At 33.5% G+C, this 72,089-nt stretch overlaps 2 protein-coding genes across 5 annotated transcripts; one reads left to right on the top strand and one right to left on the bottom strand.

Moving 5' to 3' along the window:
• Positions 1–35,999: 35,999 nt before the first annotated feature.
• Positions 36,000–40,342, top strand: LOC109815403 (metallopeptidase M24 family protein). The gene is made up of 10 exons (XM_083072832.1): positions 36,000–36,158; positions 36,313–36,439; positions 36,625–36,709; positions 36,871–37,020; positions 37,145–37,298; positions 39,102–39,317; positions 39,397–39,533; positions 39,618–39,709; positions 39,800–39,979; positions 40,100–40,342. Exons 2-10 carry the CDS (start codon positions 36,349–36,351, stop codon positions 40,177–40,179), a joined length of 1,185 nt encoding a protein of 394 aa, XP_082928958.1. The 5' UTR covers positions 36,000–36,158; positions 36,313–36,348; the 3' UTR covers positions 40,180–40,342.
• A 4,898-nt stretch (positions 40,343–45,240) lies between these two features.
• On the bottom strand, positions 45,241–60,112 carry LOC109815392 (ARM repeat superfamily protein). 4 transcript variants are annotated; one of them, XM_029274775.2, is made up of 25 exons: positions 59,556–60,112; positions 59,347–59,456; positions 59,064–59,136; positions 58,655–58,716; positions 58,087–58,228; positions 56,637–56,852; positions 56,436–56,502; positions 54,912–55,311; positions 53,856–54,027; positions 53,601–53,761; positions 52,285–52,384; positions 52,027–52,101; positions 51,779–51,913; positions 50,778–50,867; positions 49,492–49,674; positions 49,303–49,407; positions 48,408–48,566; positions 47,940–47,984; positions 47,594–47,815; positions 47,036–47,142; positions 46,904–46,960; positions 46,478–46,547; positions 46,134–46,380; positions 45,787–45,921; positions 45,241–45,544 (listed from the first exon to the last, which is right to left on the bottom strand). In XM_029274775.2, exons 1-23 carry the CDS (start codon positions 59,694–59,696, stop codon positions 46,219–46,221), a joined length of 3,054 nt encoding a protein of 1,017 aa, XP_029130608.1. In that variant the 5' UTR covers positions 59,697–60,112; the 3' UTR covers positions 45,241–45,544; positions 45,787–45,921; positions 46,134–46,218. The 4 variants fall into 4 exon arrangements, with proteins under 4 accessions (XP_029130608.1, XP_029130609.1, XP_029130607.1 ...); XM_029274776.2 differs by lacking the exon at positions 45,787–45,921 and having other exon boundaries at positions 47,594–47,812; XM_029274774.2 differs by lacking the exon at positions 45,787–45,921.
• Between the last annotated feature and the right edge of the window lie 11,977 nt (positions 60,113–72,089).

Consider the following 72,089-nt stretch of genomic DNA (forward strand, 5'->3'; position numbering starts at 1 on the left):
TTTTGGGCCTTCATACAATTTGTGAAAAATAAGGTGTTACATATCTTTCATAAGTTTAGTATCCAACCATGCTCCAAACTCAATACATATATGTTAAGTCAAAAGAAGATTTTGAACCCCTCAAGTTTTTAATGATAATAAACATAAGATTTTCTTTTAAGCAAAGTTAAATATTTACAAAGATATTTATATCAAACAAAGTGTGAAAAATATATATCGCCCGTAAGATGAAGAAAATCAGACGAAGCATACAATCGTTTCATTATACATTAAATGTATACTTCTAAGTGAGACTAACATTAAATTTTATTAAATGTTTTACTCCTTAGCGGATCAAATAAGAAAGAAGCCTTAGAACTCTCGAAATCTATTAAAGAAGGAAAAGAAAAATTATCAGTGAGAAGCAAAAGGCAAAATCCTGGATATCACAAAAAAGGCTCTACAAAAGACTATTTTGCCTTGACTTTAACTTCTCTGCACTAACATTACTTTTGTCATGTCTATTTTAGAAAGAAATGATGATAAGTAACCTACTAGATCACATAAGAGATACACGTTTTATTGAAAGGCATTTAATGCGAGCATTAAATGCATCAATAGTAATATCTAGGATCAACAAAAAAGACAAACAAAGCAAATTGTGAAGCAAATTGTGAGTTCAACTCAAAATTGCCGTTACGATCATCTTCTCTGAAACTACTATAAAAGGATCAAGTTTTCAAACAACAACGTGAGACACATTCAACAAACAACGAAGAAATATAAAGAAGTAATACACATCGAGAAAATTGTATAAAGAAACATATTGAAATACGCAATACAGAAAAACTACAATGAAACACTTATTGTATATTTTGTATATATTTTTGTATATTACTTGTACTTTCATTGTTGATTATACCATGTCTAGAAGGGATGAAACAATCTTGTAATCATCTATTACCTTTGTTGTAAGGGTTGAGTTTGAAGAGGCTTGTTTGAAAAAATACTTAGTATTTAAACCTAGAGAAGCTTGGTTGAAAGAATACTTAGTATTGAGTCTAGAGAGACTTGTTTGAAAGAATACTTAGTGTTGAGCCTAGAGAGACTTGGTTGAAAGAATACTTAGTATTAAACCTAGAAAAGGTTGTTGTTCAAAGAATACTTGAGTAGTTATTTGAAGAGGCAAGTCAAAGACTACTTAGGTTTGAGTCAGAAGTGGCTTGATAAAAGAATACCTATAACTTTAGTAAAAGTTAGTGGAACTCAATTTGATTGAATTGAGAACTAAACATAGTCTCTATAGTTGAAACAAACCAGTATAAAAATCTCTAGTACTTCATCTGACTCTTTTCTAACGCTTTATCTAATGTAAAACTTAAGTTTTTTTAATAAATACATAAGAAAAAATTTAAAACTAATATTTTAACTTGAACATAAATACTTAAATTTTATAGCTATAATTTATAATAAATAAATACTTTTGAATATATAATTTATAATTTTTTATTTTTAATAAACTATTTATATTATAATACAAATTTATTTTTAAATATTGGTAATCTTAAAATTTTAAAACCTAATATAAAATTAAAAAGATACATTAAAGAAAATGAAATATTGATATAAAACTACTCGTTAAAAACACTCTCAATTACAGAATAATCTTTAAAAATATTCCTAAACAATATAATTATATTAATTTATTTATTTATATATAGAGAGGGGGAGGGGGGAGGGGGGGAGGGGGTTATAGTTTATTATTGTCCAACTATATAGTTAACTAATTCATGAAATAACTACAAAAATTAACATAAATTGAACGTGTTGATTATATGTGACAATGATGGTAATAGAAAATTTAAAGAGAACTGAAGAAAAAATTATTACAGAAAGATTATGTGACAGTGAAAGACAGAAATCAATTACCAACGCTCTATTGGTTTTGCACCTTTGCTCTCTCTCTCACACAAACGTTTAATACGTTTTAAACGGAAACGTTTCATACTGTCTTCACAAAGGAATCTAGTAGAAAGAAAATTGAAAAAGGATTGATTTTGTGACTCTGACTTTTGTTCATACCACTTCATATAATAAATACACGCAATACCCTCTTCGTAGCCCCCCATCACTCTCATTCCCTCAACCAAAACTGAATCAAGTTTAGCAAATTGAGAGAAAGAATTTGAGGAAAGAAGACATGCCTGCAATGAGTTCCACTCACTTCACATCCACGAGGTTAGTATAACTCTCTATATCTACAAATATTCATGTTCATGCCTTAAAGTTTTAGCACCATAACTTTGTTTAATGCTACTTCTGGTTACCTCTTCATTTTTTCTATTTCCTTTTTCTTTCAACTATTGACCAAATGGACATTAATGATAGTATATCAGCATTGAGTTGCAAGCTGCATCATAATTATCCTATTTATTTCTAACCATTAATGAATGTGATCAGGAAGCTATTCAAAGAGTTGTCAGAGAACATTCACATTTTCTCAACACTGTTGTTTGGCCTCATTACAGCAACAGACTCTGTGTTCATGAAACAGCACAAGCAGATGATGCTTCTGGTTTTGACCATTGTTCTGTATTCCTTCTTGGTGATGACTGGGACAATTGCTCAGATATATAAGAGAAGCCTTCTTCCATTCATAATTTGTTCAATGCTTATTGTGGCAGCTGCTGCTTCATTTCTAGCTTTGACCATCATCTCATTCACTCTTGTGTAGGGCCCGATTGTCCACCTTTTGCACCACCATAGTATGATATTGTCCGCTTTGGGCCCAAGCCCGCACGGTTTTGTTTTTGGGCTCCTTCCCAAAAGGCCTCATACTATGTGGAATGGTGGACACTTATAAACTAGCCAATGTTCCTTCATTTTACCGATGTAACCTCCCCTCAGACCAAGGACCACATGTCTCGTGATCTCCTCCCCTCAAGCGATAATCCGTCACCATCTTGTACCGCCGTTAACTCTACGGGACACGCCGCCTGAACACCACAATATCAGGAAGACTTTCGACACAAGGCACCAAGTTACCGATGTGGGACTTGGGATGAATCCCAACATCTTGCTATCATCATTTTGCCCTTGTGGTTTGGAATTTTCACTTTGTTTGTATATATGTATGTTCTTCCTCTAAGAAGCAGAGCACCCCTGCAAAACCCTGTTGTTTGATCAAACTCAGTGTCATTGTTTCTCTTTTATACTTTTCTTGAATCTATTATGCTTTTTTTAATTTCAGTTTGGATTGTTGAGTCAGAAAGAATCTTTCATTGGATTAATCAAATAGTTTTGTTCTTTTACTGCTTAGTGGAAGGTGTTCTTCTTTTGTTATGACTAAATAGAGATAAGGATGCAAAATAGATGTCATTCAAAAAATAAAGATCGACTTGAAGTGAAGTTAATTTTGTTCGTACAGTTAAACTTTTAGGTTTAATCCCTAAAAGATGAGTTTAATCATAGATGAACATTAGGATGGATGATGGATCAGCTGTCGATCCACCATGGACCAAAAATTTCAACCGAATAATAAAGAAAAAGTTTTGAATCCATATTTTTGTTTCTTTTAGTTAATTGTCACAATTATATTATTGATTTGTACCGATCAAAATTTATATTATTAATTTGTTGATTTATCTACTTATGCTATAATTTGTGTCAAATTGCAAAACACTGAAATTAATTTCTTTCTATTTTGTCGTACATTTTGTTTGATTTATATATTTTTTTAAATTATATGTTTCAGTTTAATTTATCGTTTGAAAATATTAAATTGACTCAAATTAAATTCAACTGCACTTGTATATAAATATTTTTTCCTTCTCAATTGCAATGTAGGAGTGTAGGTATACTACATTGACATATATAACATAAAAAGTGTGTTTTTTAAATGTATATTACTTAATATTTTATTTAAAAAGTATTTTATAAAACTATAAGTTATTAAACTGACTTTTAGAATGTAAAATTATGAATTACTTGTAATTTTTAAAATAATTTTATTTTAAGTGACAAATTATATATATTAGAAAAATATTTAATATAATAACTAAATATACATGATGAATATTTAAGTAATTGAAAACTAGATAAATAAGTAAAACATAAAGGTGAGTTTGGTGCCCTCAACTACCAAAGCTCTCTTGACATCCTAGATAGTCAAAAAAGTTAATGGACTAGGCCTAAAGATGTCATTTAATATCCTTCATTACCTAATATTTTATAGATAATGAAGAGTATCAAACATTATTCTTGCATAAAATGAGTTTAAAAAAGTGATTAAGTTTAATAGTTTTTATCTTTCAAAACTCTTAACTACCTAAACTTTATTGATAATTGAGAGTGTTGAATGATATTTTTTATAAGATAAGGTTAAAATAATCATTTTTGTTATTCTATTACCTAAATCATGTCAACATTTGAGAGTGTTGAACGACGTCTTTGCATAAAATGAGGATTGAAAGGATGATTAAGTTTAATCTAGTTAGCATGTGGGTTAAGGGACACATTACCTAATTACTACTCTCAGGTCAAAGCCAATTGAACTAAAACAAATTATGATTAGTATAAATAGTTACATATATTGAGATACAAAAAATACTATTTAATAATTATTTGTATTTATTACACTGAATTAATGTCTTACTTGAATGTTAGAATGCTTTTTAAAGATATCTACCCTGCAACATGTTTGAAGATTACAAAAGTATCTTGGGATAAGTATACTAAAATTGCATTAAAGAAATATTTTCACTAAAATAATAAGATAATAATTTGTGTTGAATATATTAAGTGATTGAAAATTTTCAGTACTTATATATTTTTAATTTTATTTTTTTTAGGTGTGAGTCTTAAATAAATAACAAAATATAAAATATTTTTAAATAAAAAATTTGAATATACTCAATTCAAACATGATCACCTTTAGGAGATGATAATACATGTGATGTATACTAAAAAAGATTTTTAAAATCGTAAAAAAACTGAATCACACTTAATTCTTTTATTTAATTTGAATACCTTTTAATTCAAAAATTAAAAAAAATACACTACAAATACCCCTTAAAATTCACAATATGGATTAATTTAAATATACATGTAAATTATGTTTGATGGTTTAAAATTTATTCGATTCATATCAACTTATTAAATTTTAAACCAAACTAATCCTAAATCAATCATTAAAGCTGAAAATGTCGCTTTTAATTTTAGTTTGCATTAAATACTTTCGACTTACAATAACCTCACACAGTAAATAAAACCGGACGTATAATTGATCTACTTCAAGAATTTGGATCCCTTCATTTTTTTTTCTTCCATTTTCTAAACTTTTGAGAAAATAAATAAAATAAGAATAATTTACACTTTAATAAGAACGACATTTACCTTTAAAAAAAAAAAAGAAGAAGAAGAATGACATTTATATAGGGATGGCAAAACGGGCCAGCCCGGCCTGTTTTGCCCCGGCTCGCCATTGGCCCGCCAAAAACGGGGCGGGTCGGCCTGGCCCGTCAATGTAAAACGGGCTGGAGATGCTGGCCCGCCCCGCCTAAAGGCGAGCTGGCGGGCCAGCCCGCTTACAAAGATAAAAAATAAAAAAAAATGGAAAAAAAAATATTTTATGGTCAAATAAAAATTTTTTTTGCTACAAATAAATAAATATAATCATATGAAATTAAAAATGCATATATTTAATATATGTTCAACAAAAACAAATTACAAACTTAAAACAAAATCAAATAGAAATTAATCCATTTACACCAAAATCAAAACCAAATTATAAACTTACAAATTATTTATAAACTAAATTTTTTGATAGTCCACAAAACAAGTTTAAATACAATTAGTTAACTTTAAATTTTTATTTTAAGAATATTAGAAGCTCTCTTGAAAGAAGTTATCTCTATTTTTTTTCTTAATCATCTTCATCCTCATCTTCTACATCAAAATAAAATAAACATAAAAATAATTAAATTAAAAAACTATATATGCGGGCCGGCGGGTTGTGGCGGGCCAGCCCGCTATTTGGCACGGCGGGTTGGCGGGCTTGGCGGGTTGGCAAGTTGAAATGATTGGCCTGGAACCTTAGGCAATGAAAACAATGAGAGAGAAAAGAAAATGGAATAATCGTTACTTGTAAGTTGTAATTAAGACACCTTCATTTACTTTGATTATGTACCAAGTCGGACTTAAAAGGTTAAGGGTCAATTAAAAAATTTAATATCATCTAATAATATATATATATATATATATATATATTAAATCAAATTTATGTAAAATATTTATAACTACATATTTACAATAATAATTTATCAAATAAATGACCGAAAAGTATTTGTAGTGAAGACAAATTAAATATTTTAGTTTTTAGTATCATAAATATGTTTAAAATAATAATAAAATGTACTAATATTTATAATAAAATAATCATATACGTATTATAATTTTCAAGAAAATTTATAAATAAATAAAAATACACTAATAATGAATATTAAAATTATTAATAAAATATGTAAAATAAAAAATAAAAAATAGTATACTAATACTATAATTTTGAGAAAAGTAAAAAATATTACTGCTATGACAATATATTAATAATATAAAACAGTAGAAAATAATATTATAAAAAATAAACATAATAAAGAAGTTGAAGTATTAATTACAAAAATAAAACATACCAAAATATAAAAATATTTATACCATGAATGTAGGAACAATTGTTGTCCCAACAATATCAAAGAAAGAGTATAAGACTATGGTCAAATCAGCTTGTGCTGTTGTAGGAACAATTTTTGTCCTGATTCGGTGTTTGTTGCTGCAATCAAAGTGGCAATTTTTGTCCTGATTCGGTGTACATCGTATAATATGATACGTCTCGTTTTAAACTTTAGTCTTAGAAATCGATCAATCTTTATACTTCATCTAGAGATTATGTGTTGAAGCAACTTTCACAAATAAACATGTTCCGAACAAAACTCTTCAACTTCTCATAAAAATTAAATTAAATTAAAAGTTACACCGAATTTTTTTAATAAGAAAAATATTGACAGCACACTCTTTCTAACATATCTTTTGTTTATTGAAAAACATGTAATTTGGTGAGTCATACATCTTACTTAATGACACTCTTTCCTAATTATATATTTTTTAATGATTTATAATTAATAAGAATAAATGTGTTAAAAAATGTATTAAAGAATGTTATTAGTACCACTCTTGAAATAATAACATCAAATTAATATATATATATATATATATATATATATATATATATAAATTCTTTCTACTTCATTTCATATCAAATCAAAAGAATAGACAACTTATGTGAATAAAAAAAAGAAAAAAAAATAATTTTTTTAATCTTTACTTTTTTTTAAATAGATACCATAAACTTTAATTTTATTTCAATTAATCCTTAAATTTTTTCATGTTTACAAATAGATGGTATAAACTTTAATTTTATTATAATTGATCTTTAAATTTTACCATTTTTACAAATAAACACATTGATTTCAATTTTATATTAATAACTCTTAAGAAAATTATAAAGTGTTTTTTATATTATATTGAGATTAAATTACTAAGTGTTTACGGTGAAAACACGTTTAAGGGTTCTTTTTACTCGAACTAGCACGTAAATGGTTTCAATTTAGGATTTTTGATTTAAGAACAGGAAAAGGAGTGAACAACTTTAGTAATTACTTGTTTCCAAAGATTCTTCCATAATTAACAAGCAATAATTTTCATACATATAAATACTAAGATGAACAGAATGAATAATTAAGATACTTGCAATACAAATCATGGTTCAACTTGCATCATGTTCCAGAGTTACAATATCAAAGTAATATAACTACGTGATTAAAAGAAATAACTAAGAGAACTATGCTAATTCTACTCCTAAAAAGCAAAAGAAAAGTGGCCGAGACAGTCATACCCAAAAATGATCTTGTGCACGAAAGCCATATGTGTGTGTAGGCAAAGAGTGCTTCAGAAGTTAATTCAAGTATGAGTTTTTCCGACCCTGAAGAGGTCCGTGATCTTTCTTTTTATAGAGACATAATGAGTGGTTAATTCCATACACGTATGCTCTTAACCCATAACTGCTACCCACTACATTTGCTACGTGGTTCAGAATAATAACTTCTTTAAACCGCTTTTCCCACGTGTTCTTATTCTCTCCTTTGATTTTGATAACCGCTTCTGGCTTAGCCATTTCCTTGTTCGACTTTTCCGAAGTGCGTTATGTTCGACCCTATCGTGAATGTTTCCATGTGAAGTCTTGTTCCCAGCTTGAATGCTCTCGAATCTCAATTCGACCTTATCTCGAGTACCCCCCTCTAGGACTAGTTATAATTCTTCCATGTATGGTAGTCTTGAGGCAATGCCTTTAGTCAAACCGTTTTCGAGTCTCATCACTTCGAGTAGTCTCAACACTAAGATAAAAGAAAATTCAATCATTTATTTAAGTTAAATCACACTTATTTATTAATTTTATTAGTACATATTATTTCATTTTTGTATATATTAAAATATCATATAATTTAGCAAGCAATAAAATCCTAATGAATTGATTCTGTATCCAAAGAAGGAAAACTGTGTACAAGAAATAATTATAAAAATAAAAATTAACTCAACGTGCTGATTAAATGTGACAATAGAAAAATATAATTCTATAAATAGATACAAAAAAATTGTAGATAGAATATACAATCTCGAACTTCTTTTTTATTTTTTTGAACAATCATTTAATCTTATGAATAACACATCCATATAAACCTGATGGTTTTATATACATGTTTTTTCAAAGAAGAAAAAGCATTTCCACCGAAACAGAGCAAACATGTTTGGAAGTTATAAAGAACAAGTTGACATTCGAGAAAGATTTTGTGTTGGTCTCTTTCTCTCTCTCCCCGTTTAAAACGTAAACGTTTAATACTTGGCTTCACTTGGGAATCAATTGGAAAGAAAAGTGCAAAAAGTTTGACTTAGTGACATCAACACTTCATATAAATACGTGTCTTATTAGTAGCAACATCAACGAATCACTCTCATTCCCTCTAACTAAAACAGCTCAAGAGTTTAGCAAATTTAGAGAAAGAAGACATGCCTGCAATGAATTCCACTCCTATGAGGTTGGTATAATTACTATATTACAACTCTGTATGTAACAATTATACATGTTCATACCCTTTATTTTAGCACCATTACTTTGTTTGAAGGTGCTTCTAGTTACCCCTTTATTTTTTCAATTTCCTTTTTTTTCCAATCATACAGTAAATGGACATTATTATTAGTATATCTGTTTTCCGTCAGATTCAGTATTTGAGTTGCATCATAGTTGTCCTGTTTCTAACCCTTAATGAATGTGATTAGGGAGCTATTCAAAGAGTTGTCAGAGAACATTCACAAGTTGTCAACACTGTTGTTTGGCCTCATTACAGCAACAGCCTTTGTGTTGATGAAACAGAACAAGCAGGTGATGTTTCTGGTTTTGACCATCGTTGTGTACTCAATCTTGGTGATCACTGGGTCAATAGTGCAGATATACAAGAGAAGCCTTCTTCCATTCATAATCTGTGCAATGCTTATTGTGGCAGCTGCAGCTTCGTTTCTAGCTTTGACCATCATCTCATTCACTCATGCTATCATCACTTTGCCCTTGTGGTTTGGAATTTTCACTTTGTTTGTATATATGTATGTTCTTCCTCTAAGAAGCACAACACCCCTGCCAAACCCTCTTGTTTGATCACACTAAGTGCCATTGCTTCTCAATTATACTTTTCTTGAATCTATTATGCTTTTTTTTAATTTCAGTTTGGATTGTTGAGTCAGAAAGAATCTTTCATTGGATTAATCAAATAGTTTTGTTCTTTTACTGCTTAGTGGAAGGTGTTCTTCTTTTGTTATGACTAAATAGAGATAAGAATGCAAAATAGATGTTATTCAAAAAATAAAGATCGACTTGAAGTAAAGTTAATTTTGTTCTACGGTAAAACTTTAGGCTTAATCCTAAAAGATGAGTTTAATCATATTCATTATTATTATTTTTTAATCCAATATTCATAATTAACTTAACTGAACAGAATAATAAAAAAAGACAGAGTTTTAAACCTTTTTTATGCTTCAAATAAATAACAGCACCTAGATTTTAGTTAATCATCGAAGTAATATTAATTTCTTTGGATTGCGGTACACGTTTTTTTATGACTAATATTCGTTAAAAAAAATTAATAATCAGATTCTCTTTTTTTAACCACGTCTTTTCATTAAAAAAAATGAAACTGAGACTTTATTTAAAGGCTAAACTCGGCTCCTTCGAATTAATGATTTGTTAGCACATGATTCGGATTAATTTAAAACAATTTTTATTCAACCAAATCAATTCTATTCCATTTTAAAACAAAAATCCTAAATTAATCATTTAAAGCTGACATAATTTTGCCTTTTAGTTTTAGTTTTGCATTAAATAGTTTCAATTTACAATAACTTCTCGCGGTAAATAAATCTGGACGAATAATTGATTTAGGGGGTGTATTGGTTTAGGATTTTATAGGATTTTAAAAGACTTTTTTTGAGTAAAAAAGTTTGTTGGTATTCAATCAAGATTTTATGTCAATTAAAAACAATTCAGTGGTATTCAATCAGGATTTTTAAGATTTTTTAAAGAGTCCATTTGTTCTTACCGGAAATCTGCTGTAGAGATGATCCTCCGAGTAAGATTGGTGAGCCTCATTCGCTGGTACGCTTGATGCTCCAAGATGGGGGTGGTACCTGCAAAAGAGACTTCGATGCTAAAGTTAGTGTTTGTGGGTGTATGAGTCTCGTATAAGTAATGCACGTACCTTTGTGTGTATTAGGGTTTTGTTAGGCCTTGAGCCCGAGATCAGTTTATGACCTAATTGGATAGCGATCCGATGTCGCCTAGCGCGTGTCCGAGGTCATTCCGCGCTGTGATGCCGAACTCAAGCTCGGCATATTGGTACAGATAGTACACTAGCCCCCCGAGCTCGTTAAGACCGAGCTTGACAAGGGGTTGTGACTTTTCGCGCACGCCTATTTGTCATGACGCCATGTGTCATAACCGTCACCTCGTTCCCATAACGCGTGGGCAGCGCGATGACAAGATTGTATTTTTATTTGTTTGATGACGTGGCCTCTTTGGGCCGATGTGGTGTTCCGATGTCCATGTTTCATGGTCGGGCTGAGGAGCTCGGCAATAATGAGCTTACTGCTTGGTTAGGCTGGTAAACCTTTGACCGAGTCAGCAGATTGGTGATGGACAAGTCGGCAACTCGGCTGGCCAGTACACTAGCCCCCCAAGCACCGAGTGATGTAAGAGCAAAGGGGCTTTTGAGGAGTTCCCAAATTTGTTGTTTGAAGGTTCAAATTTGACCTTGTTAAGTAGATGTGATCTCAAGGTTCGGACTCGACCTTGGCATATCAAGGTTCGGACTCGACCTTGGTTAAGAAAATGTGATCTCAAGCTTCGGACTCGACCTTGGCATATCAAGGTTCGAACTCGACTTTGGTTAAGAAAATGTGATCTCAAGGTTCGGACTCGACCTTGGCATATCAAGGTTCGAACTCGACCTTGGTTAAGAAAATGTGATCTCAAGGTTCAGACTCGACCTTGGCATATCAAGGTTCGAACTTGACCTTGGTTAAGAAAATGTGATCTCAAGGTTCGGACTCGACCTTGGCATATCAAGGTTCGGACTCGACCTTGGCGTATCAAGGTTCGAACTCGACCTTGGTTAAGAAAATGTGATCTCAAGGTTCGGACTCGACCTTGGCATATCAAGGTTCGAAACCTTGGTTAAGAAAATGTGATTTCAAGGTTCGGACTCGACCTTGGCATATCAAGGTTCGGACTCGACCTTGGCATATCAAGGTTCGAACACGACCTTGGTTAAAAAAATGTGATCTCAAGGTTCGGACTCGACCTTGGTATATCAAGGTTCGGACTCGACCTTGGCATATCAAGGTTCGAACTCGACCTTGGTTAAGAAAATGTGATCTCAAGGTTCGGACTCGACCTTGGCATATCAAGGTTCGAACTCGACCTTGGTTAAGAAAATGTGATCTCAAGGTTCGGACTTGACCTTGGCATATCAAGGTTCGAACTCGACCTTGGTTAAGAAAATGTGATCTCAAGATTCGGACTCGACCTTGGCATATCAAGGTTCGGACTCGACCTTGGCATATCAAGGTTCGAACTCGACCTTGGTTAAGAAAATGTGATCTCAAGGTTCAGACTCGACCTTGGCATATCAAGGTTCGAACTCGACCTTGGTTAAGAAAATGTGATCTCAAGGTTCGGACTCGACCTTGGCATATCAAGGTTCGAACTCGAACTTGGTTAAGAAAATGTGATTTCAAGGTTTGGACTCGACCTTGGCATATCAAGGTTCGAACTCGACCTTGGTTAAGAAAATGTGATCTCAAGGTTCGAACTCGACCTTGGTATATCAAGGTTCGGACTCGACCTTGGCTAAGAAAATGTGATCTCAAGGTTCGGACTCGACCTTGGCTAAGAAAATGTGATCTTAAGGTTCGGACTCGACCTTGGCATATCAAGGTTCGGACTCGACCTTGGTTAAGAAAATGTGATTTCAAGGTTCGGACTCGACCTTGGCATATCAAGGTTCGGACTCGACCTTGGCATATCAAGGTTCGAACTCGACCTTGGTTAAGAAAATGTGATCTCTGTAACGACCCACCTTTGGTCATCACATCAATAACCAACCAAAATAAAAGAGCATTTATAATAAAAAAAATAGAGCAAAAGCCAGCTACGCTAGAGTGTAAAAATTGTTTTCATAATAGCAAACATAAGTATATTAGTCATTCTCAGTAAAATCATACAGTCATCCAAAATATATTAACATTAACCATTAACAGAAACACCCTAGGTGCTGGTCAAGCTCTAAGCCTAGCCACTTCTCAAAGCAGCTACCCAGAAGACTCCTTGCTATCCTATGGCTTCACACCTGATCTGCTCCCCCACATAGTGAGATCATCACAGTTCCACCACATGGAAACATAAGGGTTAGCACGTATAAAACCAACCATAGTATAAATATCATTTAACAATTATTTGTTCAAACCAACATGTATTTCCAAGATAGATATAAACCAATAGCATACATATTAATTAAAGAAATCCATAACCCTAGTATACAATCCATACCATATGTATACATAATCCACATCCAAAGCAAAGTCACACCACCGTATAATCCATGATGTAACCAACACATCCAAACCAAATGTTGGCCTCAACACCTATCCAAACCAAGTGTTGATACGGTGAAACATGTCAGCAACCCATGTCTCACGCCTAACCTCTCATGGAAAGTATACAGTTGGATTACGTCGTCACATAACCCTGGTGGGGTCACCTCATCCATCGGTATGACTCGACCCAGACCCATACCGGTAGCAAATAGATACTTAGAGGAGTACTTCAGAATCCACCTAACATCTGAAGTGGTTTACTATATAATCCTTGGAAAAGTTCCAAATTGGAAATCCTCACAATGGGATTCCGAAATTCCATATTTTCTCCAAAGATTATATCCTTGATCTCACCAAGAGATCTCCCATCCATAACCTTACTCCTCTCAGTTCTATTTACTTTTCCAAACCACATACACATAACATACTTCATAATTATATATATAAATATAATCATAACCATGCCAAATTAAATATCCAAAACAACCACCAACTTGAATAAATAACAACCATCAACTTAAATAAATAACAACCTTCATACAAACAAAATAGCATATTAAAAGTTATACTACTCCTATCATGCTCATGTATACTAGATTAAGTCTTATAAGTACTACCCTTACTTAGCATACTAGATTAATTTTATAAATGCCACCCTTACTTAGCATACTAGATTAATTTTATAAATACCACCCTTACTTAGCATACTAGATTAATTTTATAAATACCACCCTTACTTGGATAATCCTGAACTGAAACTCGGGCAGAAACTGAGACTATAGCACAGCTGCCTCCCCAAGGCTCCTTCCGTCTAAAACAGGGACCGGAGCTAAAATTAGGACAGAACCTCTTCCTCTGGATTTCTCTTGGTCTTCAAAGAGAAGAAGAGGGAAAGAAGAGAGTATAAGAGAAGAGAGAATGAGAATTGAGGGATGAGAAGTATTTCTTGGGATGGTTTGCAATGGAGAAGTGAAGGCCTATTTATAGCCTCCAAAACACATTAAAAAAATGTAAAATAATGGAGAAAAAGATAGACAAAACTAAGTGGAATGAATTAGTGGAATGAATTATAGAAGTTGGTGGGATGAATTAATGGAGTTGGTGTGAATTAATGGAGTTGGTGCCATGTTCTTTTCCGCACCGACTTTGGCTACTGATTTGGACCTTATAGACAGCCGGATCTGAAAATATTTCCTTCATGAAAGTTGTAGGATTTTATCTTATCTTTCCATATCCACCAAGTTTGTATCATTTGAACAACCACCGACCAAGTTATACCCCAAAAACCGAGGCTTGCCAATCAGCCCAACGAGAAACAATTGTATCAATAAAAGTCCAATTTTGACCTCCTAAACGACCGATTTTGCAAATGGCTATTTCTGCAAAAGTTGTGCTTTTTTCTCTTAGATTTCCATTGACACCAATTTTGCATCATTTGGACCATCACAGCCCAAGTTATGCCTCGGACACTGAGACTAGTCAGTCAGCCCAGCGAGAAATGATTCTTAAAAAAAAAAATTTCACAACTATCTAATTAGATCTAACAACACACATATCTTTCTAAGCATAAATGGAGTGTGAATTATCTATAATTGAAGTAAAATATAACCACCAAATTATGACCAAATACCACATAGTAATAATGACAATAATAATAATAATAGTAATAATCATGTTGAAAACTGAGATGTTACAATCTCAAGGTTCGAACTCGACCTTGGCATCAAGGTTCGGATTCGACCTTGGCATATCAAGGTTCGAACTCAACCTTGGTTAGTCGTCATGGTTAATGTGCCAATACCGAAAATGTATGGGAATGGAGTTGCTTTGTTGATTTATTTCTGAGGGGTGCCTCGTTAAAACCTTCCTTGGCCAAAAACCCTTTTCTTTAGTGGGAAAAAAGGCTGAGGAGGAAAAAGAGTACATCCCCTGAATTTACAAGTTAAGAGAAATAAAATTTGAGGTGGGTGGAATTCCAAGTTCCAAATTTTCCTTTGGAGGGGTCTGTTCTTGCTTCTCCCCGTAATCGCCAAACAAGGTCGCCAACTTTAAATGTTCGTGGCCTGACCTTGGTCTTGCATTCCTTGTGGTTTGTCGCGAATTGCCTTGTGGAACTCGACATGCTCCTCCATCTGGATGTACCCAGCAGCGCGAGCTCGGAGCTCATCCATGTCGGGAGGAGGTTGTCGGCAAAGGCTGTCGACGAAAGGTCTTGGCTTCAACGCCATGAGCATGGAGTGTAGTGCGACCTCGGGGTTTAAGTTGCGGATTTTGACGAAGATGCCAGCGAAGCGCTCCATGAATGTCCTTAATGGTTCGTCGTCGCCCTGTTTGAGGATGGCCAAGGCGGCGGATGTGATGTGATGAGGTCGGCTCGTTGCATATTGCGTCGTGAACCGTCTGACCAGGGTGCCGAAGCTGTCAATTAACTCGGCAGGTAGCTGGGTGTACCAGTTGAGCGCGGCCCCTTTGAGCGAGGTCGAAAAAACCCTACACAGAATAGCATCGTTATTGGTGTAGAGGTTTACCTGTGTGGTGTACAGGTTGATGTGCTCGTCTGGGTCTATCGTGTCGTCGTAGCGGTCGAGGTGGAGAGGCTTCCATCCGAGAGGGAGTGTCCACAAAAGGATGATGGCGGAAGGTTGGTTGATCCCCCGCGACATGAGTAGGAGCATTGCTGACCTCATGGGCCGATTTGTGTGTCGGTGCATGAGATCGATGTGTGGCAAGCTTTGGAGTCGGTGTCCTATGCGCTATTGGCGGTTGAGAAACCGAGTGCCCCTCTTCCTCGTTTAGGTGACTCGGTTGAGGGGGTTGATCAGAGGTGCGCCATGGTAGCTGAGCGCGGATACGCTCATTCTCGGCGCGCAGTGCTGCTAGGTCTGCTTCATTGGCGATTCGCATCGCGACTAGGTCAGTTTCGTGCTTGGCACGCATGTTTTGCAGATCGGCGATGTGTTGCTGCCGCATCTGCTCGACCTGCTCGATCAGCCTTCTCAATGCTGCTTCGTTGTCCATGGTAGTTGCATGATCTAGGTCGTCTGTTGCGCGTCTGCTATGGCTTCTGGTAGAAACCATAAGAATGGCCGATAAGAGCTGTCTTGATCGGCCCCACGGTGGGCGCCAAATGTTCTTACCAGAAATCTGCTATAGAGATGATCCTCCGAGTAAGATTGGTGAGCCTCCTTCGCTGGTACGCTTGATGCTCCAAGATGGGGGTGGTACCTGCAAAAGAGACTCTGATGCTAAAGTTAGTGTTTGTGGGTGTATGAGTCTCGTATAAGTAATGCATGTACCTTTGTGTGTATTAGGGTTTTGTTGGGCCTTGGGCCCGAGATCAGTTTATGACCTAATTGGATAGCGAGCCGATGTCGCCTAGCGCGTGTCCGAGGTCACTCCGCGCTGTGATGCCGAGTTCAAGCTCGGCATATTGGTAAGGATAGTACACCATTAAAATTCATTGGTATTCATTTGAGACTTTTTACAACTTAAAATAATCTATAGGTATTCAAAAATATAGGAATTTTAAAGGATTGTTGTATTAGAGGAATTTTGATGGACTTTTTAGTGGTATCTATAAATACCAAATTCATAAAACAATCTCATCCAAACCCAAAAGATTTTGGAGGATTGTTTGAAGTGACTTTTCAAGTGCTTCAAGAATTTTCAAGTGAGTTTTTCATCTATTTTTTTTTCTATGCTCATGTCTTCTCCATTTTTTTTCTCTTGTTGATAATACTACACTACTACTTATATATAATACTATATTACTGTTCTCATTCCAGTCTCCTATTTGATGAAATTTCTATATGTAAATGATAGTGTCATTAACTTGCTCTATTTTTCTCTCCGTTCTCTTTAATTGACTTGGTCTATTTTGGTCTATTTAATTGAGATTGTTCCTCAATTATATAACACAGAAAATACTTGAAATTTTAACTTTTAAGTAATAATTTTTTTATAACACGCGTCAAGAAAAGGAAAAGGTGAAAACTAAAATTGATATCATTATCTCTATAATCAACTATAGATCTTCAAGACCTTGTAATCAATTTAGATTTATTAGAACAATATATATATATATATATATATATATATATGTGTGTGTGTGTGTGTGTGTGTGTGTGTGTAAAAGATGAATTTGAGTTAGAATTTCTGTAAATAGAATGAGATAAGAATAGATCTTAGTTGCGAGAAGAACCCTCTCAAATAAAAACTGTGATCTCTCTCCCTCTCTTGAATTTGTTATTGTTATCATTCCCCTTTTATGACTCAACAATTATTTTATTTCATTTTCTTACTATGAATTTTATTTTTTTAAATTTTTATATTATAAAATTAAGATTTTTACATTTTAAAAAAGAAAATTAACATAAGACATTGTAGTATCTTAGAATTCAATACTAAAAATATTTTTTCACGAGTGAATAATTGAAAGCAATTAAAAATTAAAAAAAAATATTTTGTACTTGTAACAAATTTTAGATATTTTTTTTCCCAATTGATGTTTGTAAATATCTACTTTAGTACCGATATAAAATGAAGGGACATATTTAGTTATAAGAGAGTAGGGTAGTTGTCCCACTATTTTTTTTAATAATTTATAAAATTATAAATAAAATATTTTAAACCACAAATTATAAAAAAATTGAAATGTTGTTTAGAATAATTTTTAGCATGTGTGAGACTACATAACTTTCTTCGTAAAGAATGTCATTATGATGAATTTCCAATTGAAGTGATGGACAAACCTTCATCTTCAACATTACTGGTTAATGAAAATCATAATTTTGAGCCTATTATTAAAACACAGGAGCAAGAGCGAAAAGATGCTAATGTTTGGAGGACTAGTATAGTTATGGATATGTGGGTGAATTCTATTTAGAACGACATGATATTACAAAAAATTATTATTATTTATCCAGACATTATTGTTTTTTTTATTTTTATATTTGACTCTTTTTAAATTTGCATGTATGAAAAAAATCTTGAATTCTTATCTTATGTCAAAAATTTATGAAATTCTGCAAAGTTCACAAAGTCCCGCAGGAGCCATTAAAATCCTGACTTAAAAGTCTTGCATAATCCATTAAAATCCTGATTGAAAGTCTTGTGAAATCCTACAAAATTTTAAAAGTCATGAAAATCTTACAAAGTCTTTTAAAATCTACAGGACTTTTTTTAACTAAAAAAATCCTTTAAAATCCTAATCCAATACACCCCCCTTAGTTTAGGCACCTTTATTTTCTTTGACTTCGATGGATTTTAATAAAAAATATTTTAAGAATACTTTGTTAAATAGTAAAATTTACTGTTTATAATTATAACTTAACATTCCTATGAGTTTTATCGATTGGTAGTTTACTCTGTCATTATATGGATGCTTTGTCCTAATAGTAATGTATGTGAAGTGTCACAGTAAAATACGCGTATAAATCAAAGCGCGTTTAGTACTTGATGGGGGTCTTAAAAGTCATTGTATAAGTTTCAATCTTCCATATCATCTGCCCTCATTAAACATTTGATAAATTATGAGCATACCAACGAGAAGTTATCAAAAGGAAAATCAATTGTTGTCATTTTAATGCTAGCAACTTATACTTTTTTAACTAAATTATTTAGAAATTAAATTTTAATATTAAATATAAAATAAATTGTATTAGCAAAAAATATTCACTTAATATACATTTATGATTTACGATAGAGATTAGTCATTATTTTTGTCTCGGTAAATTTTTATACCAATATCATAATTAAAAAAATATTAAAATATTCCAAAACTAAATATATCTAAATTTTACTCATTTCACTTTAATAAAATTAGTGTATTTATAAGTATAACTACTTTATAAAGAGTTCGGTTCAATAATATGTTTGACCTAAAACAAATTTTAAGAGACGTTTTTCTTTTTCAAAGAAAGATATATGCTAAGTCATTGTGTGACCATGTAAGTCATTTTTGACAATATGTGTAGCATTTTTACTTTATAAAAACTAATAACAAACATTATTTTTTTGTTAATGGGTCTAAAGTTTAAGCTTTAACAACAGGCTGATTTTTGGGTGGATGTTAGTTTAAACCGTGTTATTGGTGATGGTACCACGATGAGGTTTTGGGTGGACAAGTGGGTTGGAGGTGTTGCTCTTGCAGAGGTTTTTCCTATACTATTTTTCGTGGCTGCAAATAAAGAGTCCAAGATTAGTGAAAATGGTCTATTGTTGAAGGTGTTTGGATGTGGGATTTCCAATGGCGAAGACAAATAATTTTTCAACGGGAAGAGACAATGATTAGTGAATTGATAGCGCTAATTGGTGAGGTACAGCCGTGATTATACATGCCAGATATGTTCGTGTGGAACTGTGATACATCAAAGACATATACGGTTAAATCTGCATATGATTTTTTTGCATGATTATTTTTCTGCAGGCTCTGCTATTGATAATGATGTGGTGTTGGCATTGCATCGTATGTGGAAGGCACTGGTTCCAAAAAAGGCCAGTGTGTTCTCTTGGAAATTGTTATTACAAGCTTTGCCGGTACGTAAGGGGCTTGTGAAGCGTGGTATGTTATTCTTAAATGAATCTTGTGCCTTATGTAATTATGAAGACGAAGAGGTGAAACACTTATTCTTGCATTGTTCTATTTCGAGTCGTATATGATATTCAATTTGGTATTGGTTGGGTTTCTCTTCATGTATGTCAAACTGTTTAGAGGATCTCCTATTGGATATGTGTGTTTTGTGGGTGGCAAAAAGAAGTGGAAGTATGTAGTAACTATTTGGGTAGCTGTGGCATGGAGTATTTGGTTACATAGAAATAACATTGTCTTTAACATGGTTTAGTAAGTGTTGAGGAGATTATAGATGCTATCAAATATAAGTCATGGAAATGATTGACAGCGAGTTTGAATGAGGGACAACTAGTATACATAAATTGGTTAAATGAGCCATTAATATGTATTTAGCAGTTACCTTAATTTTATATATAGGTTGGAGTACCTTTGTACTCCTTTTTTTAATATTATGTTTTTTGCTTATAAAAAAAAAATCGTACTCCTATATTGGTCCTTTTTATAACCACAAATCATGTTGTATGCTCTTTCTCATGACTTATTAACCTTGTTTGTGGTTCTAGTACTTACTATTATTTCAACATCGTTTACATTCTTCACTCGCACATCCTACTATCTATTTTATCCCATTTCTTTATATTAATGACCAACGTCGCATTTTTGGTTGTGTTACGTTATGCTTTGAGCTACATCTATTTATAGAAAAATTATATCATAATTCTAGTATGTCTAACTTTTTTTATTATTAATGGGTATGCTTAAAAACCAAGTACACAATCTATTCAAGGAATTGAAAAGAATCCATGACAAATTCTTAACACTCATGATTGCCTTGGTCGCAATAAAAAACTCTGACATAGGAAATTCATTGTTTACAAAAATAGCACTAGTTGGTGACGTCTCTGGTTTTGGCCATTGTTCTTTACTCCTTTTTGGCTAGGCTTGGGACAATACTTCATAGACATTATAGTAACACAAATCTTCTTCCAATCATAACATGTGTCGTGCTTATGTTGGGAAGTGTTGTATCGATTCTGACTTTGTGCTTCATGTCAACCACCCTTGCTTCGATCACTTTGGCCTTCTGGCTTGGAATGTTCACATTGGCTGCTTTCTAAGGTGTTTCTCAAAGAATCAAGATTTAGATTATTGATGGTTGCATCAGGCAAAGTTAAAGTATCATTGCCAAACTCACCACTATACTTTATTTATACTGATCAAGTATTATTTTAATATTGACGATAATTGATTATAGGAATATTAGATCGACTTTAGAACAACCATATAACCACTAGTCCATGATACCTTTGATTAAGTTTGAGTTAGAATCCTAGATTCTCAATTTAGGATGAATTTGTGGTTGGATTGATGAATATAACTCTTCTTTTTTAATGCTCAACCGATTTTTCTTTTACCTTTTAATTTTGACAAGTCTCACCCTTAATTATTTCTCTCTGGAGAGCTATTTTTATCATTGATCTTTTTCAAATTAATCTATCATATTTGGTGCAAAAAATAATTTTAAAACATAAGGATCCTAATAATATATCTATTCTTTCCTAGTTTACTTACTCTATGCAAATGTCATTCTTACCCTAACTTATGATGTTCTTAATATTTTATTTACAATATGTTAAATCCAATGTATTAAATTTATTTGGAAAAAAATATAATTAATTTTTAGTCATCTAAGTTTAATTTTGATTATAGTTTGATGTTTTATTTATTCAATTTAGTCCTTAAGTTTTTTTTACTACTTACATTAAATTTAGTCTTATAAGTAATTCATGTTAAAATTTTCCTCCACTTTGTCTTCTAACTTTTAATGATTTTAAAGAGAGGAGGTTGATATAGTCATGTATTCATGAGGAAGACAATTGTTTGAGATTTAATTAAATACACATAAAACACTTTGCAAAATAAATTATAATCCTAAACTTCATTATCCTTTTTCTAAATTTACAACAATCAAAGTTTAGATGTTGAAATTAATTCATGTTTAATTAATAAGTTTAATATACAAGATGAAAGAAAAAAGGGAAAAAAATATGATAAATACTTAATTATCAACTAATTGTTGTGGTCATGAATGTCCACACACATGATCCTTATCAATATCATTTAATCGTGTTCAAATAATGACTGATAATTGATTAATGTTTAATTATTAATAACCAACTAATAGAAACCATTTAATTGGTTCTCATGTGATTTTGTAAATTTCATTATACAATATTCTCTTTCATACATTAAAAATTGGTTCAAATCTATTGGATATCCAACTAACAAGGAACTTGAATTTATTTTTCATAAATGAACAATTTTTTCATAGATTGTGCCCTCAAATATATTTAACTAATGAGAAATTTGATTTTTTAAATCTTCTTCCTAGAATAATTTGAATAGCTAAGTGATCAAACACATAAAATTCTTTTTTCTTTCTCAAATTTCTCTCCAAGAACCTTATCAAAAATATACTTCGAGTATATTTTGTTTATTTTAAAATAACTCATAGAAAGTTATTTTTAAATCTTTTTTAATTGTTGTAATAAATTAAATCACCAATTGATTAAAATATTCTTTAATTTTTTTTGTATGATTATTGAATGGAATTCATTGATTCAAATAAAGAGCTTTTGTAATCTGACATTTTAAAAATAACTAATGTAGTCAATTATAAAACAAGGGTAATTGTCTATATACTTTGCTTTTTAATATATTGCATATATTTAAAATAATTATTTTTATTTTAAAAAAAAAATATTTTTTATAATCATTTATTTAATTTTAAACAAATTGCCCCCAATGTCTTATAAATTATCAAGTGCACATCAAACATTGAATAATATAAGAATTAATCATGATTCTATCTAATCTAACTCTTATTTCTTTTATCTCCTATTATATTTTTATCATATCTTGATAAACAAATCAATTATTGAATTTCACAAACAATATGATAGAAGGAAAAGAGAGAAACCTACCCCTTCTCCCGAACACACACACAAATATGAGATTAAGTTACTAATTTGTTGCATTGATGTCTTATAAATTATCAAGTGCACATCAAACATTGAATAATATAAGAATTAATCATGATTCTATCTAATCTAACTCTTATTTCTTTTGTCTCCTATTATATTTTTATCATATCTTGATAAACAAATCAATTATTGAATTTCACAAACAATATGATAGAAGGAAAAGAGAGAAACCTACCCCTTCTCCCGAACACACACACAAATATGAGATTAAGTTACTAATTTGTTGCATTGATTGATGTAGGTTCACACACAATAACTTATGCAATACTTTTGATCAAAATCTATTAATTTTGTTCAATTAACAAGTTTCACATACAATATAGAAATAAGAGAAAGAGGGAAAAAATTGATAAAGACTTAATTATTGATTCATTGTATTGATTAGTGAATGTTCACCTATGAGTGATCTAAGTTAGTACTAGGGAATTATGATCAATTAATGAATGAAAATTTCTTAATTGCTTGTAATAGAATAACATAAATCTTGTTGACTATAACTATTATTTAACAAGTTGACATTTTGTAAAATACACTATATAATACTATCTAGCAATTTTTAGATATTAGTTCCAATCATTTGAGTATTGAACCAACAAAAATCTAGAATTTATTTTTCTAAAATGAACACCTTTTGCACTTATTAACCCCACAAGTGATAGTTGTTCCCATTCAATGATGATGAAATTAATATCACAATTGATTCTCACTTTGGTGAATGAAACATGATGAAGAAAATTGCAAATAAGGATTGTTAGAAGTAGAACTTAATGATATGAAAAATGATTGAAACCCGTGTGATTGTTCTATACTTCTTAAATCAATGGCACAATAGATCTTTGATACCATCATGGCCAATTTAAAGGTTAAGATATGATAATTATTTTATCTTGCTATAATCATTTGTCTAGTGCACTAATAGATCATATTTACCTTGTTTTCTATGTTATCTATTCAATCCAGTGTAATTTTTGTCTTTTAGGAGAGGTGAAGTTAGGAAATAATACGATAAGAAGGTGATGATGATAATGGTTTGTGTGTCTATGTATATATGTGGATATGGGAAAGAATTAATTTACTCCAATAGTAACTCTACAAAATTGCTCCCAATTTAGACATTATATTTTATTTTAAATTGACAACTCTGATTAAATAACTTACTATTGCATGATATGTGTGTCTTTCTACCCTTCATTACAAGATTCCTCTCTATTTTCTTAGATCTCTATCTCAAATGAAAAGTTCTACTACTTTTTTTGTCGAGTTATTTCTCTCATGTGAATGGACTAGTTGCTTTGTCTCATTATTGCGAAGTTTGTTACACTATTGTGGTTGTTTAGTTTAAGATGACACTACCTAGTTTGTGTGTCTCAGTGTTGTCATAGTTCAAAATGCCACCACCCAGTCCACTATGAACAAAAAGTCACAGTTTGAATTGTCGTTATTCATAATCATTATTGTTCATGATTTGTTCATTACAAATTATTAAGAAAATCTTTAAAACAGTGTCTTCATGTATATGAATTCTGATTTGAATGATCATTTAACTATATTTTGTTTGATACTTGAGTAAAATTTATAATGAATGATAGGTTTTGCTTATTTGCACATGAACTATTTGCTATAAAATTCAAATTATCATTCATTATTATTTTAACGTATCTAATATGAGGTTAAATATAAATATGATTATGTTCAACTATTTTTATTTATCAAATTCTCATATCTTATCTATTTTTCCCTCCATTTAACCTACATTCTATGGTTTGTTTTTTAAGATGAAAAACATTGAGGCAGTTAACAATGATTTTTACAATGGTCATTGTTAAAGAAAAATTTAGATTTCCTCTAAATTAGGAAGGAAAAATGAAATAAACTTTTCATAAGCTAATTTGCAAAGATTATCATATTAGCTTCTCCAAAATCTTGTTTTTAATTTATGCATAAATTAGTTTTAGCATAAGGAAAAAATTATTTTGATTTTCCTTCCTATTTTTTTTCTTCTAAGTGTGTTTTTGAAGAAGGTTATTCCAAAAGGGCCAAAATTATAATATATATAAATCTGAATGATGCTGGTTTCTTCCAACATTGAGTGTATTCACTGTTTATGTTATTTAGGGTGAATTTGGTAGCCCCTTGAAAACTAAGGATGCATTCCCCATACATTTTAAATTTAAGAGAGAAACTTTTTATGGAATAAATGTTAATAGTTTATAATTCCTTGCTTGTAAAACTCATATTGTGACACAAATAAAAATTTTGTTAAAAGGGAAATAGTAAGTAACAAAAGAGGAACAAAGTGGAACTTGGTGAAAATTCAAATATATGTTACTTTCAATGCTTTTGAAGTTAAACAACTTCTTTACTTTGCACTCAAAAAAGTGGAAAAGAAGGTTTAGACTTTATTTCTTTTTCATAATGTTACATTAAATTCAAGTTTGAGTTTATACATTAATTATTTTAAGGAATGATGATTATCATGTAACCTAAGTAGCATAAAGCAAAAAATGCATTTGCATTAAGATGACATTGCACTAAGAGAAAGAAGTAAATGATATAGTTTTATTTCCTTTTCATAAAGTTACATTAAATTTCATTTTTTTAGCAATCTAATCTCAATCCTAATTTGTTTCTACAATTTAGAAATGTAAACAAAAGATACAAAACTTTCAGTAACCTAATTACATATTGATCTAATTTTCTAAATTATACTTCTTAATTAGTTAATACAATAACTATGTTGTAATTTGGTAGAGTTGTATCATTTGGTAGCTTGAAAACTAGAAAAAAAATGTATATCTTCTTCACCAAAAGCCACTTCATCTTCTTCCTTCATAAATGGAAAACTTCTCTTTTACAACAATTTTAGTTCGTATTAGTTCCAACTCGAGTTATTTCTTTCCAAGATAAATATTCGCAAGCCATACGTATATAACCAATATCAACTAAGATAATATAAAATTTTAAGTAAAGGAAAAAATAAATTGCGGTTGAAATACAACTACCTTGTAGATGGTCTTCTAATGAACCTAATGACATATATTCACAAGTTATAAGTTTTTGATCTCTATCACCATAGTAACTAAAAGGGTTGACATGGTTTGAATGATGAAGTAGATTTAACGTCAAAACTTCAAGAAATGATTTCATATTCCTTAACAATCCATTTTAGTTAAGTTGCTTAATCACGAGAACCTTTATTCAACCTTAAAAAGAATGAAACATGTTACAAATTGAACTTAAAAAGTTATATTGATTATTAAGTTAGCAAAACTCAATATATTATTCTAGCTGTTTAAAGAGTTTAATGTGAAAAAAAGGAAAAACGAAGAATAACTAGGATAAAAGGAAGGATACCACTTTCCTATTCTTTACAAAAAAAAATGATGAGAACATATAATCATTTTATTAATACTTCATTTTCTCGAATCCAAAAAATAATTAAGAATTGATGATTATGAGTTATAAATAGATTTTTTTTGCATTACATATCACTTCAAATTTATCATCAATAATATAAATTTAAGCTTGTAACTAAGGACATCAACGAGATTATAGAAAATAAAATTAATAAGTAGTCTTATAATGTTAAGAAAAATAACAAAATAATTCCAAGTTGTTGGAATATAATAGATTGTTACTTGGAGCATTGTCTAAATGCTAGTAGCATATCGATCAAGGGATTATTATCTAAGATAGGAATAAAAGACATTTTAAAATGATTAAAAATATAAATGATCAAAATGCTAACACACTCTACAAATTCAACACCACATCAAACTAACATTAAAGATTTCTATTAAGATGTATAATTAAAAATAACATATTCATATGAGAATTTCAATCCCCATCCTCATATCTCAAAATCAATTTTTCTATAATATAAAAAAAATTGCAAACGTTAACCATGTGAAATTCTAACTACCTATGTTTATAAAGTTCACAATCTAAAACACCAATTAGGTGTTTCAAAAACATAAAAGTCACCTGAGTGATCTCATATAAAGTAAGAGATAAATTTGTGAAAAATTATAATTCCATGGCCCCTAAATTACCTTAATTGAGTGAAAGCACAATTATGCCTAACAATGTCTCAATGTCTCAATGTCATAATCCCATTGATGCATCTTTTTTTACCTAAATCAAAAAGAAAAAAAATAGTTGTTTTGGCTTGGATTTGACCAATAAATTGTTCTAAACTTACCTATTATCAATCTTGTTCTTTGTGTCAAAATATCCAAAATAAGAAATCCAACCCATGTCACCTTTCTCATTTTCTTTTCAATGAATAATGAAAACATAGACAATACTCTCTTTTCATACTAGATTGTGTGATGGTGTCTTAAATGAGACGTGACGATATTGTTCATGTGAGGCTGGGATTTAGGAAAATAGAGAGGAACCTTGTTATGGAAAGTAAGAAGACACACATCACATATGAGATTAATTGTTTAAACTAGGTTGTTAATTTAAAATGAAATTTAGGGTCTAAATTGAGAGTAACTTTGTGAAGTAGATGATGGAGGAAGAGGAGGATAAGACAATTTGATTATTGATTCATTGCATAGTGTTGGGGATTGTAAACACACTCACACACACAATTACAAGAGACAAAGTAAATTTACAAGACACAGAGATTTACGTGATTCGGTCAGAATAACCTACGTCCACGACCTTACTAAATGGTATTTTTGTATTTCTTGATTAGGTTTACAATTACATGAGTATTTATAAAAAGAAAGAAAGTAAATGGGCCAAGCCCAATAAACCCTTCAGACTCCACATACTCAATAATCTCCCACTTGGAAGTTGATCATATCAATTGCAATCCAAAGTAAATCTAGTAAACCTTAAAAATTGTAACACCTCTAAGCTAGTGCAATGCCTTCTCAACAATTTACCATGAAGGACAGTTGAAGTTATGCAAAGTTTCAACTTCTTAATAGTAACCACCTTGGTCAACACATTTGCAAGATTCTCTGACCTATGGATCTTCTTCAAGAACAAAGTACCATCAGTTATTAGTCCTCTAATGAAGTGGTATCTCAATTGGATGTGCTTTGTCTTTGCATGAAACACATGATTCTTTGCAAGATGAATGATACTCTGATTATCGTTATAAAGAACATTGTTACACTGCTTCTTGCCCAACTCTTTAAGAAAATTCTTCAACCAAATTATTTCCTTACCAGCTTCTAAAATAGTCATGTACTTTGCTTCTATGGTTGAAAGTAGTGTAATGCTTTTCTGAAGTTGAGACATCCAACTAACTATTGTGCCACCTATTGTGAAAATAAATCTTGTAGTACTCTTCCTTGTGTATGAACAACCTCCCAAATCTACATCAGAATATCCTTCCAAAACAACATCATTCCTACTAAAACATAATGCAATCTTAGAAGTACCTTTCAAGTAGCGTAGCAACCACTTGACAGCTTCCTAATGCTTCATTCCTGAATTAGACATGAATCTGCTAGCAACTCCTACTACACGAGCAATGTTTGGTCTAGTATATCATTGCATACATTAAGCTACCAATTGCATATGCATAAGGAACCTTAGCCATTGTTGCCTTGTCTTCATCCATCTTAGGTGAATGCACCTTTGTGAGATTAAAGTGAAACCCTAAAGGTGTACTTACGATCTTGGCATCCTACATGCTAAATTTCTCTAACAATTTCCCAATATACTTCTCTTGAGATAATATTAAGGAACCTTAAGATCTATTCCTACTGATGTTCATGCCCAAAATCTACTTTGCAGCACCCAAATCTTTCATTTCGAACTCTTCATACAATTATGCTTTCAATCTATTGATTTCATTCATATTAGATCTTGCAACTAACATGTCATGAACATATAATAGTAAGATGATATAGGATGGACTAACATTTTTCAAATAACAACACTAATCCATGGCACATTTCTTGTACCTTTCCTACTCATAAAACTGTCAAACTTCAGATACCAGTGCCTTAGTGCTTGCTTCATCCCATACAAACTCTTGGTCAACTTACAGACCAAGTTCTTCTTCCGTACTATTTGGAAACCCTTTGGTTACACCATGTAGATGTTCTCATCAAGGTCACCATGTAAGAATGCTATCTTAACATCTAACTGCTTTAGATGTAGATCCTCCGTAGACATAATGCTCAACACGAGTCTGATGGTAGTCATTTTAATTACAGGAGAAAAAATCTCATTATAATCAATACCTCTTTTTTGCTGAAAGCCTTTTACCACTAACCTTGCCTTGTATCTCTTATTGTCATCATGTTCTTCCTTGAACCTAAACACCTACTTGTTCTGCAATACCCTCTTTCCTGCTAGTAGGTCAGTCAAACACCAAGTTTTATTCTTCTCAAGTGAGTTCATCTCCTCCAATATGGCTAATTCCCATTGGGCTGCATCATCCATCTGCAATGCCTCATGATAACATAGAGGTCTCCATCGTTAGTCAACAACAAGTGATTTGTTGAAGGAGAGAATCTATGAGGAAGTCTAATAACTCTGCTAGATCTTCTCACTTCAATTACTGGAGTAGTCTCCTCAACTGTCCTGTTTCCTAAGCTCTCACCTTTTCCTGCAAGGTCGTCTTCTGTAATGTCATCTAACATTGTCTCTTGCTTCTCTATTGGTCTTTTTTCACCTTCAGCATTTGTCTCAAGTTTGTCCTTGTACATTTCGTTTTCATTGAAAGTAACATCTATGCTTTTAATGATCTTTCTATTTTGATCATTCTAGAAGCGATATCCCATATCATTTGCTCCATAGCCAATAAAAATGCATTTTCTTGCTTTTGGATCAAGCTTGTCCCTATCAGCATCTCTTACACGAACATAAGAAACACAACCAAATACTTTCAAATGAGAAAGACTTACATCCTTGCTTTGCCATTCCTCCTCAAGAATCTTGAACCATGTGGGAATTAAGGGTCCTCGATTAATGAGGTATGCTGCTGTGCTCACTGCATCTGCCCAGAATGTCTTTGGTAACCCTACATGAATTCTCATACTCTTTACCTTCTCATTCAAAGTCGTGTTCATTCTTTTAGCAATACCATTCTACTGAGGTATATCAGAAATAGTTTTAAGTATTCTAATTTCATTTTCAGCACAGTAATTAACAAATTCAATATTACTGTATTCACCACCATTATCAGACTTTAACATTTAACTTTTAATCATGTCTCATTCTCAACAAAAGCTTTCCACTTCTTAAAGGTATTAAGTACTTATAATTTTTGCTTCAAAAAATAAATCCATACCTTTTTGGTGGAATCATCACTAAAGATGACATAATATCGTGATCCTCCCAATGATGAGACTGATGTTGGTCCGTACACATCTATATGAACAAGTTCCAACTTCTCAATCTTGGGCATCCTCCCTGACTTGGCAAAAGTAACTCTCTTTTGCTTTCCAAACACACATGGTTCACAGAAACCAACTTCTACCTCTTTCAGTTCTGGAATCTTCCCCTTTGAGACTAGTATCATGATACCCTTCTTGCTCATATGACCAAGTCTTTGGTGCCACAGAGTCGAAGAGTGACCAACATCATCACTAACTGAATTTACTTCTTCTATAGGTAATTCTACCATGTAAAGGGTTCCTTTCTTCCAACCGCGAGCAACAACTAGATTACCCTTCATCACCTTCCATTGACCATCTTTGAATGTAACTCGATATCCCTGAACATCCAGCATGCCCACATAGATTAACATTCTCTTAAGCCTTGGAATATATCTGATGTCCTTCAGTGTCCATACTGTACCAACAAAAGTTCTAAGATTTATATCTCTCATGCCTACGATGTCTAAAGCTTCATCATCTTCTAGACGAACTTTGCCAAAATTCCCAGTTCTTCTTGTGTTGCATTCACTATGTTGTCATGCCTCTTTTCTTTAGGAGTAATAGGAGCAGGTTTCTAAAGTGGCCATTCTGCCGACAATTCCAACAGGTAATATCCTTGTGAGGTTTGGACTATCCTCGCTTCTTGGACTTTGATCTACCACGCCTAGAACCTTGTCCCTTTTTAGGCCTTCTACCTCTACCTTTTGTGCTTAATAAGGAACCTGCTGATTCTCCGGCGTTTCCCCTACAAGCATCCTCCCTAAGGATTAAATCTCTAATTCTTTTGAAGGTCAATTTTGTAATCCTCACCAACTATTAGGCAACAAAGATAGCAACAATAGGGCTTATACTTCATCATCAAATTTAATATAATCTTGACAATAAGGAATCAAATTCATTCACATGATTTGTAACACTAGCACTTTCTCGCATCTTCGTATTAACTAGTTGACGAATCAGAAATACCTTGTTTGATGTTGATGGCTTCTCGTACATGTTTGATAATGCCTTTATCAAACCATATGTCATCTCATTGAAGATTTTGTAGGTGACATTCTTCGCTTGCGTCAATCTAATGACGCCCAGAGCCTGCCGATCTAGCAACTCCCAATCTGTCTAAGACATCGTTTCTAGTTTATTCTTGGACAAAGGCTGGTACAACTTCTTCTGATATAGATAATCTTCAATCTGCATCTTCCAAAATCCAAAATCGCTCCCATTGAACTTGTCAATCTTCACTTTTCCATCTTCTGTCATTGCTCCCACTCGCGTGAAACCCTAGGCTCTTGATACCTATTGTTGGAGATCGTAAATGCACTTACACGCACAATTATAAGAGAGAAAGTAAATTCACAAGACACATAGATTTAAGTGGTTCGGTCAGAATAACCTACGTCCACAACCTCACTAGATGATATTTTTGTATTTCTTGATTAGGTTTACAATTATATGAATTATATGAATATTTATAAATATAAAAAAAAGAAAGCAAATAACCCAAGTCCAATAAACCCTTCAAACTCCGCATACTCAACCCATAGATTAATGAAAGTTCACATACAAGATGTTATGCTCTCAATTAGTATCAATTAATCTTGTTCAAATAATAAGCTTCACATACACAATGAAAATAATAGAAAGTGATTTTTTTTTTATAAAGACTCAATTATTAACTCTTTGCATTCAGTGGTAAATGCTCACAAACAAATGTTCTAAGAAAATGTTGGTTAATTATGTTGAATTGATGAATATATATTAATTAATTCATTGCTGTCAATATTTGATTAACAAGACTCTAAGTGATTGGTAATTGTTATTTTAGCAAGTTGTCATTTTATAAAAACACTATATAATATTATTTGTCATTATTAGTTAATCATATTCAATTAATAATTTTCGCGCATATGACAAAAGAAAAAGAAATAAGAACAAATAAGATAGATACTCAATTATTAATTAACTAAATTGATTGGTAAGTATTTACATAATAATGTTCTATCGAATAACTAATTATTTCTTAACTACTAATAACTAATTAACAAAAAAAAAAATATGTTATCACAAATTTTTAACAATTTGTTATTTTGGTGTAATTATTTTTTGTTATTATGTGATATCTTAAATAGAGAACTATAATTTGATTTGTTTAAAATTTATTGTTTAATAAAAAAATTAATTTTTAAAATTATTTATTTATTTAAAAAGGTTAAATTTAGACTTATAAACAAATCTAATATATAAACTTATTTATCTATATAATATAATAAAAAAAATTAATATGCATATTATATTACTAATAATATAATTAAATAAATACATTTGTAAAATAAAAATTAAATTATCTATATTATTTATCGCTCTAAAACTTTTTACAATATCTGTACGCTACTGTACCTTAGTGTACATAACTTGTCTCCTTATCAAAAATTGATTCATTTTTTTTACATTATACATGTACTCTTAATATCATTTCGTGTATAATGAGTATTTTTTTAGTTTGTTATTATAATTATTTTAATTTGTAACATCCTGAATTTTCTACTAGTATAATGGTTAATTATTATTTATTTTGATATTTATGGAGATTATTTTCTTATAGTTATTTTAATGGGTTTTATAGGATGTTTTAGGTTTTTAATAATTATTAGTATTTTAATAATAAATATTTATGAAAATTATTTTTGGATAATATTTTGATTTTTAGTAGCCTAGAACGGGTCGTTCTCAAACTGGAATGGGTCGTTCCAGACTACTAAAATGGCCTATAAAGACTAGATTGGAACGGGCCGTTCCAGCACATGATTCTATGAGTAAAATGCGAAGCCAGAACGGGTCATTCTGATTTGGGAATAGGTCGTTCCAGATATGGCCATTGTAGGTAAAATGTGATTTCAGAACGGGCCGTTCTAGTTTTGGAACAGGTCGTTCTGAATGTGAAATTTACGCATGACAAACGAGTCCAGAACGGCCGTTCCGAATTTGAAACGGGTCGTTTTGGAGACTCTTGAAATCTATAAATAGAGCACTCTAGCACTATTTTTGAACACACTCTCTGGAGACCAAGGAGAACCAAGAGAAGGAGATCAACCAGATTCTGCTTTAGCTTCGCCTTCTGCTTATCCAGGTAAGGGGGGAGTGAGAAACCTCGCTCGGGGTGTGAGAATAATTGTTGGGTAGTAGGATTGGCCTCCAATCCCTTGCTTGATGCATGCTTCTAGGAACAGACAACATATGAACGTTTTCTAGTTTGCCTTCTGATTGTTCTGTTGGGCTTCTTGTTGGATGTGATGTGTAGATATGTGATTGATTTTGAGAATGATCATGTTTTGATATGTATTAGAGTGCTTTATGAGTTCCTACAGGAAACCCTGTTTATGAGAAACAGGAAAAATAAGAATGTTTTCTGCTTTCTGATTCTTTCGTTGTGTTCCTTATTGGATGTGATGTATGAATATGTGATTGATTTTGAAAATGAATATGTTTTTATATGAATTATAGTGCTCTATAGGTTCTTGAGAAAACCCTATGAGAAACAGACAAAATATGAATATTTTCTGTTTTGCTTTTTGAATGCTCTGTTGCATTCCTTGTGTAATGTAGAGTGTAAATATGTATTTGATTTCAAAATTAAATATGCTTTTATATAAATTAGAGTGCCTAGTGAGTTCTTGTGCAAAACCCTATGAGGAACAATTATGAGTAAGACTGTGTGAAATATGAACAAAAGACATGAGACATGATGTGAATGAGAATGTGCTAATGTGAACACTATGACTATGAGGATGTGAAATGTGATGAGATGAGATAAACTATGACTATGAGAATGTAAAATGTGATAAGACAAAATTTCATGACAAGTGAAGTGATGAGTCCATGAGTTTGTGAACGTGTGACATGCGTCATGCGCATATATGAGCTAAGAAGGTATACCTTAGGGTCATTGGTGATGTAACATGTTAACAAGGTGTACCTTAGGGTCACTGGTGATGTAACAAGCTAACAAGGTGTACCTTACGGTCACTGGTGATGCAACATGCTAACAAGGTATACCTTAGGGTCACCCACGTCGTAACATGCTAACAAGGTGTACCTTAGGGTCACCCACGACGTAACATGCTAACAAGGTATACCTTGGGTCACCCACGATGTAACATGATGATATGATGAGATGATATGATAAGAAATGTGATCATGAGATACGTGACTGGCGCCACATGCATACATTTATGAGTCGAGTCCATAACATCTTTGCATAATGAATGACCGTGTATGTATTATATGTAAAAATTTGAATTTGTACCTAAATAATGTGTAGCTATGACTGCATTTGTATGATTTGTGTGTATGTTGCCTAATTGTTATTTCTACACTCAGAACCGAGTGACTCCCTTGTTGTCTTTTGTATGTGTTTAAAATTGTGTTGCAGGTGATCATCAGCATAAGGATGTTGGTGATGAGACTTAGGCTTCAGTTGGGCATGCTCTGATAGGATATGTGACATTGGGACATAGCTAGGCATAATTAGGACTTCATTATTGTATTTTGTTTAGGAAGAACTCATGTTTCATTTTTTTTTTCTGCATTTGATCATGTTTTAAGTTGATGAATGTGAATTCTCTTCTCTCATGTTATTGGAATTGTTGTTTTAATTCTAAAGTTTTTTTTAACCCAATAAATTATTTCTTTTAATTATTATATAATCATGTTGGGGTAGAGGGTGTCACATAGTCTGTTAAAATAGAAGTTGATTATTTAATTTTTTTTTCTTTGTGACCTTTTATATATATATATATATATATATATATATATATATTAAAATATAAGTTTTAATGAGAATGAGGAAAAACATATTTTTATTACGTAAATTAAAAAATACTCGTAGTAATATATTTAAAAATAAATTTGTTAATTTTTTAAAAAAGTTAAATTTATTAATATCATTAATATATAATAGACTTTTATTAGGATAGACTAAATTTTTAAAAAAGTTACTTATAAAAAATTCATAATAAATAATAAATAATAAATCAGATATGTATATTTAAGTATGGATTAACTAATTTTCATCCCTAACTAACAACACATGATACAGATTCAAATATAAAAAAAAATCATTTTAATTTAAAATAATTTTATTCATATAATATTATTTTAATGATAGTTTATAAATTTGCATAACATCATTAATAAAATATGTTTAAAATTGAAATGATGTTTTTATTTAATTAGTATTTATTAAAATAATGAATGAAATTAATTTTTTTCATTAATTAGATAACCAATTAAAAAATAAGAAAATATTTACTTATTAATTTAAAATTCCATATAACACATAGACTAAAATGTCAAACAATTCTGAAAAATAAACATATTTTAACATTTTGAAAATAATAAACATTATAAAACACATTATTTTAATATAATTTTAAACATTAAAACACCCTTTTTAAAAATGAAATTAATCTAAGTTTTTTTATAATCATTTTTATTTAATATTTAATAAAATTTATTCATATTCTACTTAATAATAAATAGTATATTAGAAATAAAAAAAATTATTAACATTTTTCAACTTTCTTTATAATAAAAGCATATATTTGTAATTTAGTGATATAACTTAGAGAGAGTCGTATTTTTAGTTTTTTACTGGAAGAAAAATAATTTCCAGGTATTAGTCCTAAACAATCAAAATTATTACAGTACTAGAAGGGTAATGTATAATGTAAAACAAATAAATAAATAAATAAGGGGAAGAAATGGAGTGTAAAAACTAAAAACCCTACTCTTACATTTGTATTGTTGCAATGAAAAGGAAAACTCCTATATAAGCCAAAGCTACCTCTGAGGTTGTAACCCTAGTCGCTCTGAGCCACCTCTTGGCTCTACAACACTTCCCCTTTTTCTATCTCATTCTTTAAACCCTTTTCTTCATCACTCATTCGCCTCATCTCCAACTTCTTCACAGTAAGTCGTACTTCAGAATTCATCAAATTTCTAACTTTTTACATGGGTCTTCTTTGTTTTTCTTCGTTTTTTTGTTCTCTTTCAGGACACCCAATTGGATAAAGATTTGATTTTTTGTTATTGTTTTCTTCAATTATCGACCCATTTTATTTAGGGTTTCAGAAGTCACAGATTTTCAGGAGTTGCCACCATGTCGGACGATGAAAGGGAGGAGAAGGAGTTGGATCTCTCTTCTCATGAAGTTGTCACCAAATACAAGACTGCGGCTGAGATCGCTAACAGTGTGTTTCTCACCCTCTTAATGTCTTTATTTTCTCAAGAATTTTTTTTTTTAATTTCGTATCTTGGATGGATTTTTTTTCTGGAATCTTGATGAAGTACACCTTTTTTTTATTTGCATTTTTGGTTTTATTGATGATTTCATTTTTTTTCACCTTTTATTGTTTGTCTGTTTATGATTTTGCAGAGGCCTTGAAGTTAGTTATTTCAGAATGTAAACCTAAGGCCAAAGCTGTGGACATTTGTGAGAAAGGGGATTCATATATTAGAGAGTAAGGTTTTATTATTTATATATGAAGGAGCATTATTTGTGAATTGTGATACTTTAACATACATGCTCATATATGCATACGGAATTGCTGTTTTGTTTATTTATTTATTTTTAATATTTTTGGATTATAGCTTATAGAGTTTGTTTTATGTGTGTGTACAGACAAACTGGAAATGTGTACAAGAACGTGAAGAGGAAGATTGAGAGAGGTGTTGCTTTCCCAACTTGCTTATCTGTAAACAATGTGGTCTGCCATTTCTCTCCACTAGCCAGTGACGAGACAGTGTTGGAAGAAGGTGATATATTGAAAATGTAAGATTTTTTAGCATGGTTTTTTTTTTCTCAGTAGGGATTTTGTTATGAGTGATGGGGGAATGAAATTTGTGTTTTTCGCTATTACTGGGAAGCTGATGGTAGTTTCTTTGGTTGTTTGTAGTGATTTGGCTTGTCATATAGATGGTTTCATCGCGGCTGTGGCTCACACTCATGTTCTTCAGGAAGGTCCTGTCACAGGAAGGGCAGCTGATGTTATTGCTGCTGCAAATACTGCTGCTGAGGTGGCCTTGAGGCTTGTTAGGCCGGGAAAAAAGGTAATCAATTTTAAGAATTGTTTCCCCTGTATTTGAATTTTTGTATGATTTGATTTGGAATTTTCAACATGTTGCCTCTATTAATTGTATGTTTGGTAGATAGGTATAAGGTCATCACTATATAAGCAATCCAGCTTAGTAAAATTAGGTTGCTTCATGTGTATTGTTTGAAGGGGTTTCTTTGCCTAAATGTGTGCCTTGTGGATTTTGATCTCTAAATGATGAAAAGTATCATGGCTATGGATATACTCCAATGAAGCTTTATTGTCATAGTTACACTGATAGAGGTCATTCATTATTTTTCATGTGTTGTCTTGCCGATTAAGCACATCATTAATCTTGGGAACTCCTCTTGATGTCTGTATTGTTCTTTTATCTTCATTTTAAATGATATCATGCATTTTCATCAAAAAGACTTGATATTTTTGTTTTGATTGAAATTGTTTCAATAATTTTTTGGCTGGATATCTCATGTTTCTATCCAGTGTCCCACTTTCTTCTAAAATTATCTTGATTTGGTTTATAGTATATTGCAAATTTAATCAGCTGATCTCTGTATGATGAAGACATTATAGGCTAAGGACATACTCCAATGAAGCCTTTTTCTGTCATAGTTACACTGACGGAGAACTGTTCAGTTGTTTAACCTGCATCACAAATGCTATTATGCACTGTCATTGAACACTTGGTTATGTTTGAAATATTACAAAAAAACTTATTAAGATCTACCCTATGTTTGTTTATATTGTAAATATGATGAATTGGCTCTATATGATGAAATATATCATAGGCTATGGATAAACTCCAATGATGCATATTTCTGTCATAGTTACACTGAAAGAGAATCCTTCATCCTTGTTTATACAAATCTAACAAGGGGCCCCCATTTGCATAATAGATAGTGGTCTCCTAGGTGAGAAATACGTGCAATCAAGGTGGTCTCATTTAATGTGTAATAGTTGTGACTGTCATACTTGTGAGATCCCATTGTTGTGGCTTTTTTGGAGGTTATATATTAAAGTATTAAGTTACCTTAATATGTCTGTAATACTTCCAACTCTTGATAGCTATAGCAGTGTGTATCTAGACTCTAATATATATAGCATATTTTAAAGCTATAATATAGGCAACTTTGCCGAGGTGATCAGTACTACATTGGTTCCCTCTTTTCCCTGTTGCCGATATAAAATAATTGGCTGAAGTTAGTTTCGTGGTTGTATTGATTTATATAGTCAGTACACTTGTCTAGTATAGCCAACACAGTACCATATTAAAACCATTATTACTTATCACTTCTGTAATCCCTTGCAACTCTTGATAGCTTTACCAGTGTATATTTAAACTAAAATATATGTAGCATATGTTAAAGCTATAATATAGGCAACTTTGCCGAGGTGATCACTATACCATATTGGTTTCCTCTTTTCCCTGTTGCCGATACCAATTGGCTGAAACTAGTTTCATGGTTGTACTGATTTATATAGTTCGTACACTTGTCTAGTATAGCTGACATGGTACCATATTAGAATAATTATTTATCAATTCTGTAGGTAGAAAAGAGGAACATATATCTTATCAAACCATTGTTTTTTATTGTTATTTTATCATTTTTCATGTGGGATTGAATACAATAGCATTTATTAAACCTTTTGGGAAAGGAAAACTTTGCTGCGGTGATTTTGTTATATTGATTTCTTCCTTTTCCTGTTGCCTAATTTAAAATAAGCTGGAAATAATCATATACATAGATGACCTTATTTTTAACAATTACTCATTTTCTAATCACTTATCTTTTTTCCACAGAACAAGGATGTAACTGAGGCAATTCAAAAGGTTGCTGCTGCCTATGACTGTAAAATTGTTGAGGGTGTTCTTAGCCACCAAATGAAGCAGTTTGTTATTGATGGGAATAAAGTTGTGCTTAGTTTGTCTAATCCAGACACCAGAGTTGACGAAGCAGAATTTGAAGAGAATGAAGTTTATGCGATTGATATAGTAACCAGCACTGGAGATGGCAAGGTAGGTTAATTATATCAACATATTTACCAGTATAATACAATTTATGAATGATAATAAGTATATTTTCACTCTGTTGCAGCCTAAGCTGTTGGATGAGAAGCAGACTACTATTTATAAGAGGGCTGTTGACAAGAGCTATCACTTGAAGATGAAAGCATCTAGGTTCATCTTCAGTGAAATAAGCCAAAAATTTCCAATCATGCCATTCTCTGCTAGGTAATTGACTACTACCATTTCTAGTTGGTGTTCTAATTCTATTTCTATTCATTCCTCTGAAAAGTTTGTTCTCTTTTATACTAGGGCTTTGGAAGAGAAAAGAGCTCGTCTGGGTTTAGTGGAATGTGTCAATCATGAGCTCTTGCAGCCATATCCTGTTCTGCATGAGAAGCCTGGTAAGGAACTTTTGACCAAAGTTTAGTTAGATCCACATCTTGTCATCTATGTGAGCCTTCATGTCATGCATTTTATTGGATGTTTTTCAGGTGATTATGTTGCACACATCAAATTCACAGTCTTGCTAATGCCAAATGGATCCGATAGAATCACATCTCATCCTCTTCAAGAATTGCAGCCCACAAAAACAGTAGATGATCCCGACATCAAGGCCTGGCTAGCCTTGGGCACAAAGACAAAGAAGAAAGGTGGTGGAAAGAAGAAAAAAGGTAGGCTGAAAGAGCATGCTTCTGTACTATTTTATTCCACATAACTGCATCATTTGCACGGTAAAGTTTCTATGTTCCTTGTGTCAAATGGCTAAAAAATAATGCTTTGGGATTTTGCAGGTAAGAAGGGGGACAAAGCAGATGAGTCAGCTGAAGCTGAGCCTATGGAGTCAACAAATGGGGCTACACCTCAAGATTGAGTTTAACCCTTTCCTTCTCCCCCAATCATGGAAGAAGTTTTTCATTTCATTTTCGACACCCCCTTTTCAATTTTGGTACATTGGTCACCAAATTGTATTTGCTTGGATATGAATTTTAGTATAGTGTTCAGACATGGATTCTGATAGCAATTTTTCATTTGCACATTCTAGTCGCAAATATTAACTTTTGACAAAAAAAAAAGATTTTGCTTTGAAATTTGTTTTTTTCTTGGTTTTTTTTAACAAGTGTAAAATTGTTTCTAGTCTTTCACTCTAGGTAGGCCCACTGTGCCTAAACATTTAGAAGGTGAAATTAATATATAAAAATGGATGCAGGACTGATGTAAGAAAATAGTGATAATAATAGGGTCTATTTCATTCTTCTATACATATTTGAATATTCGATAAAAAGAAATTAAGCATGAAGGCAAACCTATCTTTCGAGTGTGTGGTTTAATGCTACATATTTTAAAAGATTTATTAGCAATAACCAGTTCTTTTAAGATTTTTGTTTTCAGACAACCTTTTGGAGGGACTAAGAAGTTGTTCTAAGATCTTTTCCTGTAAATAAGAAGTGTTTCCCATATTAAGTTCTCTAGTTTCGTTTTATTGAAAACATTTTATTCTTAGTTGTGACCAAATAATTTAAAAGAAAATTTGAATCGAATAAGAGTGATTATATTAATAAAGCCTAGATTTTAAACATGATTAGGCTTTGCTTTCAGGTAGGTTTTTTCTCATGCCTGATACCCTCTAGACCTGTCCTTTGCACGACCATTTTTACTCTATACATCACTATTTAGTAATATTTTGATTGAAGTTCATAATTGATCAAATAATTTAAAAGAAATTTTGAATTGAACAAGAGTGATTATATTTGTAAAACCAAAATTTTAAACATGACTATTCTTTACTCTTAAGGTTTTTTTTTTTTTTTTTTCAAGTCTCCCTTGTAGATTGTCTGTTTTGCATGATCGTTTTGACTCAACTCATCACAAATTTCTTTAATTTGATAGAATTCTACTCAAGCAGAATAGAATTATTATGAACACGAAAGTTCTCATGTTTTGGGTTTTTAAAATTAAATGATTATTTTTTTATAAATAAAATCGCATCTTTTAGTGCCTTGCTTGGGGTTTATTTAAGGGTTGGAACCTTGAGTTTTCATTTTGGATTAAAAGATAACATTCTGCTGCTTATCTAAGCAAATCAGAATACATTTTCAAGACCAATATACCATTTTACTGGATATGATATTTGTGTATGTTATGTAATGAGAGATGATGCATATTTCTTGTGATATTTCAGTGAGGTGTACGTTATGCTACGTGATTTTCCAGTTTATCCCACTTTGACTAAACAAAATCCAGTATTAAGATTGTCTTTTGGAACCTCTCTACGATGGCATTGTTTTGGCTCACTTCCTCATGTTTAGATAAATAATGTTCGAAAGTTCATTTGTTAGCTTTCTATTATTGAAATTTGATTACTAATACAGATACCATTCAAGATTTTATTGCCAACGACTTTCGGTTGATACGCAGTTATACTTCAAGAAGATGCTAGACAGGATTTTATTGCCAAAAGCTTTTGACAAAATAATTTTACTTATTTGCTAGCTTTTGGATCGATGAGTAACTTCTATCACTTTACTTGATTCAACAACTACCCCGATTTCTTTTTAATATTTTTATAATCGAACCACATGTTAGTCTTTCTTTAAATAGCATATGCTTTTAGTTTTCTTTTATTTTTTTTTCTTTTTTAATCTCTAATCATGGTTTTAAATTTTTATTTTGTTGGATATGTCTATATAATTATATGTGGTTATGCATGTTAGTACTAAGTTTTGGATATACAGTTGGATTAAATATTCAAAAAGAAAGTTGTCATATAATAATCTTATCAAACAACCTTATCAAAAAAATACTTGTGGTTTCTAAAAAAACATGGATATTTAAGACTTTCATTACAACTATACAAAAAATTGGTCGAATTGCATGGAAAGTAAAGTCTTTAGAGTTTAGATTATGTCATAATAATAATAATACGAGGAGGTTAAACACCATAGAAATCTCCATAATGAATTATTATGATACCACATTTTAATCTATTAGACATCAAACCTACGAGCCTTTTTTATGAATGTCTCTCTCAATACATCCAACTTTATACGATGTTCGACTAAAATTCATGGTTACACACTAACATATCGATCTCCATACAAAACCAAAACAAGTCACGAATACTTGCAATAAATAACTATTGAAGATGTAGTAATAGACGATAAAAAACTATTAAAGGTGGATAAGAAAAAGATAAGCAAACCATAATAATGGGAAACAAATATGAAGAGATAGATAATGGAAAAAGGGTTCAACTTATCTAAAAATAATAATATAAATGGATGAAGATATGTCACTGGCAACCAATTCTGACTATCTTAATGCAGGAAAAGGACATGTCAATCTATCTTGATCCTAATGCAAATACAATGAATAATGAACCAAATTATAATAGAAAAAATCTTAGTTTTGGACACGCAAACATTACAAATACTCCATTGAGACTATTTTTCTTATCATTAATCATGAATCATATAAATAATTTATTGAACTGTTTGCTCTTGTCTTTCTCTGTCTCTTTTGAGTGCCTGCTCCCCTTAAGTGTGCAAAGATTTTGTTATCAAAAAAAATAAAAACAAAACCATCCTTAGAGGTTATAATCAATATGGGATTTTTTTAATAAAAAACATACTCATATTATTTCATATTGGATGGTGCTTCCAATACAAGGTATGAGTAGGGATGAGGGTTAAATTTAGAGGGTCTTGTAATAGCATGAGCAATGAAATTATTAACCCTAACATTCTGTTTGACAACAAGAAAAGAAATATGATAGATGAAAATAGAATATCAACATTGTTTGACAGAAGTAGTAGTAGTTGTTCTTTAATCAAGTTATCCTGAATTTGAATCATGACTTTAGGTTTGAAATTAGACTATGTTAAGAGATAAATACTCACTTTGTGTGCTCTTATCATTTTTGACAGAGATTAATTACTATTTTTGACAGTAGATATTTTGTATTAATAACATGATTACAAAAAATTGAAGAGAAATAAATAAAAATAATAATAGTAGCAGAATTTTGTGCTTTTTTTCTCTCTTTTGATCCATGGAAATTACAATGATGATATTAGGATTCAAACCTAAAATTTTGTGTATATATTACTCAAACTTCCACTATAATTTTGTGTTGCATGTTTTAAAGAGAAATAGAGGTAAAATTAAAAAAGAAATGCTTATTTGGTGTAAGATGGAAGGAGAAGAGACAAATATAATAAAAAATAGAAGAACAATTTTTCCCTTTAATAGCTCACATATAAACAATTGAAAAGCTCACAACTCTCATTGCAAAAATCAATTATGCGGGTAACAGTCGACTATGCATTGATGTTGTTGGGATACAAACAAGTCCCACATCGATAAAATAGGATAAGAAATAACAACTTATATAACACAAATGTATTTCAATGATTGAGAGGCTTTTTCGGTGATGACCAAAAACAAAACTGTGATAGCTTAGGCCCAACCATAAAATAACCCCATCAGTGGTATATGAAAGGTTAGGTCCCTTGTTTGAGGAGAGGATTGTTAGGATACAAACAAGTCTCACATCGATAAAATAGAACAAGAAATAGCAACTTATATAACACAAACATACTTCAATGATTGAGAGACTTTTTGGGTGATGACCAAAAACAAAATTGTGATGACTTAGGCTCAAAGCAGACAATATCTCATCATTGTGAAATATGTTTGTGTAATAACCTCATAAAATATCTCGTTAGACAAATACCATAAAATAATCCCATCAGATGTGTGGCAAAATGTCATTATCAACCGATTTCAACGTTTTTTTAATTCAATCGTGAGACAGGGGCAAATACACGTTTACCCGTATGGAGATAATAAGATTTTTTTTAATAATTATTTTTGCTCCCATAAAAAAAAATATTGAAATTATAAAAAATGGTCTTATTTCCCTTTATCTTATTAAATTTTGTCATTCTTGTTATTAACTTATTAAACAGACGGAGTTTCTAACAATTACACAAACACATCCCTTAAAATTATGTAGTTTGTAAAAACTTATAAAAATTTTCTTCCATGAAAATATTAAAGATTATTTTCCACCCCCACTATAAAAATTTCTAGACCTTCCAACATACGAGAACCATCACTTTTTAATTTCTCTCACTATTTCACCTCAACTAAATTTTAATTTCAACTCTATTTCACTATCCCATGTTGAGTAAAATTATTGCATGGAATAAAATCAATTTAGAGCACAGTAGAAGTTGTACTTGAAAGTGAAACAATCTATTTTATAGATGTGAAACAATCTTTTACACAAAACATGATCGTGCAAACTGTTTATTATTAGTGTTTTACTCCTCTACGTATAGATTGGTTTATAATTGTAAAACTTCGAATGCAAAATCATACAGTTGCATGAAGCTTCTTTTAAAAAAAATCACCTTTCCGGAAATACGAGGTATTAATATTTTCATGCCGTAACCTCAAATATTATGCTCTGGGCTAATCTTTACGCGGATCTTATGCGTAAAAACGCCTCTAGTCCATCAACTGAAAAAGATATTTCCACTTTAAAACATTTCATAAACCAAACTTTAAATCAAGAAATACACACTTTCTCGTTACTTAATCACTTCTGAATAACGTAACACTTCAAATCATGAGTAAACCCTTCGATCTCCACACTTCAGTGTGGCTAGTGACCATTAACCAGTTACAGAATCAACTTATCATTTGATTTAAGTGAGAAATGCTAGGACAAACTCTCTTTTCATTGGTTGATTGAAATTTATTGAATACGAAAGCTGGTGAGACTCATCCTATTTAATGACCCTCAATTTTGTGATTTTCAATAAATTCTGACCAAATAAGAGAGTACGTTACTAACTACTCTTGATTTAAAGCAACAGTGTTGTTTGAGGGATGTAAGAAAAGTATGAGTGTACAACATTCGCCAGGGTAAAACCTGCAATTCAAAGAACTTTTGGTAAAATTTGCACTACACATCCAAATCTGTCCAAAATAGCATCTACAAACATTTCACATTTCCTGTCATTCTCGGTAAAGTAAATGAACACTATGGACTCGATGCTGCCCCTTTCTATAATATATAATAAAGGAACAGCATCCTATTTACAGAGTTTCACGCTGCCAACAGGCATAGACAAATGAAAATGATTATAATGGGGGAAAACCATGACCTGGAAACAATTTTAAACAAGTGTCAAAAACCACCAGTCCAAGTAATAAGCTTCAATATCATCCTGGAAAAAAGAGATTTTTAACGTCAGATGCAACTAAAGAAATCATGAATGACAATTACCCATTGTCACAGTTTTCAAACATAGCCACGCACAGTAATTTCAATCAACATATCATTTCAAACAAGTTGGTCACACTGTCACAGTAAGTAATTTTCTTTTTGATCAGGTCATTGAAATGTCTTGGCCAGATAAAACTGCAATGGGCAAATGGAGAAGAAAAATGGAAACTGGAAGCAACCAACCAGAAGATAAGCAATCCTTTTGGACACTTAATCATCGCCATCACCATGAGTACACATCTAAATGCTTCTCAGTCTAATGATTTATTATCCAATAGGTTCATTGCTATTGTTCTTGGAAGTCAAAATTTATACGGCCTACAATTTGAAAGTAATTCTGTATGACTGATCTTATCATCAATCTTGTGTCACTCAAGTTAAGGGAAACAGAGAAGGGCCAACTGTTAAAGTTTAGTATAAAACCTAACACATCAGGGAATTGGTCGCCGGGGAAAATAAAATAAAATTAGTAAAAACAAAAGGGGAGGGGGTAGAAAAGCAAAGTAGATGGACATAGAGTGGAAATATACCCTATAAGAAGTATCAATCTATGAACACAAAAACTGAGAGCCTGCACATAGCACCACCAGATCACAAGAATTAAATGTCACCCAGTTATGGCATCTTTAATGCCTGCTTCAACTGTGCAAATGCAGACGGATGCATACTGCTCATGGCAGCATTGAATGATTCTCCATGAATAGCAGCACAAGTTTGTAGATTTTCTTTCACACATTCCTCAAGGGACAGTTGATTGATACTGTCTGAAAATTTGATCTAGTGACAATAAATAAATGCATTACTTCCTTTGTTACTCTCACGATGTACATCATTCTAGAATGGAAATTTCTTCTAGTTTTCATAGATCTGTTACCTGTCTTTTTCTGAATTCTTTACTAGGAATAGTGCCCTCATCAGGAGATGCACTGGAGCCCATGTCACCACTGTTATGGAAAATAGACAAGAAATACATTTGTAAAACATGACTGAATGTCATAAAACCAGGGATAACAAATCCCCCTTTATAGTTTCTAAACTGTTGAGTTCCCTTCAGAACTATGGTTACCGGTAATGAGTAAAATACATTGCCATTCAAGAGACTTGCCATAACCAACTATTGTAAAAGCTTAAGCTATTAAATGAAAATACATGAATGGTGTTTATATTAAATCTCTGACAAGACTAAACACAAAATAGCAGAAAACACAATGAGAATATCATGACCAAAATTCAGACAAAGTCCCTGCTTACTACTCCTCTTTCCAGAGTGCCAAAAACAGACCAAGTACAAAATACTAACCTGGACTCTTCTTCAGTTAAGTCATCATTTCTTCCCAAAATTACACTAGTGCAAACACTGCACATCAAAACATTTACAGGGGTCATTTGCTTCTAATTTGAAAACAATGAATAATATTTAAAGTATTACTACCTTAATATTTGATCAAGTTTGTCAAGTACTTGGGGCAGTCTTAATGTCAGAATTATTGAGAGGGCTAAGCCAATTGTCTTCTTCTGGATGGAAGAAACATTATCTACCTGGAAAATTATATACATAAATACACAGTAAAGGAAACAACATTAAATAGACCAAGAAACAACATTATATTACAACTAAATACTGAATAAAAACATAATCAGATATTGATTTTAAGAAATGATGCGAGATCCTAAAGCATATTTCAAATGACATCATACAACTTCTTCCAGCAATGGGAAAACACGTTGCTCCCAGCCCCTTCACATGGTAGTGCATAATAAAAAGTAAATGTATTGTATGCAGCAGAGTAGTGAACATAAACTAGGCCAACGTACTTTCCAGAATTATACTTCAGATACAGATATATACATCAAAAGACACAAATATAAATCATTTTACAGCTGCGCATTAAACAATGCAACTCACAGGTTTGTCTAAAAGCACAGACAATATACAAATGTGCAATATATTTAGAGCCAAACATTGTCTCTAAAGCATAACTACACCAACCTTATCAACCCAAATGTCAACCAGACAAAGAAGTATATTTTCTTGAACAGGGATAGAAGCTGTCTGAAGCAGTAGAGAAGTCGATGGATCTGATGCTAATTGGGCAAGTGAATTTGTATTCATAACCAAAAGCCTAGCCAGGATGGCAGCAGAAGATGCTTTAACAGATGTTTTAGAAGGATCATGATCATCTCCTCCACTCAAACATATTACAATTAACTTCTGGAAACAATAAAAAATTCAAGGGCTTAAATTTTTTTTTCTAGATTATGTACTATGAAACATTAGTTGATCGGCGCATAGTTTGATTTACTATAACATCTTACAAGAATATAATTAGACTTACTTGTAAAGTACTGCTAATAAGTGGCGGCACTTCCATGGGGAAACACTGTAAAAAGGCAAAATCAAATAATAAAGTTTTTGATGACTTTTAAAATATATTATGACAATAAGGCAAAATTATCATCCAACTTATACCAAGACCAAAAAGAGAAAATTACAGAATACTATATTCATAATTTAGTCACAAGAAATTATAATTCCTAAATAGGCTATTCCACTAGATCAAAACAAAAAACTTACCAATTGACTTGAGAACTAAATAAAAAAACTTAGTTGCCAAAACTTTTAAGTTAAGCTATAAAAATAGTAATTTAATTAGCTGAGCATTTGGACGGATTTGTTTCTCAAAACCCTAAAAGGTGGCACTAAACCATTAACTCTTAACAGGAGGCATATCATATATCAAAAGTACGGATAGTTCATACTGATCACCGTTAAGTTTGAAAATTGACTAGTTTGGAATGCATACCTGTACTAAGATATCAACCACAGGAAGAACTGAAAGAAGGCCTTTGTTATTGACATTTCCAATAACTAAATCAAGAATTTTAGCAATATTTGTTGCATGCATACTCAGAAAGTCATTTCCACCCAAAATTATGTAATCTTCAATTATATTCACTGCAACCTGTACATGAGATAAAGAGAATGTATATAGAAATATAACAAAGATATTAAAATAAGGTCAACAACTGGCTGTTTGAGGTGGGCAGTAACTAAACCAGCAAGAATATGTAACACCAATAATGATCAGAAGCCCAAAAAGTTATCAAGTTGATAAATACAGCACAAAGCAGCAGGATTCCATTGGATAAAATTTTGATACCTCCAACTCAAAAAACTGAATGATTTCATTTTTTAGCATTAGGCTGTTACTGCTGTACAAACTAGATAGTGGTCGAGTTATATGGAAACCAGCCAAAAGAAAACTAAATTGATTTGACTTCCATATATATCAGATTATACGAAGTCCCTTTTTCTAGTACATATCCAAGAATAATTTCCGTTAGCGTCTTTAACAGACTTGGTTCCTAATGCATGAGGCTCAACAATGCTATCTAACCAATTCTTACACATAAATCATTGATCTTAAAATTTTAGAAGGTACAAAAGTGGTGGCAGGCAGGGGGAACTTGAATAGAAGGAATAATATAATTAATTCAAATTCAAACATTATGTACATCATATAAACACAAACATAATATAATTATTGCAAATCGCAATCCAGCAATCATGCAAACTGAAACTTTTACAACACTACTACATCCTTGTGCCACTAAAACAATCGTTATCTTTCTCTTGAATACAGATAACATGGGTAAATAGTAAATTGAAAATTCATTAGAGTATGGAGTAAGTCTAACCTGTAAATGATCAAAATTTCTTTCCATAATATCCACAAGGCGTGAAAAATATTGTAACAATTGAGGCACCATTGATGGAGCATGAGAAAGTGTGGCTTCCCATAACTGAAAGGTTATGCAAATTTTCATGACATATTCTCTCACATCAATAGTACCATCTAATTAGTAAAAACAAGACAGCAAGATTACCAGCATGCTATCTTCTAAGAGATTGAGTTCGTCAGGACTATTAATATCAATCCCATTCTCCAGAATTGGCAGTAGTATATTGTAGCAAATGGGTGACTGGTAACCAAGTGCAACCACAAAGTTTTTCAAAGCAACAAGAAGCTGGATCTGCAGCAGACTTTCACCAGAAGATTCCTCCCAGACCTTGCCATAACAAAAGCAATTGAAGACAAACATATTTGATTTTGATTAGTCTGGGATTTAACTATAATTACTTTGCTATGTCACTTACAGGGTAAAAGCTAAACAAAAATAAAAAATGTGATTAAAATGTTAGTATATTTTATATGTATTGTACCATCTAAAACCAATTATTCTAACTCCTATGGCAAGTGATTCAGATAAGCAGGAATCTTGAAACATAATGTTAAATAAAATTAATCAATGCTTAGGAAACTTCATGCTAGAGTTCATGTAGCCATGTAAACTACAATTTGTTCCTATTCTAGTTACTGATACAGACTGCAGATAAGCCATTAGGACCAGGAGCACTTAAATATCAGTTTTATCATGTTTCACCCCCAATGCACACAATTTATGCACAGCCAGGTCGTCTACCTCAGTCAAGTTCTTCAATATCCTGTTTCAAAATCCCAATTTTTTTTTCTTCTTTTATTGCAATTCCTGCTTTGAAAAGTGAAGAGAAATGACCACCACACATAGTCTGCCTAGTTAAAGAAAGACCAATCTTAAATTCTTACTTTCATTCTTTTTTCATTTTTCTTGAAAAAGGAGAGAATGTAGCAAACAATTTGGCCTGCCGCCCATTTTTAAGAAATTTTGCACTGTTCTGTTGCCCCCCACCCTCTCCCTCTCCCCCTAATGCTGGTCCTCTCACCTCTGCTGCAGTGATTTGTGGTAGTTCTATGCTGTGTAATAGGTGTGTACGTGTAGTCCAATAGTTCATTACATGTCAGCTATCTTCTTAAGTTTATATTTAAAATTGTCAATCATATCAGAAGTTATTTGACTTTAAAAAGCTAATATCTTGATATTTGTAATGTTTCGTTAAGTGAAAAATATGTGCTATTTTATTATTGATCAAGAATCTCTTGATTTCAAATATGCTTTGATTTGTGATTTGTGAAAAAATATATGCTATTCTATTTCAAGATATGCTTTGATTCATCATTTACAGAAAAATAAAAAAATATATACAACTTTTCTTTTCATGTGAACCTAACCAAGTAATAAAACACAGGTTAGTAAACAAAATAAAAGAAAAGACAGGATATTTCTTATGTTACCTTCTGAAAAAACTGCACCAACTTGTTTGCAAATGGAATAACTTCACTAACATGTCCAATAAGGATAGAGATCAAATTCAAAACCTGAACCTGAAGAAATATTTAAAGGAAAACATGAACAACTCACAAATAGGAGCAAATGTTGAAAGAAGAATCAGTTTCAGATTATAATTTACACTATATGTTTGCTCTTGGCATGCAGATATATTCCAGTATCATGGAATAAAATGTAACACGCCTGTGTAGTCAAAGGCACTTAGAGGTTGAGGTGATGCCCCTTTAGAGAGGCACACATCTCAGCTGCCTCAGACAAGATGCTAGCCTTTAGAACTAACTGATAACATACAAATCCAAAAGCCCACCCATCTAACTTGCTAATTAGGATGCTAGGGAAGTCAAACAATGATTGATCCATGCTAGCGAGTCAACTGTAACATCCTAGCTCGCTGCATGGATCAAACAATGTAATTGGGATTGGGATCAACTAAAAGCCAAATTTTTGGCAAAACTATTTAAAGCAAAATCTAGTTGTAACCAGATGGACAAACATAAAACAGGCTAAAGAGAAATGAATACAGAAATTATTGTGGTTTAACCTACGGTGAACGATGACCTATTTGCTACATTCATCAAAGGGGAAAACATAGAAAGATCATTATTATCAATGCATATTTTAAGGAATAGCCACCTAGCACTAATAGTGTAATCCCAATAGACCCAATTCCTCATTGTTGCTGAGGTTTTACAACCTTAGCTTAGTATGAGATTTAGTACACTACACAACCCTCTGCTTCAACCACAAAATGCCCTTGAAAATTGCTTGCCAGATCACACTGCAGGCCATTTGTGTTGGGTCACATGACAGGCTAGGTCCATGAATTTTAAAACCCCAACCAAGGCTCATTATTCCTTCTGTAGCCTGCATGACACCTTTCAAACAGTGTCTAAAAGAATCTATTTTACCATTAAGAAAGAAAAAGTTGCTTAGCAGTAGTATTTACCTTTGAGTCAAATTCCTGGACTTCCTCAAACAACTTAAAACACGAGTCCCAACAGACAGGAAGAAGATCAACAAACTCCCTCTCTGAAAAGTTTGCATCTTCAATATGTAAGCATAGGGATCGACATGCTGCCAGCTAAAAAAATGCATGCACATGGTTAGTTCAAAACAAAATAATGAGGAATAGATATATCGAACTGACAGAGAAACATAGTAATGCTAATAGCAAAACATGTCTATGTAACATACCCGGACAGCTAAATCTTTGCCCTGTAACAATCTGATTAAAGAACAGTATACAGGCCTTTTTGTATCATCTTTGATCTGTTAAGGATAGAAAAGAATACTAAAGTGAATACTAATGACTTTTCCTTATTTGAAGGTTTTGAATTTCACAACTCTCAGGACATGAAAGAAACTAAGAAAGCTTCTTATCAAATCTTCTAGTAAAATTGAACTGTGAAAATTTTGAGGTTTATTCACAAAGCAACACAATAAATTATATACCTCAGAAACCCACTGCCCCAAAATTACAGCAACTTTACGATGAATGATACGTAAATTTGGATGCTCATTTGAGAGTTCGAGTGATAAAGCACCATTAAACCTGAAAACGTATGGTTTAGAAGAAATAGTCAGAATACTTTAAAATCTAGCGACAGCCTAACAGAAAAGGGTCTAATATCAAAAATATTTTAATAACTATGAAATTGAACTGTCTTAAAAAAACATAAATCTCAACCTTCAAATAAGTTAACTATAATGACTCGTTGCCTATTAGACTGCCTCAGAGCCTCTTTTGATGTGCATTGTTATATGTAGATCTGACTCAAACAGCGCCTCATTTAATTTTTCCACTGTACAGCTGTGTGATTATCTTGGAACAAACTTTTGGTGATAATGAGATTTGGGTATGTGGTATGTCATAGTTTGTTTGATTAGTTTATACACAGATGTCGTCAAGCGTTTGATAAAAAGGAAAATAACAAGTTGTGGCAATCTGCTGTTTATTGGACCTTCTGGTCTCTGTTGGAAAGGAATGCCCACATCTTCAAGGGCATATCCTCAGTCCTCACCACTAATTTGTTATGGGATATAATTGTTTTTATGGTGTTCAACTCATGGACCTTTTAGCAGAATCAGTATTTGAGAAATGCAAAGAGACTGGACAGCTCTCCTATACTGACTAGATGTTTGGAGTTCCCATTTTTTGTCTCTGTTTTTTCCTCTTTGCTTTGTCTTTTCTGAGAATTCAATTTTTTTTTTTAATTGAACAAAAAAGTTGACAAAACCTACCTAACTATTAGCTCCTCAATTTAATGATTCTTTTATTATCTACAACTTCACAAGTACCAGACATTGGATGACAATATTATCACACATGAAAAAGGGGTATGATGTTAAAATAAACTTCCCTCACATTCCCCCCCCACCCCTTCTTATGGACCTGGAAGAGGGGGGACATGCCAAGTATCCACTTGGAATCATGTCTTCTTTGTTCTTAGGACTATTTTATATGTATAATGCAATTTCAGTAGTAATATTCCAATTCACTTTGAAAATGCAATCATATGTTTTGTATAAGTGATCAAGGGATGGTAACTCATCATAGGATGAAACTTTGAACAGAGTTCCATTACAAGTAATGGGTGGTTCAGCGACTTCTTGAGTAGAAATTTGTATTAGCAAAGTCCAAGCATAATTGAGAAACAATTAATAAATGATATGCACAACAAAACTACAATGATCTTCAAATTTCTAGCAATGATAAGATCGAAATATGGATAACTTATGTAAATAAAGCATAGTAACTTTGAACTCACCAGTCTTTAAAGCTCAGATAGTTTGAGAGTTCATAATAAACATAAGCAGTAGCACCATAAACAGCATCTTTAAGAAGCAATGCAGGAGTAATCTCTGTAACTGAAGTTGGACAATTATTCATACTCTCTTGAAGAAGCGAAACCACAACAGGACCAAGCAACTAAAAATAACAGTCACAATCACACATCCATTTTAGTCTATAGTCAACATAGTCAACGATTGAAATATCTCAAAAAGAGAAAATACAAGACAACCTGTGATGTATAAATGGCACCTACTTGGCTATTAGTTTCAAACAATACAATGTACAAAGCCTCAGCACATGGCCTCAATTTTTCTGTCCACTGAACCATATCCTGTTCATGGTGAAAAGACTCGGGATTCCGATACCACTCTTCCAAATCATTTGCTGTCAGAACAAAATACCTGTTGGAAGATAAAGGCACTCTTTATGCAGGTAATAGAGTTCATATCATAGGGAGAAATATCACCAAGTCTCAAAACAAATTACAATCATGTGGTTGAGTAACAGTGGGTCATCACCTCCAAAATATAAGAAAATGGAAGTTTAATTTTATCTCTGTTTTCTCTTGCGTAACTGGTGAATTTCAAAACCTACATTAACTCCTTAATATATCACCCACAGCTCAGTCAATTATGTACAAACATACAACCACGAATACATTCAATATTCAAATGACACAGAAAAACTGCTGAACATGCTTGCTATCTCAGATTTTTCATAACTTAGATGAAAGCAACGGCTTGGGTTTTCCAATGCAGATTACCACTATGTTGCCTCAATATCATAACATTCTTGGAAGCAGGTAGGGTAGACATAAACTTTCAGGAGATTTCCACAAGTATATTTAATATAATGATTTATGATCTCTAGCTAAGTTATCCTGGTATTAATTATTTAAATCATTTAGCCTCCCTATCCATACCATTTTAATCTGAGGAAGAGTTTATCCTAAAACAATTTAGACCCTATATATATATATATACCTTTGAAATGCAGATGATTTCCTAAATATGTTCAATGTTCATCTCCACACACGCACAAAATACCATTCAATCTAGCAAAAAAGGGAAGATCTGAAGAATGACTACTAAAAAAGGGAAGATCTGAAGAATGACTACTAAACAAGGGATCTCTTCCACTGATTTGGAGAAACCAAAAAAGCTCAGGACATTCTTTTTTATAAATTTTACTCTATTTTCATAAAACTTAACATTCTTCTGGCCTAACACAAAAATAAGGCAAATACAAGTGAAATAAGCAAGCCAAGGAGTTGCAGAGTGAATACCTTGATATCAATACATTACACAAGTGGACTATTCGTTCAGTGGGAAGTAGGGAAGTTAAAACACCACCAACTGCACTGGAAATGTTTTTCTTCATCAGCTCCAGTGTAACTCCATTTTCATCCATCACCCTACCAGTAACACTTGGCTTGTACTCTTTACATTCCAGAATATTTTTAATCATCACCATACACTGAATGAGAAATTGCTCAAACGACAATAGATATGGCTCAGGATCTGTTATCTTATTCAAACAGATGTCCATGACGGATGAAAGCACAAATTTATCACCAAATGAATAAGGATGTCTGCCCTGAAAGGCAACTAAAATTTTCATCAATTTGGTACATGCCCTCTTTACAATGTCCCAAAATTTAGGATATTGCTTTTGGAAAGACGAATCTGTAAACAACCAAAATGTCTTGTAAGTATAAAAGGAACAAATAAGAAACATTTTATGCACAAGAGAAGGCAGAGTTAGATAAATAATATTTTGCTTAATGTTGCAGTATATATGAGAACTGGACATTGCAGATTGTAATGTGACGAAGGAAGAAAATATTAGCATATAAAGGTTCAAATTTTCTAGCTCAGCATTTCATTACATAACATATAACTACTATTTATTAGTTGCAAAAAACTGAAAACAAAAACTAATCTACTACAATTGTAGGCACTAAAAGATAAAGTAGATTAAGAAACGCATAAACATGGTCATAATGATATATGTTAAATATACAAAGCTGCAGCCAAAGATTAAAGAAATGGTAGTCAATGTATTTACTCATTGTGCTTTACAAAAACATCATTTTAAATTGACTCCTTATTTTATCTTTTCTTGTAAATCCACTATCCACCCCAGTATTTTTTAACTTCATTATGTTTATTTATTTTCTGATTTTCGTAGACACTTCACCATGCAACATCCACTACCATGGAGCATTGCTGATCTTGTAGCTGTCTGGAGAATTTTCATATGAATTTGTTAGGCACTTTCCATTAAAAGATTACACTTAATTTTTTCTCCATTTCATCCAGCCAGCTTGACAACCATGTGTGACATTATTCTTGCCACAACTCTAGAACTACTCCTCTTGACTCACTAACTGGGATTATATCATCCAACCTCTGGCAAAATGATGAATTAAAGCGTGCTTAGACTCACTCCTAAGTACAAAATCCAGCTCTAGGGTGTGCCTAAGTACATTCAATCCTCAGTTGGCCTATGGCACAAATATTCCATTACACCTCCACAAGTTTGTATACCAAATAAATGAAAATTGATTCATACCATGTTTGGATCCTCAAAATCCCATTCCAAGTTAAAAATATAGAGGGAAGTCCATTACACATTAACATTCTACAAAACTGTAACTTGACATGCTTTTATGTAGCACATGAGAGAAAGACTCTTGCCTAGGAACCAAATGATTATTAATGTTTTCATCTTACAACCATTTATAGATTGGTTGGTACTAACTTAAACACAAGGATAAACATATATACACAAGAAATATAAGTCTCACAGTATGGAAGGAGTGATTGAATGGCACTCAAGAACACAGGAGAGACTTCCTTGACTGGTCGAACCTCCTACAAAATAGCAATATAATGCCCAATACCTTAACTTTTGAATTAACTAATTTAAAAAATATAAAAGGGTGCTAAACCCTTCAAGGGCAGAAAGCAACATAAAAATTAAAACAAGTGATAGATAGATAATTTACCTGAAAACACTTTGAATCACTTTGAAATCCTGAAATAACTAATTGCCGCACAATCTTTGAACATAACAACCACCTCTCACATGTAAGATAAAGTTCATGAGGCTGATCTTCAGCATTTAAATTACAGTTTTGAGAAAGAGAGGAGAAACCATGCAGTATTGTCTGCACATCGCTTTGCCAAAGGCGCCAGCTATAATCAAAGAAATGGGATGATATCTGCCAAACAAATTGGTTGAATATTTGAATATATTATGTTATTTAAGCCATGCAAAGTACTAGATAGTAATCTTATTCTAGAAGAACCATGTCAATCAGATGCAGAATTTTGAGGCAGAAAGGTAAAGATGCAAAAAAAAAAGTGGAAACAAAATGGAATGCAATATAAACCACAACAGAGCCTATATGCTAGACCATATGTAATTCTTAAGGCTAGATACGAGCAACCATTTGTGTTTAAAAACAAATTAATAATAAAGTGTCAATCATAAAAAGTTAATGGAATTAAATACAACTTATAGCCCACACACCACCATTATCCTGCCTCTATCATTATTCATTATGAAGAATCTTTATGCTTGGTTATGATAGCATTAAGCAGTGACAAATTTAAGTTACCAGCAGCATCAAATGTTTTTATCTAGCTAATGTGGTAGATACATATAGAGACCACCTAAGACAAAACATGTAGCAATAAATTGGACTCAAGCACCTTGCTCTACTCAATACTACATATCATTTACCGATATTCCTCTTGTATACATTAAGGTCATCACCCTCTTGACGAGATTATATTAGAGTTATTAAAAGTTCCTCTTACTTAATGGTTGAAATTATCGACTAACTCAAAATTATTAATTAAGGTTGAAATTCAAAAATGATCCACAAAAGGCAATGTGACACTCCCATGCAGATATGCCTAAAATTGAAGAACACACTACGTTGAGTGATACACATCCCTTCCAGAACGTAAAACAAATTAAGCTACCCCTAAAGACCTTAACAACCAGATAGTTGGGACAACCTTTTAAGGGAGAGTGGCGATACTGCCTCCTCAAAAGTTAAATGTATCGAGCCATAGAGAGAGCCTTCAAATACCTACATTCAAGTTTCCAACAACTCACCAATAGAACCTCCTTGCTACCCTTGTAAGAACAAGTTAAAACATATTATGAAAAAAGTCCTGTATAGTGACTTTGGATATGTATTTCTGTTGCCAAGATATATTCATTATGCTGACGGCAAGTCTGTTTAAACAAGGTTGTATTTTTTATAGAAGTTTTTTTTTTCCTTTTTTTAGAGAAAAAGAAATACAAGATTATTATTGAGGTTTGCATGTTATTCCAATAATGACAGCGGATGTTTTGTAAGTTTTCAATGAACAGCATAAAGGCAAAGATCTAGACAGCTGAAAGCAAGAGAGAACAGAATAAAATTACAGAAGGAACTGCACCTCTGCAAAGTTGCGTTGATCTGATGTAAGGCGTTTTGTGGACAACTCCTTTAAGGTCCTAAATAGAATCAAAAAGATTCGGTGGGAGGCAAGAACATCTGCTGATTGAAGTTGTTGGGATAAGACCAAAAAAATGTCTGGCCTGAGGAGTCATTAAATTTGCATATCAATATATAGGACTTCCTTTAAGAAGAATGCTAAAATCAGAAAAATGCATAGAAGGCAAACATTAAGATAGCTTGTAACATATATGCAGAGCAAAAAACCATGCATGTCGATAATGCTTCTCAAAAACTAGAAAACTGAAACACTTTTTTTTGTACTAATATTAAAAGTCAATCATTTTAGAAGATATGACTTGAGTAAGAAATTAAAACCCATTAGACAAAACATTGCTATAATGCTAAGGGAGCTCATTAAGATAAATAATGAACCAGAACAAATAATGGTGAACCAATCGAACAAAGAAAGTGAGAAGTAAAAGGAGGGAGGGCGTGGGATTTCAATTGCAGTATTGTAAACACTCTAAATATTCTTGGACACCGAAGAAATAACTATGAAAAAGTACCATTCTTTTGGATAATCAATGCGAGCAATTTTGGAGATGAGCACTGCCAGCATCAAAGCTATCTGCATTTTAAAATGAAAGGAATTAGAAGAAGTGAATATCAACAACTCGTCACAATTCACAAGCAAAGCCGATAAAAATAAAATACTAAAAAAGCCGTCAAGATGCAGGCTGGGGTGAGGGATGACTATCATTAACCATGAAGTTTAACCAAAATCATGACAAAGTATCTACAATCAGACATTGATAGGTGAGCTAAGTAACTAATGAGCTTGGCATTGAGGTAGAAGTAACAGGACAACACTAAACAGAATCATAAAAAAGGTTTGTCTCATCAAGTACGAAATCACTAATAAGCACTATCCGAGACATACAACGCAGTCAATAAAAGAAAGAAAACTAAAAGCACCTGATCGTTCTCTTCTCTCAAGTACGTCAACAATTTCTGCCTCAGGTGCATTTTCTCCTCATTGCTAATCCCCCTGAACAAAACGAAGCAAAACACACATAAAAAGGCCACACTCGTATCCACACATTGTTGCATGTAAGTTTCAGCTACATTTTCACACAAAAACAACTTCACGGCTCGGTTTTCAACACTAAAAGAATAAACAAAAGGACCTCTCAGCAGCATTTTGATTTTGTGCAAAAAAAGTAACAGAAACAAACACTCAAATTTGAGAAGCGCTCACGAGGAATCGCGGCGATGGCGCCAGTAGCGGTTGACGCTGTTCTTGAAATAGACGGTGGCCATCATGCGCACATCCGTTTGCGGCGCCAAATCCTTGGCCGTAATCACTTCCTGCAGTTGCATTCACCGAAACGAAAAGCTCAAAACGAGACAACAGAAAGCACAATGCAAACTTCATCGGAACCCTAAGAGAGAGAAATAGAGCATTACGAGGAGGCAGGAGCAGAAGCCGGGCCTGGACTCCGATTGCGCAAGCGCTTCCTCCGCCGGACCGCGGAGGCGGTGATCGGCGCTCATGGAATTCGAGAGCAGCGAGTACATCGCCGGCACGTCGGAAGCTGTGAGCGCCATGGGTGGCGGTGGTGGTGAAAGAGAAGTGTCTCTTTCTTTGCGATTCGATTCGAAGAGTGAATGAGTGAGTGAAATCGGTGTTTTAGTTTAAGTAGGATTTAACTGCGAATGGAAGATATATAGAGAGAGAAGACGAGGTGTTTGTGTTAATGTTTGAGAGAGAGAGTTTGTTGAAGGGAAGGGTTGGGAGTGTGGAGAGAGCGATTAGCAGAGAACAAAAATGGGAGTGAGAAGGCTAATTGGGACCCATGGCGTCGTCATAAGCGTTTCAGATTCAGACCAAACAGCGTAGCTGCGCCATTTGCACCCTTTTCTGCCAACTCGGATTGCTTTTTCTTTCTTCCTTTTGGTCCATTCTTTCTTTAATTAGCCTCTCTAAAACAGTAATGGGCTCAGGTCATGTGTGAGTGCGAGTGTAACCTGGAGAGGATTCATATCATATCCATCTAGCACACTTGAACAAGGAAGATACACACTTCATTTTTTTTTTTTTTTTTTTAATTATGTAGAAAGAATTCATCACCAAGGAGTGACTAATCTTTGTTAAAATCATGAATTGAATAATTAAAAAAGTTATTTATATTGTTAATTAATTTCATATCATCGTTAGAATATTTTTTATTTATTTATTATAAAAATCAACAATTAATTATAAATAATAATTTATGATTAGATACGATATAAAATTGTTTAATACTTTAAGTGTAAATGTATCTCCTATTTTCTCTTTGTTATTTTAACATTGATATGACTTAACTTCCTTGGAAATTTAAACAGTTGAGTAATGAAAAAATATAATCATGAATTTTTTGTTATATTTCTAAGGAAACAATTGTGCATTCCCAAAGCTGTGTTCTCGCATTAGATTAAGAAAATGCTTACGAGTTCAATTCTTGGAAAATATTATGGAGGAATTTGTATGTTTTTATAAGTGTTGGCTTTGTTCACTTATTTTTGTCTAGGGTGGTGATAGTATTTGCTTGCTTCCTAAAAAAGGCCATGAATATTTTAATAAATTAATGATTTAATTGTTAAATTAAATTTTTTAATAAATAAATTAAAATTGTAATTTTTATAAAATTTAAAAATTATTTAATAATGTGTTATATTAATTTAAATTAATGTACATAAATAAAATTATATTATTGTTAATTTAAATTTATATAACAAAATATTGTATAATTTTTAATTTTTTTAAAATAGATCAACTCATTAAAAACTTTTATTCATATCAGAACTCATCTATTTACGAAAGTAAACATATATTCATACATCTCGTATAACAAGGAATACAACAGAACAATCAGAAGGTAAAATAGAAAATATTAGAAATATGTTTGTTTCTCATAGGGTTCCCACAGGAACCCACAAAGCACTCTAATTCATATCAAAACTTATTTATTTTCAAAATTAAACACACATTCACACATCTCTTTTAATAGGGAATATAACGGAATAGACAGAAGGCAAAACAGAAATATTCCTATTTTGCCTGCTGCTCATAGGGTTCTCTCAAGAACCCATAGAGCGTTCCAATTTATGCAATAAACATTTAAAATAACACAATTCACGTATATAATTATCATCACAATTAATTTTACTCATACAAGCACCAATGCACTCCCTTAGGGTTTCCCGTAAGAACCCATAGGAGCACCAAATTCCACAATCATAGCCTAAACAAAGTTTTTATTCATACATGCATATTAATTAAGTAATTGGAACATACAAGAAAAATATGACATACAACAAACACATGATTGGGGGCCAATCCCACTACCCAACATACAATCTCACACCCAGAGCGAGGTTTCTCACTCCCTCCCTTACCTCGATAAATAGGGGTTGAAACTGAAGCAGGATCTCCTCCTCCGGGTTCCCCTTGGTCTCCAGAAAGTGTAGAAGAAAAAGGGTCAAAAGTGAAAAAATGCGTTTTTCTAGAGTGTCGGAATGCATTTATAGGCATCAGAATTTGGCCAGAACGACCCGTTTTGAATTCGGAACGGCCCGTTCTAGGCACATAGAACATGTACAAAAGCCTCTTCCAGAACGGCCCGTAACGGCCCGTTCCCAAAGTGGAACGGCTCGTTCTGGGTTGAAATTATACCCATGCATGCTCGAGTTGGAACGACCCGTTCCCAAAGTGAAACAGCCCGTTCCGGGGCTATGAAAATCCAAAATCACTAATTAATTAATAAATAAATAACATATATATACATATCAAATTAAAATAAAATATCAATACAATTTAAAATATGATTTTCTTCAAATAATAATTATAACAAAATATCATAATTAATAATATTATAAAAAATAATTTTCATAAATGATTATTATTAAAAACCTTTAAAAATTCAATCAAACCCATTTAATTAATCAAAATAATTATAAAGAAATAATCTTCATAAATACAAAAATAAATAATAATTATTCGTAGTATTAGTAGAAAAATTCGGAGTGTTACACAAGGAGCATTTGTGAATTCGCAAGTTTTGTGTGTTGTAGTTTGGAACCCAAGTAGGGAGTGCAACAAGTCTAGAAGGTCCATATTTGATTCCCACTACATGAGCTAATGCTTCCAAAGATCGCCAGTGTCATAGTGTCACCTTGCACTTTTGATATCGTAAGAACAATTAGTTTATAAGGAAATCATGAACTATTAAAATGTCGTAGGTGAAGTTCACTAGGGGTGAGCATCGGTCATTTTTGGTTAAAAAAAATGAAGAATTGAAACAAATCAAGTGATTATACACCAATTTCAACCATTGTTTACAATCAAATAAGTTAGGTGTAGGTTGATTGGTAGAGAGCAAAGTCGGGTGGATACATACAAGTAGGGGAGAGAGGCATCAAAACGAAATAGAGGAAAAAAAATTACCCTATTCACTCTCTCGTTGTTGATACATCTTTCACCACACAAACCTTTCTATTGAAGAGAAACGCTGCAAACATGTCTATGTACCAAGACCTACTTTTAAGTGACAAGAATGGAATGTTGTGGGAAGTCGAGGGAAAAGTTATTAGAGGAACGACTTTCCTTTTAGATTGCATGCTAAGTTATTTGAAACTTTAACTTGGTATTTTGGTTCAATTACTAGATGTTTTATGCTTAAAAAAATACTCTAAAATACGCAGTTTTAAAATGGAAATATCAAGTGAACTATGTTTGTAAAGCCTATGAAAATGAAAAAGAAGGGAGATGAAGTGGAAGGGCTACTAGTTTACATGTTTTTCTTCTTTCTCCATCTATTAAAATGTATTTAATTAAAGCTCACAATACATATTTATTTAAAGCCTACAACTCTACATGAACACTAAACACCATCATTATTTCGTCTCATTTGAACTCTTATAAATTCAACTTCTTAACTTTTCAACACAATAATCGGTTGACTTTGGTTATCAACATAATAAAATTTAAAATCGAATATTCAATAATACCCATATTAACCATTTTTTAACTCATTCAAAGTCATTTACTCATCTGAACCCACTCAACCATCTATTTTTTCATTGATTGTATCGATTTTTGGTCAGGTGTCCAGTTTTTGCCCTCCCCTAGAGTTCACCAAGATCAGTCATAGTTAGTTGGTGATGTCACTATGCACAAAGTAGGATGCTTTAAATGGAAACAACATAGGTCAATTATGAGAGATGCTAAGTGAAAGAAAAATAGGATTAAATTCTTAAAGGAAATTTGGAGATTGGATTCAAATCACACAATATTTTAAATAAGATGTCAAATTTTTGTTGGTGGAACATGTGATAGGACACAAAAAAAGGATAATAGATTTGATTCCCCTATTTAGTACATTTAGTTAATAGTGATAATATATATATATATATATATATATATATATATATATTATTTGAAATTCAATAGAAATATGGGAAAATTTATCACAATTGTGTAAACTTGAATTTTAAATTGAAAAAGTATGGAACTTAATGTATAATCTTTATACATACATCAAGAAACCAACCGTATTGACATAGGGAACCTTTGACATTCACTTTTATATCTATCTTTTGACATTATTCCAAAAAAAGTTTAAAGTGTTTTGTTAATGGAGTACTCACTGACTTAGCATTGCTCATGCCAAATTTGTTTAGAACTTTCTCAACATAGCTTTGCTGTGAAAACCATAGTCTCTTGGAGCTTTTGCCCTCTAAAAATTCATCCCAAGAATCTTCCTAATATAACCTAAGTCTTTCATGTGAAACTCCTTTCCCAACATGGCTTTTAACATAATAACATGACATAAAGGGTTAGCAACAATCAACATATCATCAACATAAGTAATAGCAAGAAAATAAATGAACCACCATCAAGACTTTTCACATGAACACAATAATTATACTCACAATGCATATAGCCAATTTGAAGCATGTAGGAATGAAATCGCTTATACCATTACCTTGGAGACTATTTTAAAACATGTAGAGATCGCTTCAATTTAAAAAGCAACCAACCTCGTCCAATTTCATTGAACCTCTTTGGCTACCTGTAGACCCCTAAAATTGTCCGGGTCGGAAATAAGACTCGAAGACTCTCGAAGATCAAAGGAAAGTCAGCCAAAGGGACTCTTAGAAGACCGTGGGATGACAATCTGTAGGTTTAGAGGTCTTAGAGTAGCAAAAAATAAGAAAGTGGAGGGAATGAAGCCCAATACGGCCTCCCAAAAGTTCAGTACGGCCGTATTGAACATTTTAAACTACAATACGGCCGCATTGAACTCAATACGGCCGTATTGAAGTTTCTGAACTTCAATACGGCTGCACTGAACTCAATACGGCTGCACTGAACTTCAATACGGCTGCACTGAACTCAATACGGCCGTATTGAGGTTTTTTGAACTTCAATACGGCCGTACTGAATTCAATACGGCCGTATTGTAGTTCAAAACTTCAATACAGACCGTATTGACCCCCAGAGGCCGTATTGCGCCTCATCCCTATAAATATGACGTCAATTGGACGTCATTCTACACTTTTACACTGAGTTTTAACCCTCTTCTTGAGTATTCTGGGTTTTTTTGAGCAGTGCTCTGCCTAGAAATCACTCGGAGAGTTGATCCGACAAAGTTCTCGAGTTCTGAGCTTTTTGCTTGAGTCTCGAACTGAGTCGAAGGGAAATCCTCCGGATTTCCATAGTTAAAATTTTCTAGGAGGGAGCGAGCGGGCTTGTAGAGCGAGGGAACGCCAAAAAGCTTCCCAGTTTTACTTGAATATAAAAGCACGCTTCAAAGGTTTCTTCTTAAGACCTTCCTTTTACTGCTTTCTGTGTGTATATTTAACTGTCATCATGTAGATAGTTAAGTTATAATTGTTTAGAATAAATAGGAGTAATTTAGTAATTTCGCACTATTATTTTTAGAAATAATCTGTCATAGGGAACCCGAAAGGGGCGCTGTGGGGTGCTAACACCTTCCCCACGCGTAACCGACTCCCTTACCCGACTCTGGTTGTAATGGCCGAAGTCGATTTTTGAATCGATTGCCTTAAACTTCTTTTTCCAATGTTTTGAGTAAAACATTGGTGGCGACTCCATGAACCCTTCCTTTTTATGAAAACCGCTAATCCATGGAGGGTCCCGCTTGGGATTAACATGGATTGGTGAGCCTTTTAATAAAATTGCTCGTTTGACAAGGTCTCAGTTTGAGAATAAGTCATTCTAGCAATCCATATTTTTAAACAAATAAAAGAGTCCAACCATCCTTCGCGAATGCCGAAAGCCCGTTTCGGGCCGGTGGCGACAGATGGCGACTCCACTAGGGAAGCCTCGAGAGTCAGTCCCATTTAGTGACAGATTATTTTTAACAAATAATAGTTAAAATTACTTTATTACCCCTTGTTTGTATGATAACATGCTTTATTTATTTGGCTTTAATAACTGTTGTTTGTTTAATTTTCCGCAATTGTTTGAAATATAAATTGCACACAAACCTTTGCACACAACAGTTCCCTCTATACCCGGGGGCATGAGTGGTAAGCCATAGGGAGTGGATGTTAGTACGGCCGGTTGTCGAATGGGTCTATAGGTGCCCGTAGACCGTTGTCGGAAAGCATCACTCAAGGTGATAACCATGAACTCGAGTCCGACAGTGCGTTGGAGCTTTCCATCGGCTTACGACGAGAGGAATTGGGTCCCTATAATGGGGGCACCTTGGGGGCCTCAGACCGGTGAGAACAGTTAGAACCACCTTGAATATGCACTTTTCTGCAGGATACCCCTACCTCGTGATTCGCTCGTGACTGTTCGTGGATGAGTGAATTGTTTGTGCATTGTTTATGTGAAATTGTTTGAGCATACATTGCATTTCTTTAAACATACAACATTCCTATTCCTTTTTAAATAAGAATAAATAGAAATAAGAATCTTCCATTACATGGTGTTAACATCTACCTTCATCACATTCATATAGGTAGTTTCCCTTTTCACCCTAAAAATACAAAAAAAAAATATATTCAAAAAACAAAGAAAAATGATATTTACCCAAAACCAAGCAATATCATGCATCATCTTAGGGACATCCCGAAAACATGATAATGCTTAGTTCAATAAACACAATGCATGCATATTCATCGCCATCATCTCATATCATGCATTCTTATCGAAAATCATGGAGGGATCTAGGTTTGCATTTCATACATCCCTCCTAGTAATTCATTAATAAACATTAATAAAAAGAAAGAATTAATCGATGCGTATGTTCAAGATGGATCGCACGCCGTTTGTTATTAAGTGTAAGCCAACAACCGCGCCAAGCGAGCATACGTCAACTCCGTTGTTGGTAATCAAGACAAACAAAGGGGAAGGTCCAACGCCGTTAAGGATCATCGCTCCAAGGCCTTTTCCCTACGAATCAAATAAGGCTGTGCCATGGATATACGACATCCATTCTTCTGCCGACAGCGATATTTCCAACATCGCTGGACTTGGGGGCATGACTAGGAGTGGCAGGATCTACACTCCCGAAGATCTTCATGATAAAGCCCCCAAGAATAAAGAAAAAGAAGAAAAGAAAACCGAGGAAAAAGAATCCGAGGAGGAGACAGACGAGCTGTTAAAGTTTATCCGACAGAGCGAGTACTCCATCGTGGATCAACTTCATAGGACGCCAGCAAAGATTACGCTGTTGTCGTTGATCCTAAGCTCCGAACCGCATCGGCAAGCTCTGTTGAAAGTTTTGAACGAGGCATATGTGTCGCATACCATCTCCCAAGACAAGTTTGAGGGGATTGTTAGTCACATCACGGCTAATGATCACCTCACTTTCACCGATGAAGAGATCCCCGCCGAGGGACCTAATCACAACAAGCCCTTGCACATCTCCGTAAAGTGCAAGGAGTATCACATCGCAAAAGTCTTGGTAGACAACGGATCTTCCTTGAATGTGATGCCCAAAAGAACGCTTGATCAAGTGTCAATCAAGGGAGTCCAAATGCGCCCGAGCAACATGATCGTTCGAGCTTTCGACGGATCTAAAAGAGAAGTAGTGGGAGAAATCAATCTTCCAATCCAAATTGGACTCACTATCTTCAACGTCGAATTTCAAGTGATGGACATTACTCCGGCATACAGCTGTCTCCTTGGCCGACCTTGGATTCATGATGCGAAAGCTGTACCCTCTACGCTCCACCAGAAAGTCAAGTTCATAGTGGGTGACAAACTGGTGACTGTACAAGCTGAAGATGACATACTCATCAGCAAGCCATCCAACATACCTTATGTGGATGCAGCAGAGGAAGCTTTAGAAACCGCCTTCCAAGCATTGGAGATCGCCAATGTTGAGACACTTCCCCGAGAAATGAAGAAGGTAGCCCATATGCTCACCAAGAATGGATACTTGCCGGGACAAGGACTTGGCAAGGACTCCCAAGGAATTCCGGAGCTACCCATCATCAAGGATAATCCGGGGAAACAAGGGTTAGGATACAACCCTGTTAAAGATCAAAGAACGAAGAGGAATCAAGATCCTTCTCGACGTTCTTTAAGCCAGATCTTTAGGAAGGCCGGTTCACAAGCATCAAGGCCGGTCGTCGTCATCAAGTGCTCTCCTCCTTCCGATAGGGATGTGTAAACCTGATGACTATTAGAGATTACTCCTCGGGGACAGCCCGACCCCCGAGCCTCGATAGGGCACATGTTTCCACTATGATTATAATAAAATCATTCTTCATTATTTCTTATTGCTTCTTTTCTTGCTTGCAATAAAATTCTATACCGCATTATTTAACCCTGTTTGAATAAACATAAATGAGGTTAAAATCGTCTTAATAAAAATAAACCCGCATCTTTTTTTTATGTGGAAGTGTGTGACAACTTGGAGCACCTTTCCTTGGCCTCAATAAGTGCCGTCATGGATAAAAAGAAATCCATTCAGGACAAAAATCCTAAAAAACAAAAAGCTCGGCAGGAAACCCAAAAAGGGGACTGCGCAAAAATAAGAGCAAAAGACCCGCTAGGAATCCCACAAAAGGGTGACCTAGGCAAAAATTAGGGTTACAAAATAATGAACAAAAACAAAAGCCCGCTAAAACTCCACAAATGGGTGTTTTAGGCAAAAGTTAGGGCAATCGAAAAACAGAATAAATCCATGATGGTACCACCAACTGAATTCAACAAAGGGGCTCAAGAAAAGCTATCCAAGTTATCAAATCACAAAAGTTAATAACCAAGACGTGCTTAACTTCATAAGTGTTTAATCAAACAAGCCTAAACACTTAAGCCTACCATTGGCCAAGCCATTCTTACAAAATCCATTTTTCAAAAAATAAATAATCCCCTCTAAAACACAAACTTTCGAAAAAAATATCCTTTCCTTCTTTTCTCTCTTGTCCCAAACGATTTTTGAATAATCTAGTGGAAACATGGAGACATAGTAGTCAATAGGAGGGTTGACACATCTTCTAAAGGAAAGGAAAATCATTTGGTTGATGACACCAAAATCAAATACGCATCATTCCTCGGCTACAGAAATCGGCATCGCACAGCCCGTCTGGAGGAATGACAAAAATCCAAACAGAAAAAACGCATCGGTTAATTCTTTTGAAAAATGAATCAAATAGAATTAGGTGCATCATACATCATACATGCATACAGATGATAGGTGTAATGGAAAATCACTTATTCTCTGTTTATTCAAAAAAAAAAAAAATCAAACTTCAGAAAAAACTATGCGCCCGTATCATGTTCAGTATGCCCGTACCAAAATTAGGGTTATGAACAAATTTTCAATTCAATACGGGCATACTGAAATGAATAACGGCCGTATTGGCAATAACAGAAATCCTCCCTCACGTCAATGACAAAAATTCCTCCAAGAAGAAGAGGATAGGGGGAGCCATTCATTTTTTCTAAAAAAAAAAAAAAACAAATTAATAAAATAATTAAACTTGCATTTTGTGCATCACACACATTAATTGCACATTCAAAGACCTCATCATGAGGCAGTCGCATAAAATAGAAAAAATAGAAAAATTGCTTGTGTATGACAGCGGCAAACAAAAGGCAAAAATACAGAAAAAGCCAAAATCAACAAAAAATACAGAAAAAACCGAAATCAACAAAAAAGGCAAAAACACAGAAAAAGCCAAAATCGACAAAAAAGGCAAAATACAGAAAATCCAACAAATCATATAGAATAACTGAGCCTGGAGAGGCTTGCCGAAATAATACTCCTACAAAATAATTGAGCCTGGAGAGGCTCGCCGAAATAATACTCTCTCAGAATAACTGAGCCTGGAGAGGCTCGCCGAAATAATACTCTCTCAGAATAACTGAGCCTGGAGAGGCTCGCCGAAATAATACTCTCTCAGAATAACTGAGCCTGGAGAGGCTTGCCGAAATAATACTCTCTCAGAATAATTGAGCCTGGAGAGGCTCGCCGAAATAATACTCCCCAGAGATATCTCAGCTTCCACTCACGGGCCAAATTTCCCAGAGAAAGCTATCCAAACCAGATCATCGAAATTCCCCAACGGAAGCATGATCCAAACAAAATATCCAAGTCAAAGGATTTAAACTTCCTCAGTGGAAGATAGCTTTCCAACTCAAACGAAGAGTGAAGCTAAGCCTGAAGAGGCTTTCTAAATAATACTCTGGGATACATAAGAACTTCAAATCCCCAGTCGCCTACACAAGAGGCACTCCTTCAAAAAGGAAAACCCAAAAAAAAAAAAAAAAAAAAAAAAAAAGATCAATAACAATTCCCCAAGCGGAATTTGGCTTTTCAGCCAATCATTGAACATCAAGATGATATGCCTAACAGAAGAGGCTAATCACAATCAATGACAAAATCCCCCAGCGGATAATAGCCTACACAGAGGCAACAAAATCAGAAAATCAAAAGAGTCACCCGAATAAGGATAACCGGGATACTCCACCAACGTCGAAAGGACGTCAGCCAATCATAAGGCACCGCTCATCTCAGAAAGAGCATCTTCGTGTCTACACCCCAGGGAAACAGAAATTCCTCAATGGGCACCAACTATGCAAAGGAAAGTTGGGACACAAGAACCTATGAGTAACTGCACATCCCCTAGACGGATCCCTGCGTTATCCAGCCCTCAGCGGCACCAAAATCAAAATCAAACCGTCGAAGCAGCATCGTGGACTATGGAGACAAAATCATCTCAAAGCCTAAGAGGCAATACTCAGCTACCCAGTTGTCGAGAGCACCGAGGTATGCACAAGCCTGGAGAGGCGGTACTCAGCTACCCAGTTGTCGAGAGCACCGAGGTATGCACAAGCCTGGAGAGGCGCTACTCAGCTACCCAGTTGTCGAGAGCACCGAGGTATGCACAAGCCTGGAGAGGCGGTACTCAGCTACCCAGTTGTCGAGAGCACCGAGGTATGCACAAGCCTAAGAGGCAATACTCAGCTACCCAGTTGTCGAGAGCACCGAGGTATGCACAAGCCTGGAGAGGCGGTACTCAGCTACCCAGTTGTCGAGAGCACCGAGGTATGCACAAGCCTGGAGAGGCACTACTCAGCTACCCAGTTGTCGAGAGCACCGAGGTATGCACAAGCCTAAGAGGCAATACTCAGCTACCCAGTTGTCGAGAGCACCGAGGTATGCACAAGCCTGGAGAGGCGGTACTCAGCTACCCAATTGTCGAGAGCACCGAGGTATGCACAAGCTTGGAGAGGCGGTACTCAGCTACCCAGTTGTCGAGAGCACCGAGGTATGCACAAGCCTGGAGAGGCGGTACTCGGCTACTCCGAGGTTGTCAAGAACACGGAGGTATGCAACTACCACGAGGTTGTCAAGAACACGTTGGTATAGCCTGGAGAGGCGGTACTCGGCTACCCCGAGGTTGTCAAGAACACGGAGGTATGCAACTACCACGAGGTTGTCAAGAACACGTTGGTATAGCCTGGAGAGGCGGTACTCGGGTACCCCGAGGTTGTCAAGAACACGGAGGTATGCAACTACCACGAGGTTGTCAAGAACACGTTGGTATAGCCTGGAGAGGCGGTACTCAGCTACCCCGAGGTTGTCAAGAACACGGAGGTATGCAACTACCACGAGGTTGTCAAGAACACGTTGGTATAGCCTGGAGAGGCGGTAGTCAGCTACCCCGAGGTTGTCAAGAACACGGAGGTATGCATGAGCCTGGAGAGGCGACGACTAATACTCACCCTGGAGAGGGCAAACTCAACCTGGAGAGGCTACTCAACAATTTTCCCACCTGAAGACACTACAAGTCGGAAGGATGGCCTTATTCCCCGGACAATTGGGTCAACTCCTTTACTTATCAACCGGTACACTAAAAGGCCGTTTGACTAAGTAAAGGGGGGGGCAGCTGTAGACCCCTAAAATTGTCCGGGTCGGAAATAAGACTCGAAGACTCTCGAAGATCAAAGGAAAGTCAGCCAAAGGGACTCTTAGAAGACCGTGGGATGACAATCTGTAGGTTTAGAGGTCTTAGAGTAGCAAAAAATAAGAAAGTGGAGGGAATGAAGCCCAATACGGCCTCCCAAAAGTTCAGTACGGCCGTATTGAACATTTTAAACTACAATACGGCCGCACTGAACTCAATACGGCCGTATTGAAGTTTCTGAACTTCAATACGGCTGCACTGAACTCAATACGACCGTATTGAGGTTTTTTGAACTTCAATACGGCCGTACTGAATTCAATACGGCCGTATTGTAGTTCAAAACTTCAATACGGACCGTATTGACCCCCAGAGGTCGTATTGCGCCTCATCCCTATAAATATGACGTCAATTGGACGTCATTCTACACTTTTACACTGAGTTTTAACCCTCTTCTTGAGTATTCTGGGTTTTTTTGAGCAGTGCTCTGCCTAGAAATCACTCGGAGAGTTGATCCGACAAAGTTCTCGAGTTCTGAGCTTTTTGCTTGAGTCTCGAACTGAGTCG

The sequence above is a fragment of the Cajanus cajan genome, chromosome 4, assembly GCF_000230855.2.
Source record: "Cajanus cajan strain Asha chromosome 4, NIPB_CcT2T_4, whole genome shotgun sequence".
NCBI lineage: Eukaryota > Viridiplantae > Streptophyta > Magnoliopsida > Fabales > Fabaceae > Cajanus > Cajanus cajan.

Bases quoted from the DNA above. Each gene is read 5' to 3' on its own strand.
- LOC109815403 (XM_083072832.1), top strand. From the start codon at position 36,349: ATGTCGGACGATGAAAGGGAGGAGAAGGAGTTGGATCTCTCTTCTCAT. The intron at 39,710-39,799 runs GTAAGGAACTTT...GATGTTTTTCAG, and splicing joins TGTTCTGCATGAGAAGCCTG to GTGATTATGTTGCACACATC. The intron at 39,980-40,099 runs GTAGGCTGAAAG...GGGATTTTGCAG, and splicing joins TGGTGGAAAGAAGAAAAAAG to GTAAGAAGGGGGACAAAGCA.
- LOC109815392 (XM_029274774.2), bottom strand. From the start codon at position 59,696: ATGGCGCTCACAGCTTCCGACGTGCCGGCGATGTACTCGCTGCTCTCG. The intron at 52,385-53,600 runs GTGAGTTCAAAG...ATACGTTTTCAG, and splicing joins TATCTGAGCTTTAAAGACTG to GTTTAATGGTGCTTTATCAC. The intron at 47,143-47,593 runs GTTGGTGTAGTT...ATAATTTTCCAG, and splicing joins TTGACATTTGGGTTGATAAG to GTAGATAATGTTTCTTCCAT.